General features: G+C 46.8%; 2 protein-coding genes across 2 annotated transcripts; one reads left to right on the forward strand and one right to left on the reverse strand.

Annotated features, from left to right (window-relative positions):
• Positions 1-2,740: 2,740 nt before the first annotated feature.
• Positions 2,741-19,321, forward strand: CCDC117 (coiled-coil domain containing 117). The gene is made up of 5 exons (XM_020996599.2): positions 2,741-3,096; positions 6,908-6,958; positions 9,870-10,094; positions 10,837-10,974; positions 16,685-19,321. The coding sequence occupies exons 1-5, from the start codon at positions 2,927-2,929 to the stop codon at positions 16,929-16,931; spliced, it is 831 nt and encodes a 276-aa protein (XP_020852258.1). The 5' UTR covers positions 2,741-2,926; the 3' UTR covers positions 16,932-19,321.
• A 5,492-nt stretch (positions 19,322-24,813) lies between these two features.
• Positions 24,814-29,865, reverse strand: XBP1 (X-box binding protein 1). The gene is given in 6 exon segments (XM_020996568.2): positions 24,814-25,889; positions 25,970-26,053; positions 26,056-26,115; positions 26,382-26,510; positions 27,597-27,693; positions 29,483-29,865. Coding segments are annotated over 6 exon segments (1,164 nt in total). The 5' UTR covers positions 29,740-29,865; the 3' UTR covers positions 24,814-25,352.
• Between the last annotated feature and the right edge of the window lie 41,189 nt (positions 29,866-71,054).

A 71,054-nucleotide genomic window follows, 5' to 3' on the forward strand; every position in this document is an offset into this window, starting at 1 on the left:
GAAGTACAAAAATATTTATAGTTTTTTGTGAGGTGGCAAAGAAAACAGGTGCCCACAGGGAATGCCCATAAATTGGGGAATGGATGAACAAGTAATGGTATATAAATGGGATGGAATGCTACTGGCTTGAATTATTATCAGCATAATGACCAACCAGGATTCCAGAGGACAAGTGATGAAACATGCTGCCTACCTCCTGATAGAAAAATGTATGGAATGAGACATTTATTTGGTGGTGTGTATAATAGTTTGTTTTTCTTATATTCTCAATGGGAGGGGAAGGATTATGGTGGGAGGAGAGAAAGTGAATCTTGGCTGATTAAAATAAAATATTTAAAGAAAGAAAAAGTGAAGCAGCTTTATGGTCCGAGACCTAGGTTCAAATCCTGACTGCCACCGTGAGCCTCTACCTGTCAGGGTTTTGGTTTGTTGAGGGAGTTGGAAAATGGTTTTTATGGACCCTTCCTGCTCCATAGCTTACTTACAATACTATGTGCCCAGCCTTTGGGTCTCTCAAAGGGGGACTGTTCTAAGTCTCTGAGGTGTACCATGATATCTCCCAGCAATAAGCAAAAAAGTACTAGATCTGGTACCAGAGCAGTGTGGGCTCCCACAGACACGCGTTTAGTGTAATGAGAAGCAGTGTGGTACCAATCAATCAACCCATCGACAGGTGCTTACTAATCGCCTACTATATACCGTACCAGGCATTGTGCTCACTGCTGGGCAAATAAATACAAAAGTAAAACTGTCCCTGACTTCAAGGGGATTCCAATCTAAGTGTGGAAGAGTTAAGGAATTAGGGCTAACCCTAATTGTAACCACCCATAGATTTAGGATCAAAATGCCTGGTTTCAAATTATGTAACCAGTACAACCAGGCAGCAGTGTCATGTGACAAGGTTCTGTGGCTCATGTGTGTGAAGCATACTCCCCCCCCCCACCGCGAGTAAGTCAGCCACCTGAATCCTGGACTCTTGCTAACTCACAATTCAAGGACAAATGTTTTCCCCACCCCCAGCCAGGTGGTTCATATAATTCTCCTATTGAGAAACTTGGAAGAGTTGGGAATAAAATCAAAACCATAAGCTTCTCTTTCCCCTCATCTTAGCCTCCATTGGGGAAGACAGGAAAAATTCATCCTCTCCCTTTATTTCTCTGGCTTCTCCCTTGAAGTCCCTCTGGGTGCAGTTAATAGAGGGGTCCCAGAGCTATTATGGCTGGTCAGAGTATATAGGAGATTTTTTTAAAAATCAGGAATTAGAAATATCCAAAAGAAATAGGGAAGACCATGTACTAGGAGAAAATTAAATATTCGTGGTCCTTCCATTGATCCCAAAGATTGATGACAGACCAGCATCCTTTCATTGTTGCAATTATACATTTCTTCAGAGTTCTTTAATAGGTGGAGCAGGGAAATGGGAGCTCTGGCTCTAGGTCGGACTCCAGGCTCTATCCTCCGGCTTCCCTCCAGTCTGGCGAACCTTCTCTTTCAAATAAGAACGGACCTTTTCTTTTCAGACTACAATTCCCTTAAGTCCATAGGGTCATGCTCTGGATCTTGGTTACATCAGCAAAATGCCACGCTCAAAACTGAGTGCCTGTTAGGGGCAACTAGGTAGAGTGCAGGGCTTGAGTTCCAATTTTGCCCCGGACACTTAAGAGGTGAGTGAGACCCTGGGTGAGTCACTTAACCTTTGCCTCAGTTTCCTCAACTGTAAAACGGGGATAATAATAACACCTACCTCCCAGGGCTGTTGTAAGGATCAAATGAGCTATTTCTGGCATATAGGAGGTACTGAAATGCGGTAACCTTTCCTCACTCTCCAACAAACGAGATCCCTTATGTAAAGAGGTAAATATTATTAAAGTATTTTAACGTGTCCGGAGCCCCACAGAGTATCTCATCTGGTTCTCACAACAACCTGACGAGGTAGGTAGGTGCTGTGGTTAGAGCCCCGTTTTACAGATGAGGACACGGAGGCTCCGAGCAGTTTAGTGACTTGTTCATGGCTACTAGTAGTAATGAGTCAGACTCAGACCTTGCCTGGGTCGTTTGCCTATGAGCTTCCTGAGAGCAGGGATTGTCCCTGGTGCTTAGCATAGCACCCGGCACGTAGTAGGTGCCTAATAAATGCTTACTGACCCATGGATGGCAGGGTTAGTAGACTCATAAGATCAGGAGCCTGGAGCTGGAGGGGGCTGGAGGGAGGGGCCACGGAGTCCAGCCCCCTCCTTTCACTGAGCTGGAGGACGGCGAGATTATTTTATTTTTATTATTATTATTATTATTTTTATGGTGACGAGCTAGCCTCCAATCAGGCAGCCCCACATCCAAGCCCCGCCCCCAGCCATTCTGGCTGGGTGACCTGGGCCATATCCCTTGACCTCTTGGTGACCCCGGACTATTTGTCGCAGCTCCCTCCGGAATCAGAGAGTCCCATCCGCCAATGAAATCACAGACCAAAGCCGCTCTTGGTCCTTTCCTTTATTATGGAGGCCGCTACCCCTAAGGACCCAGCACCGGCGGGTCCACGCACGCGCCCTGCGGTGCGGCGGCCATCTTGGTGGCCCTCCTCTCGCGGTCCGGGGTCCCGACTACATTTCCCAGCATCCCCTGGGTGCCGGCTGCGGAGACGACGCGTCCCGGCGTGCCCCGGGAGAGCCCCAAGCGGAGACTTCTAGAAGTCGTGACGCGGCGCGGGGGGCGGGGGCCGCTCGAGGTTGCGCCTGCGCTCGTGCCCGCGCCTGCGCTCGTGCCCGCTGCGCGCCTCAGAGAGGTCGGGGTCGGGCCGGGCCCGGGGCCGGGAGCGCGCCTGTGAGGAGGAGGAGGAGGAGGAGGAGAGGAGGTGGAGGAAGACTAGGACCGGGAGGAGGAAGACGAGAAGGAGGAGAAGCCGCTTCTTGCCGCGGCCGGTCCGCCCGCCATGGCCGCCCTGGGCCGGCCCTTCCCGGGGCTGCCCCTCAGCCTACAGGCGCCGCCGCAGCCCTCCTACCACGGCCTCCCCTTCCCGGGCCCGGGGGCCCCCGGCCCAGCCGCCCCCGGCCCCGCCGTCCCCGGCCTGGCCGGCCTGCGGAGCCCCGCGCCCCGAGGCCGGTGAGTAGGAGGGCCCGGCGGGGGGTCCGGCCGCGGGGGTGGGGGGGGTCTGTGTCTGCCCTTCCCCTTCCTCACGCCCCGGGGTCTCCTCTCCCCTCCTCCTTCCCCTTGTCCCCGGGGCCTCCCTGGCCCCCCTCCTTATCCTGGCATTGGTGGTCTGTCTCCTCATCCTCCGGTCCCGGGGGCTCCCCCATTCTCAAGCTCTGAGAGCCCCCTTCTTTCCCCAAACAGGTGGTCTGTCTTCTCGTCCTCCTGTCCCCGAGGGTCTTCCCGTCCCCCCTCTCCTCTGGTCCCGGGGGCTCCCCCATTCCCACGGCCCGGGATGTTCCCGTCCCCCCCTCTCCTCTGGTCCCGGGGGCTCCCCATTCTCAAGCTCTGAGAGCCCCCTTCTTTCCCCAAAGAGGTGGTCGGTCTGTCTGTCTCTTCGTCCTCCTGTCCCCGAGGGTCTTCCTGCCCCCCCCCCCGTGTTAGTCTGTGACCCGGCTAGTGCCTCACTTCTGCCAATCTTCTGCCGTCTACACTATCTGTATCTTGTGTGTATACAGTTGTTGGCGTGTGGTCGCGCCAGCCCCCGCCCCCTCCCCCATTAGGCTGGACGTTCCTTGAGACCCAGGATGCCTTTTGCCTTCCTTTAGCCCAGTGCCTGGCGCATAGTAGGAGCTTAATAAATGTTGGTTCACATGCCCTCTCTCCCCCTCCCGCTGCCTTCCCACTGCTTTCCTTATATTCACTAGAAGATCTGCCTGCCTCCTCCCCCTTATGTGCCCTGGGGGAGGTGGGGATTTTGTCATCTACCTTCCCCTCCCACCTTTACTCCCCCCCCCCTTTTGCCTCTCCCCACGGTCCCCAACTTCACTCCCCACTGCCCTGGCTGGGCCGCTTCTTCAACTCTACTTGGATTTACCTAGTGTGCTGTGGACAGGCCCAGGGCTTTGGGGGGGCAATGCCCCAAACGGGTCAACCCCAGAAAAGGGCTCTGCCCACAAGGAGCTTTTCTACAACATGGAATTCCCATTGCCCTGCATCTCATACCTCTCTCTAAGTCCCCCTGTTATCCACAGCCCCCTTGGTCCTAAAGGGTGGCCTTGCACCTAATCCCTGGGTGAGGGCCTTACGGCCTCTTACATGCAGGCTCCTCACCTTGGGCCGTACAGGCTGATGCTGGGGGAATGGGGGGGTGGTTTCAGGACTCCAGCCCCCCACCTTCTCTTCACCTCTCAGGGCTCCTGGGATGAATGACCCAAGGCCACTGGTACCTCCTGGTGTGTGTAAAATGGGGACCAAGGCACAGGCTGAGTTGTTTTGCTTGATCCTGGAGTACAGATGGGTTGAGCATCAAACTTGGACCTGTGGGAGACCCCCCCCCCAATCCCCCACCCTAACAGATTGAATAGGACCAGAACAGAACAGCTTCTCGGGGCCTGGGATTTGGAGTCGTGACAGACTTCACCTGAATAGCATTTATAAATTCTAAATTCCCTTCCCCACAATATCCCTGTGGGATACTAGAACACTAACAGTCAGCATTTCTATGGTATTTTAACATTTGATCCTCCCAACAGCTCTGGGAGTTAAGTGATGTGTTATCCCCCTCTTACGGTTGAGGAGACTGAACTTAAGTGACTTGCCCAGGGTCACTCAGTAAGTGTCTGAGGCCAGATTTGAATGTGGGTCTTTCTGACTCCACCGAGCACCCACCTGCCCTGTGATCCTCTTTTCTGTGATGATCTCTAAGATGCCTTCCAGTCCTAAAGCCTACAATGCTCTTCTGAGCTCCCTCCTCCATGGGGTTGTGGGGATACCCTGTTGTGCCCTGACATTGTTTCTCCCATCCTGCCTCTCTCCCTTCTCACTGGGGTAGCCGCTCTCCACTGGACCCTCTTTCAACCCTGTTCTCATTACCTTTTATATGGTCTTTTCCTGCCTCTCTTTTCTGCACCCGGTCTCCCTTGGAATTAGAAGACTGTGAACTTTTAAGTGACCGAGGGACCTTAGAAGTCACCTGGTCCAGCCTCCGTGTTTGACAGACTAGGGAAGTAACTTGTCCAAGATCACAGGTGGTCAGGTAGTAAGGATCAGTATTCTGCTCTGCTCAAAGCAGGAATGTTTCACAGGACTGACTGGGCCACTCCCATAAGTCACATTTTCAGTGGTTTCCTCCTACTCATACAAAGAATATCAGCTTCTTGGCCTGGCCTGGCATTCAAGGCCCATTTCACAAGATTTGACTTCCCCTGCTTTAGTCAAACTGTTTCCAGACCTTTACTTCCGACCCCACCCCTTCTCATTCCTGGAATGGACCCCCATCTCACATTCCCCAGACACCACCTGTGGGTAATTTTCTTTCAAGCCCAGTGCAGGTTCTCCTTCTAGAACATCTTCCTTGATGTCCCACTGCTCCTCTGTCCTCCCTTAGAAGTCCTCTGTCCCTCCTGGGGTCTCTCAGAATTCTTACAGTCAGTAAATAGTGATTTAGCATCTCCCAAAAGTAAGACACTCTGAGTGCTAGGCAGATGGGCAGATACAAAGGTGGAGCGATAGTTACTGCCCTCAGAGTTTATTGGGGGGGGTGGCAAAATAATAAGAATATCTAGCATTTACAGAGTGCAAAGTGCTTTTTAAAGTATCTCATTTAAGAACACCTAGGTGGTGCAGTGGATAGACCACCAGCCGTGGAATCAGGAGGATCCGAGTTCAAATGCGGCCTCAGACACTTGACACTGGGTGTATGACTCTGGGCAAATCACTTAACCCCATTGTCTAGCCAAAAAACAAAACAAATTAAAATATCTCATTTTATCCTCACAACAACCCTGGGAGGTAGGTGCTATGTGTATGACTATCTCCCATTTTACAGATGAGGTCACTGAGGTAGAGGTCAAGTCAGTTTCCTATTCTGTAAAATGTGGATTACCTCCCATGGTGGTTGTGATGATAAAATGAGATAGTATTTGTAAAGCATTTAGCAAACCTTACAGAGATGTGTAAATGCTGGCTATCACTATTTTTGCCCAGGATCACACAGCTAGTAAGCATCTGAGGGTGGATTTGAACTTGGGTCTTCCTGCCTCCAAGCCCAGCTCTCTTATCTGCTTCACCACCTTACTGCTTCTGCGTCCCACATATACACAGTGTGCTGGTTGAGTAGATAAAAACAATCCAGGGCAGACTGGAATGAGGGCAGTGGAGGAAGAAGAAACATGTGGAGCTATTTAATTTTGCTTTTTCTGCCCTGTATGAGAGCTGTTCATGGGCTCCGCAGATCCCCCCATTAAACCGCAAGGTTTTAAAGGGCAGAGCCTCTCATTTATCATCTTCTCTCCCCCTCTCCCCATAAGGGCCTTCGCCAGGGTGGGACCTGGGTAAATGCTAGTGGATTGACCCAAGGGCCCCTGGGTGACCTGTGGTGAGGAATTCTGATGTGGAGAAGGAGGCCTAAATTCAAGACGGGCAGGGACAAGAGCCATACCAGATACAAAACAACACATGATGTTTAAAACGTTTTTTTCATCTTGTGTGTGGATGCCCTGTTTCTTGAAAAAGTCCAAATATGGGGCGGCTAGGTGGCGCAGCGGATAGAGCATCGGCCCTGAAGTCAGGAGGACCTGAGTTCAAATCCGGCCTCAGACCAAACACTTGACACTAGCTGTGTGACCCTGGGCAAGTCACTTGACCCCAATTGCCTAAAAGTTAAAAAAAAAAGTCCAAATATTCAGTGAAAAGCCGTCATGCTTTAATTTGCTGCAGTGTGTGAATGGTTATTTGACTAAGAGAATTTTTCCCAAGTAATGAACTTTTCTTCTGTTGACAGACTTTCAGTTCGCTGTAGAAAGAAACACAAGCGAGAAGAGGAAGATGATAGGTGAGTCCCTCTTCATTTCTGCAACTGAATGCTAATGTAAATTGGATTTTTCCCCTGGCTCACTGGATTGATCGGCCTTTAAAGATTTTAGGTCTCTACTTGAAATTCTTGGTCACAGAACGTTAGAGCTGGAAAGAGTTCTAAGGTGCTTTCTAAATAGCCCAACCCCCTCATTTTACAGGTGAAGAAACTGAGTCGTAGAGGTTGAGTAATGTCCCCTAGAACTCAGGCTGACCGCTAGTCCTTGGCTCTTTGTGCTAGCTCATCCTCGTATCATTTTTGTGAGATAAAAATTGTTGTAACTTCTCTCATTTAAAGGGATCAGAATGGACACAGAATTGTAAGAGTACAGTTTAAAGCCGTGTTGTGGAGGCTTGTTTGGCACCAGGCTGGGTTCGCCCCTCTAACTTAGCCCCAAAGGCATAGCTGAGAAGGTGAAGGACAGGGTTTTCCTGATGCCAGGCCCAGCAATCTAGTCACTTCCCCCTGCTGCCTAGAAAGGCTTTAAGCTTTATGGTCAGCTTCCTGTGAGGTTGCAGCTAGGTATGGAAAATAAACCTATATTCCTCTTCCAAACCAGGCAGTGGGGTGTAGTGGACAGATCACTGGACTTGGAATCAGGAGACTGGATTCAAATTGTGCCTCAGACCCTTCTGAGTTCTGTGACCCTGGGTGAAGTCACTTAACAGCTCTCTGCCTCGATTTCTTCACCTCTAAAATGGAGGTGCTGCTGGCCCTGATGACCTGTTAACTAGAGTAGGAACAAAATAGCTTTTCTGTAGTGCTTTAAGGATTTTCAGAGACCACCCTTGGAAGAGAGGAGCTGTTGTTATCCTCATGGCATCAGTGAGGCTTCTGAGCTTGAGAGAGGGTTAGTGCCCTTTTGCCCTCCCCTCAAGTCACACAGCTGATAAGGCACTGTGGCAGGACCTGAACTCTGCTTTACCAGATTTCAAATCTAGCACTCCCTTGATGACTTAGGTAAGAATGTCTTCCCTGTTAGGTAATGGTGCTCACCATTGTCTTTTCTGCTGGCCTTCTCAGTCTTGGTCAAAAAGCAGGAATTTTCCCTAGGAGAACTTCATGTCATTTGGTCAGTATCATTAAACCTAGCGACAGGGCAGTGATACTAGCCAGGAATGTGTATGTCTGGCCAGAGGGCTGCCCTTGCATCTTTTCAGGCTGGGCACTAGCTGTGCTGGTCTGTGCCCAGGTGAAGTACTTGAAATAGGAAGCCCCTAGGGTAGGGGGGGGGAGCTCTGTCTCTGATGTTGTACGGCTTCTAAGAGAACATCCTGTCCCTCCTTGGAGTAATGTCTTGGCCCAGGACAGGGACAGGAGGATTCTTTTAGGGTGTGAAGGAAATGTGCTGAAAGGCAGAAAAAGTGACCCCCAAAATTAGGGGCCAGCCACATAAACCCAAATAGCCTTCTGACTTCATGGAAAGAAATAATAAAATGACCTCACTGATACCTGGAAAGTTTGGAACGTGGACCTCATGAAGAATCCATTTGCTGCCCTCAGAGAACAGGAAGAGGCTGTCCCCTCCTGTCTTCCTCTACAGCAGGGGATTGGGGCGGGGGGGGTGGTGAAGGGGGTGTATGGGGTTGGCACCAGAGAAAGCCTTGTTAGCTAACTGTATGCAGGTGCCCTGGTGACAAGTCAGCATGCCCCACCTGGACGCTTGTCTTAAGCTGCATCAGTAAGACACAAACCTTATTCCTTTTGTGATAGGGTTAACAGCTTGGTCAATGAGGGGAGTGCTGTAGATAGAATTTTCCTAGCTTTTATTCAAGTCTTTGACAAAGTAGCCCGTACTGTGGTTATGGAGAAAACAAGAGCTCTGGGCTAGAGGGTAATAGAGGTGATGCATTCAGAGCTGGTGGAGTGGTTCCTCCAGTGGAGAACCCCAGGGGCTGTGCTGGGCCCCGGGACAAAGGTGGAGATGGCACTCGTGTCACAAGCTGCAGTGTCAGAGCATGGGGCTGAATCTAATAAAATGGAAGTCAGTAGACTGAGAGTACAGAAAATTCACTTCATAACTATAAGATCAAGGGGTCCTGGTTAGACAGCAGTTTGTCTGGAAAAGATCTAGGGGTTTGAGTGGACTGCAAGGCCCGCAGGCATCCACGGTGTGGGTGGCAGCCCAGAAAGCCAATCTGACGTAATCTTGGGCTGCATGAAGAAGGGCAGGATTTTGGAATGAGGGTATGGTCCATCTGTACTCTGTCCTGGCCAGACTACATCTCTCAACACCATAGTCTAAGGAGGAGGGAACCCGGAATGAGAGAGGCCTTCATTCCATGCCATGGGAGGGTCGATTGAAGGAATTAGGGCTTTGAAGTCTGGAGAAGTGTCAGGAGAGCATGGTGGCTGCCTTCAAATAATGGAAGGGCTCCTGCATGCAAGACTTACTCTACACAACTGACAGGGGAGAGGCCACAGCAGCATGGGGAACTTTCAGGCTCCATATCAGAAAAAGCTACCGACCTCTGAGAGCAGCCCAGAGACAGCTTCAGGAGAAGGTGATGGCCATCATCAGAGTTCTCCAGCGGAGGCCCTGCCTAGAGTGAGGCATCCTGTATGGTGAGGTGGTAAACAGGTGACACTCTGAGCTGGCCTGGGGCCTGGGGGCCCAGCCTGTTCAGGATTCTTGATGCCAAATATGCTTTTGTGGCCACTTTACTAAAGGGACCTAGTGATTAAGAAGGTGGATTCCCTTCCCCTGGCCTTGTAGAATGAAGCATCACACAAGCGATGTCAGAATGATGGAAGACATTGGGAAGTTTTTCACCTTGTCCTAATGTTGACAAGGGATTTCTCCTGTTTGTTTCAAACCTGAGAAGTTTCTCTTTGATTTGTACAAGCTTTAAAATGTCCTGGTCTTTATTGACTAGTTTCATTTTTCCAGTTGTCCCCTAAGGAAGAAAAGGCTGATGGAAGCGGTGCTGTGTGCCAGTCCTGGTGATTGGCTTCTGTGCGCTCCTCAGGGCGCAGAGGGGTCTGGGGCCAACGAGTGCCGAGGCGGCCTCTCTGCATCGGGCATGTACGATGTTCTCTGTGAGGAAATGGATCACACAACTGGAGAGCAGCAGTGTGAGGCTGCCCGGAGAAAGCTTCAGGAGATCGAAGACAGGTGAAGAGGGTTGGTGCATGCCACAGGCCTGGTCTGGCACAGGCTGTGCTGAGCCATGAGGGCTCATTCCTACTTTGCCGACTCGGGAACTTCTAAGAGCTTAAGAAATAGGAGGCGCACTTTAATTCTTTAAAGCTAAGCTAAAACGGTGTGACTTGCTGTTTAGTTTCTGCAGTTAATCAACAAAAAGTAATTTACCCCTATAAATGTATAAGGAACTCTGAGGGGTGCACAGAGTTTACAGTCAAACAAAGTAATCTTTTTTTAACTAAACTTTCTGAAGCACTACATTTTTTTTTAAATATTTTTCCCCCAATTACTTGTAAAAACAATTAACCTTGATTTTTTAAAATTTTGAGTTCCAAATTCTTTCCCTCCCTCTCTTCCTCCTTTCCCTCCTCCTGAAACACTCATTGAACAGTGTTTTTGTGTGTATGCCACCTTCTCCTTCCAGTGTGTCTTTCTTGTACATGATAATGGCGATAGACCGTACCATCCATGTATTGCTTTTCTTTGCTTTCTTTTGAGGCAGTCAGTTAAGTGACTTGCCCGAGGTCACCCAGCTAGTAAGTGTCTGAGGCCCGATTTGAACTCAGGTCCTCGTGACTCCAGCCAGTGCTCTATCTACTGTGCCACCTGGCTGCCCCCATCTATTGCTTTTCCTAACCTTGTCCAGGTTTTGCAGATTCATCAGAGGTAATGAGATGTCCCTTTGTCTCCCTTGCTTTCTTGATTTATCCAGGATAATTGATGAAGATGAAGAAGTTGAAGCTGACAGACGCATCAGTGACCTGCCCAGTCTTGTTCTATCGGATACTCTGAAGACGGGCCTGAAGAGTGGGTTTGATGAAGTCCTTACAAAGAAAATAATTGAGTCCATGTAAGTTCACTTTCAAGGCTTCCATTTGCCTGTCAGGCTGTAAAAATACAAGTGTCTTGTCAGAATGGCCTTCAGCTTATAGTGATTTCCCTGCTCTCTTGTTGAGCCCGGGCCGAGACCTGAGTAACAATCACTCCGCTTGCCTCTTGGTTGTTAGTAAGTATTCCCTTCTGGGTAGTGAATACAGTTCAGGGGGGTTATCATCTCTCTTGGGCTTCCAGCAACATTTCTCTTCCAGTTAGATGAGAAGTTACTGTGTACACATAATCCCAGTAGAAAAGCTATTCTAAGCCCAGGTCAAAAAAACGGAGACACTCTGTTTTTATTGGGACGACATGTATACAGTAACTTCCCATCCAATTGGAAGAGAACAACTCTCGGAGTTGTTTCCTGTTAGTATTTCGAACATATACAGTACAATGCCTGGCAAGTAGGAGGTCCTTATTGAAGTGCTTATTGATGGATTGATTGATTCAGTTTACTTCAGATATGATTAAAATCTTTTAAGAGTTATCTTTTGTTCTTCAGTAATCGCAGGGAACATTATTTCCAACATACACTGTCTTTGACAGTTTCTCACACTCTTCTTGGAATTTTATTTATGTTTCTTTATAGATAAAATAGTTCTGACAAGGGTGAAATTTGTCCTTACCTCCTTTGTGCCTTCTGCAGAGAAAATTTTTAAAATTAATTTTTTTTCCAATCTGCAAAAATGTCATTAAAAAAATGAAAAAGAAAACCCTTGTTGCAAACATATACTACAAGCAAAACAAATTTTGGCATCAGTCATGTCCCCCTAAAATATGTCTCATTCTGTTCTCTGAGCATCTCCCTTCCCTGTGGGAGGGGCGCACTGTGTTTCATGATTAGTACTCTAAAGTCATCAGTAATTACACTGATCAGAAATCTCAAGTCTGTCAAAGTTGCTTGTCTTTATGATCCTGTTGTCATCGTATACGTTCTAGTTCTGCTTATTTCCCTCTACATTGGTTCATATGAGTCTTCCCAGGTTTCTCTGAGATCATCCCTCTACATCACACTTGTTACATATTGTAACTTGTCCAGCCATTCCCTAAGGGGCCCTCTCTCAGATTCCCATTCTTTGCCACCTCAGAAAGAGCTGTAAATATCCTTGGAATCTGTTTTGCTTAGGACTAACTCCTCCCTTAAGTCATCCTCCCTCCAGTTCTTCCTTCTCCCCCCTCCCTCCTGCTTCGCTGTTGAGTGAACTGTATTTCTGTAGCCAGCTCTGTGTGTGTGTGTGTGTGTGTGTGTGGGTGGGGGTGGGGGTGTGTGTATGGGTGGGGGGTGGCTGTGGGGGGGGTGGCTGTGGGTGTGTGGGGGGGTGTATACACGTACGTGTGTACGTGTGCTCCTGCCTTTTTTGACCATTTTAGGTAAAAGTCAGGTTCCAGTGTCAGCCACTCCCCCAGCCCTTCTGCCTTGTTTGTAGAGAATGTTTGCACACCCCAATTATTCAAGATTATTTTCCCTTGGGGCCAGCTAGGTGGGGCAGTGGATAGAGCACCGTTCCTGGAGTCAGGAGGACCTGAGTTCAAATCTGGCCTCAGACACTTGAAACTTACTAGCTGTGTGACCCTGGGCAAATCACTTAGCCCCATTGCCTAGCAAAAAAAAAAAAAAGATTATTATCCCTAACTTTCCTCTCCCTTTCCCCCTGTGTACTCCTCTTCTCCTTTTCTCTTCTTTTAAGATCAGGGTCTAACAGAACTACTCCCAGGTCTTCTTTTAAATAGACTCTATGGGACCTCTGATATTTCAGAAGGAACACATGGATCATCTCCTCATAGGAGAATATAGGCAGTTATCTTTTTTAGTCTCTTTGTTCAAGTTTACCTTTTTATGTTTCTCTTGCTTCCTATGTTTGCACTTCATAGTGTCTGCCCAGGTCTGGTGTTTTCATCAGGAATGGTTGGAAGTTCATTAAGGTCCATTTTTCCCCCTGTAGAATTAGAATCAGTTTTGCTGGGTAAGTTATTCTTGGTTATGAACCTATGTCCATTGCTTTCTGGACTGTTGTATTCCAAGTTCTGTGCTCCTTTGTAGTGGTAGCTGCTAAATTGGGTGTGATACTGACTATGGCTTCTCAGTATTTGATTTTTTCCGCTCTGATATTTTAGAGCTTTTGTTGCTTGGGCAAGGTTTTGTATCTATTGTGCCAAGTTTTTAATTCCTTTTCTAACTTCTTCCATAGCTCTCCTTCCCCCCTCCCATTTTTTCCTCTAGAGTTCTAATTTATAAACACATTTTAAATTCTTTTTAACTCCTGTTTCATCTTTTCCAAGAATTCTAGTTGAATTTGTATCCACACTGTTTTTCTTTGAGGCTTTATAGATGTTTTGGAGTCATTCTCTTCTGGGTTTGTTTCTTAAGCATCCCTGTCACCATAATAGCTTTTTATGATAAGATTCTTTTGATTGTTTGCTTATTCTTCCAGCCCTTTTCCTGACTTTAGACTTTGTATTAGAGCCAGGTCTGCACAGTTCTGGAGGGAAGGTCTGGCCTGATTCTGCTGATACTGTCATGGGTTATTAAGTGTTGTGTTCTTCCAGGCTGTCAGGGACAGCTCAGGCTGGGCACCTGTAAGCTTTCAGTGCTGTCAAAGTAGTCTGATCCAGGGCAGGATCTGCTCATTTCCACCCGGGTTTGGGTCTGAGCAACAGGCCTCTGGGCTTGCTCCAGAGTTTCAGTAGATTCCCGTTGGACGCAGCCACTCAACCAGCTGGAAAGTTCTGCCCCTTCAGAGGGACAGAACTGCAGACTTCCCCCTTGGTTTGGGACTCCTGTCCTGGTTATTATGCTTCAGGCTTCTGAGGGGGCTGGAGGCTGAACTGAGCCCCAGCTCTGCTCCTGGGTTTGCTTCTGAGCTGGCTTCTTGTTCAGTACACAACCTACCACTGGTGGCTGGTCACTCGATCCTGGAAGCATCTCCCTAGCCCCAGTTCTCCCCAGACCTGTCACTTGGAACTTGAGCAACAGAAGAGCCTATTGGCACCCATTTCTGCACCGTGCAGAGGTCTAAGCCCCTCTGTGCTATATCTGAGACATTTCTTGCCCTCCCAGTGTTGGAATGCCCCCTCCAAGTACTTTCCTGGCCATATCCAGTACAGGTGTCCACAGACCTCTTTGGCTCCCTCTGCTGACCTTAGCTAGGAAAATGACTCGCTGTGATTTTTTTCTCTTGGATTTCCTGATGAGAATTCGGCCTGGTGTGTTTTCTAGAAATGTTTGGAAGAGACTTTTTTGGGTGGAGCTCATTGTAGCCTTCCTGCTTCTCTACCATCTTGGCTCCTCTTACATACAATTCTAGCAGGCTTGGGTGACCTTTCCCAGATAAAGAAGGGGTGGGTATATTGAGGAGGTGCTGGAGGCACACACTAACAGCGCAGAGGTGACAGCTCACAGACACATAGAAAGCGTCCAGCAGTCTGGGTGTCTGGAGTGCAGGGGCCACAAGTCCCTCAGTCCTAGCTGGCAAAGCCTGAGGCAGCCCAAAGGCTCTGGGGATACACTTTGTAGTAGAGTGCTCAGTGTTTGTAATGGTCCCTCAAGAGGAAGCCTAGTAGTGTGGCTAGAGAGCCGGCCTCACCCTCATAGTGAGGATGGCCTGGACTCCAAGCCCTGGCTGAGCAACCCGGGAAAGGTGCCGCAGCTCGCTGTGGATTCCCCTTTCTACTGAAACGTCAGGTTGGTCCCTGTCCCCCCCATTTGGGAGTGGAGAACTGGGGCACAGGGTAGAGTTTGGAGCTTAATATATCAGTTCAGGAGTCAGCTGCACAGAGATAATTCTGTGGTTACCTTTCTCTGTCTCTTTGGCCCTGCCCAGCGCTAGGGTCCCCTAAATCTTTATTCTCATGGTAGAAAAGCACAGAATCCAAAGGGGGTGCCCAGCACCAAACCCAACCAGGCCTTGTTCCAGGATACGAGGCGTCTCCTAGGGCAGTCTGAAGTGTCGTTAGCTCCTTTGACTGTGATAACACACTGTGGACTCATTGAGCCCCAGATCTTTAGACACACTGCTGCCTCTTCCACTGTCTTGTTGATTGTTTGAATCCAAGTGCTGGGTTTTACTTTTATCTCTGCTAGATTTAGTGTGGTTTAGAGCTAGACGGCCAAGATCTTCCATTGGCGTCCTTCCCATAATTTGATGTGCAAGTCGTCTGGACCTGTATCCCCAGTCCTTGCTATCAGTGTTCCCCAGCCCAGGACCAGATAGCTGGGGGGTGCTCTGCGGGAGATTGCTGGCTGCTCTGGAGGTGTAGAGCCTTTTGCTGTGTTATGCAGCCTACATTTTTTCATCTTTTCTATGAAAAGACTTCATCAGGCACGTTCCTAAAATCTAGGTAAACTGTTATCTGTATCACTGAGGGCCCTGATGTACCTCTTTAGGAACCACATCAGAACAAACAGAGGATAAGATTAGTCCGGCGTGACTGTCACTTGATGGTTCATCCTGGTTCTTTGTGATCACTGTTGCCTCCTTCTCAGCGGTCACTAAAACCTCTCCTTAATGTTGCATTCTAGAATTCTGCAAGGATTTGAAGTCAAGTTCACTGACTTCTTTTCCCTTTGAGGGGAGGGTTGCCCTTCTGTGGTGATGCAGTACCTTTCCCGCTCTCCTCCTTTGTTCAGACACCCGTGAACCTGGCTGGGGCCTGCCTTCTGCTAGCTCCTTCACTGGGCCAGCACTTCAGTGTGACAGGGCCAGCTAAGGGCTCTGAAGTGGGATAGGAGTATTTTGTCAGCCCTCTCCATTTGTTCTTTCCAGGGTAAAGGGGGAATTTTGTAGCCACTAGGTGGCGCCATAGTGCATAGAGGGTCAGGCCTCAAGTCAGGAAGACTCACTCCTCTTTCCGGGTTCAAATCTGGCCTCAGACACTTACTAGCCAGGTGACCCTGGGCAAGTCACTTCACCTGTTTGCCTCAGTTTCCTCATCTGCAAAATGAGCTGAAGAAGGAAATGCAAACCACTCCAGCATTCCTGCCAAGAAAACCCCAACTGGGGCCACAGAGAGTCAGACACTACTGAACAGCAGAAAACAGCAGCCTTCTGTCTGTTGTCAGTTGTCATTGCCTCCCATATATCAGATACATGCACTATTAAGATAATTTATATAAACTAACAATAACTAACCCTCTTTGTTGTCCTCGGCCCTCCTTGCCCAGTCAGCTCCTTCTCAGCCCTAAAGACTCGTGAGGTATGAGCCTGCTGCTGCGTTGGTCCTCTGTCCTTGCTTTTTCTCCTTCTTCTTTGGACACGTGCTTTTAAAAATCTAAGTCCTAGGGCAAATACTAAGACTCTCTGTTGGTGTCTTTCCACAACTCATGTTCTCCACCCCATTCCCAAGGTAGCTCATATGTGCAGCCTCTCGCTCCCCCTTCCCCAGACTGCCTCAGAGCCGACCACCACGTTTTTATTTTGTATTTGTTCTCTATGTCTTGTCTTCCCTGATAGAGCGTCAGCAAGAGCAGGGACTCTTCCATTTTTGTCTTTGTTTTCCCAGCCCCAGAGGTGCCTAGCACGTGGGTGTGCTTAACAAACACTCCTCAATGGCATATCGTGGCCAGCCATTCCCTCTTCCAAAGCAGTTCAGTCTCCAGGCTTAAGGCATAGGTAGCAAATGTTAGCACGTGTCCTGTGACTCCATTTGTCACAAGCTTTAATTAAAAACTACATTTCATTTCTTAGGAGCCGTCCTTCCATGGAGCTGGTGCTCTGGAAGCCTCTCCCGGAACTCCTTCCTGATAAGCCAAAGCCTTCACCTCGTCCTAAGAGCTACGAAGAAGAGCCTAGAGGGAACCGGAATAAGCACGTGAGAGCTGGCCCTGCCTTCTGCCAACAGACTGAGCTGTTCTCTGAGCCCCAACGAGTCGGCATCCCTTTCTACAGTAGCCTGGACACGGCCAGCTGCACAGAGGAGGAAATGGAACTTTAGGACACCACTTTTACAACTTGGGTCAAATTCTCAAAGGACTTGAAAGTTGTATCAAATGTGGGGTATAATATCTCTACCTGTGATTTATAAAAAAAAAAAATCTTGATTTGGGCAGCTTCTTACCGGATTCAGCATCTTACCAAGGAAGCTTCAGTCTTCTAGGAGGCTAATTGGGAATGTCAAATCACTGCCTGTGGGAAGGAGGTAGGAGTTGGATGTCAGGGTGTCCAAGTCACCCATCCTATCATCTTCTTAATGTTAAAAGACTTTGGGAGGATGTTCAGAAAACAGATCGGGGGAGGAGGGTTTGGCTGTTAAGACACAGATTCGGTCTTGGCAGAAAGGAGTTCAGTTTACATCCGTCTCTGTTGAATTAGTGGAAAGAAGGTAAATGTTGGTCTGAGCCTCTTGGTGAAGAGCCCCAGGGGTGGGAGAGCTTGTGTGCGTGCTGCTCATGGTCTGCCCACGGGAGTGCACGGCCATTCCGAAGGGCAGGGCAGAGAAGGCCTTGGGAGGCCCGACACTTTGTGCTGCTAGTCTGCCTCAGTTTGCTGTATCTAATTGATGAAGCGTGGTGTTTCAGTGATGTTTCCGGCCTCCTTGCTGTTGGATGATATAAGTGTTTTGAGTTGAACTTTGATGATTGAGAGTAGTTCATGTAAATTTGGCAATAGAGTGACATCCTTTAGGCAGCCCTGAGAAAGTGTTTTCATTCCGCTAAATCCAGAGTGGATGGCATCTGAAGAATGCCATCTTCAGTTGCTTTAGCCAGAGGTATTGAGAGAAAAGCCCAGGGATAAGTGATGTTCTCAGTTGGCAAAGGGCGTTTGTTGGGATGTACAGAACAGCCCATTGGCTCGGTGCTCTGCCTGTTACAATAACCTCACACGTGATAATTCTGCCATTAGGGAACCGTCTGAGCTTCTGCATCTGGAGACGTCGAGGGTCTGCTTCTCAGAAGGAGCTAGCCCAGGTAGCCGGTCACTTGAGATGCCATGTGGATTAGTTCTTCAGTCCCTTGGCCACCAAACAATCTGGTGCAAGGCTCTTTCTGTGCCACAGGTTGAGAGTGACTCAGCAGAATGCTCTTCCAGGTTCTCCCTTTGTAGCAGCCTGATCATTTAGATAGGAAAAACCGCTTTGTGTCCCGTAGAGCACGTTGTGGAGCTCGGCTCCCTCGCCCTGTTGAAGCCCTGGCCTTGGCTGAGGCCAGTCTGCCATTGGGTCTGGTTCTGCTCTTGCCTCTCTTGCTTTGGCTTTCACAATTTCTGCCTGTATAGTCAGGAAAAGTAAATGTCGTGTTTAATATTTAAACTGTTTAATGTCTATACAGGAAAAAGCTATTCACATTTCAAACCAGTGTTGAAGCCAGATGGAAACCAGCTAATCATTTCTTATTCTTGGACTTGGAGCTGAACGTAAAGTGTCCTTAGAAATGTGCCCCTTCTGGCCCCTCTCTTGGGAGGCATGGGAACTGGCCAACTCCAGCCTCAATGTCATTCTTTCCTGGGACCAACTTGTAAACGTTGTAGCCGAAAAGACGGGTGGATGCCAAGTTGTCCGGGGGGGGTAGCAAGATGATGAACGGGGTGACTCCCCAGAAGTCGGGGTTAACTCCGGTGTGAGAGAGGGCAGAAAATACGGTGATTGGCTCCTCCTCGTTGAGTGCTTGTGGGGGATGGCGCTGGCAGTCCTGGTGCGGCTCTGACGAGGGGGTCTTACCTGGGGAGCCTCGGGGAACTTGGGGTTGGGGATAGTTGTGACTCTCAGACCTGTTTATTTCTGCAGAAAAGTAAGTATTTAAGGTTCCTTTTTGGGCTTTCATCCTCTTGCTTATATCGATAGCAGACCTTGTTCCTTCTTCATCCCCTTTGGTGCTGACTCCTCTGAGCCATCCCCCCAGCCCTCATCTGGTCTCAGCTTTTTTTTCCTTTCGTAGCATCAAGCTTCCGCTTTTTGAAAGGCCTTAGAGGTTTTTGTATATTTTGTTTCATCTGGATCCTGCAGCATGGACCAGGAGTCGGTGAGTGTTGGGATTGTGAGGGGACTTTTACCTGAAAAAGGGATCTCTACGAAGCAAAGGAAGATTTTCCTCGAGCTCGGACGTAAGGTGAAGGGTTTTTGATTACTACAAAACAAGTGAAGCCACTCTCACAAATTTGGTCGATGACAAGAATCGCTTTCCATCCTCAAAAGGTGGGGGAAGTGAGAGGTGTGACAGATGACTGGTGACGCACAAGCTTCATTAGTTCATCGTTAATAACTGGTGACAGGGACAGTACACTACCAGGGAAATACTGGAAGTTGTCGGCCATTTTATTTCAAATGAAAATCTGGTCTGTCTGTATGTCATAGTTTTCAATAAATCTTATGTGTTTTGGATTCTTTAAGACGACTGTGTCCCATTTCTCTAATCCCTGAGGTGAGTTTCAGCTTAGAAGAACTTGGCCTCTTGTGAATCTTTCAGGTTCTGACATTCCCATCACTAGACAAAGGGACCTGTCTTAAATCTCCTTTTGGGTTGCTGGTAAACTTTATGTTCACAGGGAAAATATTTCTGAAGGATGCAAACTGGTTTTTTAAAAGTTTTATTGCTTTAAAAATAAAAAGATTTAAGACAACCATCCATAATGGCTAAAAGATCCATTAACATATATATATATAAAAATAACTTTTAAAAGCCTCATGGAGCAAGAGGGGGGAATTTTTCCAATCTTATCCACTCAATACATACTTGTAGGAATTTCTTTTCTTACTAAATTCAAATAATCCCCTTTATCTTCTTCCTTTACTCATTTTCCCATTTCACTAATGTCTGGGTGGAATTGATCTCTTCAGAGGAGTCCCTACCTGGTACAGTGGAGGGTGTTGGCCTTGGGGTCAAGAATGCCCCAAGAACGAATGAATGAATGAATGAAGTGTTGATTGAGGTGCTAAGTGCTGGGTATACAGTAAAAATGTAAGACCCATCCTACTGTCAAAGAGCTTCTATTCTAATGGGGTTGACAGAGCACAGGGTTGGGAGTCCCATGGTGCGGAGGGGCCAACGACCAAGCAGACGGAGGGGCAGCTTTTCCTAATGTCGCTATTCCCAGGCTCTTGGGTTCAGGGTCCTGAGGTGATGGAGGTAGGAGAGTGGCTTGTTCCTGTCTTCTCCTCCAGAGGGCCTTGCTGCTGAATGCAGCCAGGTTGTCTCACCTGCCCGGTGTGGAGCAGTTGGGTAGGGATGGCTGGCCCTTCCTCCGTCCATGTTGCTTCCCTGGGTGGTGATGGTCTGGGAAGGGCTGCCACTCCCAGTCAGTGGTTGGTGATGAGGAGGAGGGTGGGCCTGCTGTCCTCAATGATTTCTGCCCTCAATAGCTGTGGGGGCTGGTGTGGCAGCACATCGAGGGTTTGAGGGGCCTGGGCTCTCCCCATCAGATGTCTCTCCCTCGGGGTGCTAAGCTGCCTCAGCTAAGCTGCCAGCCTGCTCTGGGACTGGCCTTTGGACGTGATTCACCAGGGGTGGCTGGCTCTTTTCAAACCCAGCCTCACTTCCTAGCTCTGTGACCCTGGGCACTGAGCTTCTCTGCCTCAGTTGCCTCATATGTAAAAGGACTGTAAAACAACCTCAGGGTTGTTACAGAATCCAGTGAGATGAGGTTTGTAATATGCAAGTGGTGGATGGCCAAGGAAAAAGGAAAGCGGCCCTTGATCTTAACTCAATTCAGGGAGATGCTCAGTCATTTTTTTGTGTCCTGAATACCGTTGGGTAGTCAGCCTGAATGGACCCTTTCTCAGAAGCAGGTTTGTACATGAACAAAGTAAAATATGTAGAATTACAAGAGAAATCAATTACATTGAAATAATCAAGTTTTTAAAAAAAGCTTCACACACCCAAGGTTATCAGGAGGCCAGGTGGTGCAGGGTTTTTTAAGGGCACTAGGCGGCAGTGTGGTCAGCCTTCTCAGGAGGACTTTGTAGAAGTGACAGATAATTCTAACTTTGGATGATGGAATATGCGTCCTGTCAAAATAGAAAACTGCTGGCCCCCTAAATCCGTCATTCCTCAGATGAAGCAGAGGCCCGGAAAGGTCCAATAGCGTGGCCCAAGATCACAGAATAAGCCCACAGCCTTCTGCCCAGCCCCAGACTAATCTTCCCTGTTACTTCCTTTCATCCCATGTTCTAGGCAGAGTTGTCCCAGAACTAGTCATCCCCTGGCTCTCTGAGGCCTTTGTATGTCCCTCCTCATCTCTGCCTCCCAGAATCCTTAGCTTCTTCCCAGGCTCAACTTGGCTGCCACCTTATCCTCTTTCCTAGTCTCCTTAGTGAAATTATGTTATTTCCCAGTAGAAGGCATGTTGGTTGAGGGCAGACACTTCATTTTTGTCATTATTAGGGGTAGCTAGGTGTTGGAGTAGAGAGTTGGGCTTGGAGTCAGGAAGACCTGAGTCCAAATCCAGCCTCAAACACATCCTAGCTGTGTGACCTTGGGCAAGTCTCTTCATCTCTGCCTACCTTGGTTTCCTCATCTGTAAAATGGGGGTAATGATAGCACCACCCTCTCAGGGCTGTGAGGATCAAAAGAGTTCATATGTGTTAAAATACAAAGCTTAAAGCACTATGGAAATGCTATTGTAGTTGGAATGGACCTAAGAAGCCCCTCTAGTCTAACCTGAAGCCCAGTTCCCTCTGCAGTGTACCAGCTGGGTCAGCCTTCCCTGGTCAAACACCCACCCCATTTTCAGGTAGCACTATTGCTGGGAAACCTCTTTGACCCTCCTACCTATCCCGTCGCTCCTACTTCTGAAATCTGGTGCAAGTCTGATCCTCCTTTGAAATACTGTAAGGCGGTGGGGCAGCTAGGTGGTGCAGTGAATAGAGCACCAGCCCTGGATTCTGGAGGACCTGAGTTCAAATCTGGCCTCAGACATGGAACACTTACTAGCTATGTGACCCTGGGCAAGTCACTTAACCCCATTGCCTAGCCCCCCCCCCAAAATACTGAAGGCTGTGATCAGTCTTCCTACTCACCAGTCAACCTTTACTCTCTCCCCCACCCAATAAAAAAATCATTAGGAAGCCCCTCTTAAGGGGAAGAAAAAGCCTTCAGTGGTCCCTCCCTCTCTGTTAATTAGTATAATAAGCATTTATTAACACCATGTTGTAAATTGGTTGTAATGTGCAATTTGAATGTTGGGTATTTCTATTTCGGAAAAAACCAGGTGTGCTAATGCTTAAACCTTTAGCAGGTTCTTAGTAAAATATTGGTTCTCACACACCTGTGTAGGAAACAAAACTCCTGGTGTGGTTCATGAAAGAGTGAGATGGTGTCTCTGGAGTTATTCTTGTGTTATGAGGCACATGGGCCCTGCTTCACAGCTGCAGTTTCGAAAGTGTATATTTGTCCCGTGGCGGTATCGTTTCTCTTTGAATTTTGGCTCAAAATTGCACTGTCTTCATAATAACTCGATTTTTTTTTCCCTGAAGGGGATGTTGCCAACACAACCCTGGAACTCAGGGTTCAAGATTTCAAACAAACATCGGAAAACCAATAATTATCCCATTTTTGTCATTGTGGGAAATTCAAAGACAAAAGGGATAAGGCTTCTAAGCCCTGGGCAGCCTCAACCTCTCCTATGTTTTGGCAACAGCAATGGAATTTTAAATTCTGGAATTTCAGATGCAACTGAATTTGGGGCAACCATTCCCTGGGCCTCAGGTGGAAATGGCCACTTCTTTTACCATGAAACTACCTTAATTTTAGTTCCTTGTTGATGTTTGTACTCTTTGTTCTTTTTGTTTTTTGCTAGGCAATGAGGTTAAGTGACTTGCCCAGGGTCACACAGCTAATAAATGTCAAGTGTCTGAGGCCGGATTTGAACTCAGGTCCTCCTGATTCCAGGTCCAGTGCTGTATCCCATTGGTGCCACCTAGCTGCCCCTGATGTTTGTACTCTTAAAAATAAAAGTGCCCACGAGGCAGACTATGTTAAAGGTGGTTATTTTCCTTTTGGTCAAAGGTTCTCTAGGGTTACAAAGTATGAATGTAACCTTTTTTGTTGTTGTCTAGTCATTTTTCAGTTGTTTGTGACTCTTTGTGACCCCTTTTGGAGTTTTCTTGGCAAAGATTACTGGAGTGGTTGGCTATTTCCTTCTCCAGCTCATTGTTCTTTTACAGATGAGGAAACTGAGGTAAACAGGGTGAAGTAACTTGGCCAGGGTCACACAGCTAATGTCTGAGGCTAGACTTGTACTCCGGAAGATGAATTTTCCTAAGTCCGGACCCGGCACTCTGTCCCTTGTGCCACCTAGCTGCCCAAGAATAGAACTTATAACCTTAAAATTTGATTTCTTGGAAAAGAAAAATGCAGTTTATTGAATAGCTGTATTTACCCCTTCCTTTGCAAGCTGTTTTAAATACTTACTCAAGGCACATTTGGACCAATAATTCACTTTCCTTACAGTCCTGTTGACTCATTTCTAGACCATAGATTTGCAGATGAGGGAACCCCTGAGGTGCAAGAACACTGATGTGACTTGCCCAGAGGTCACACAGCTCCAGGTCTAGGCAAGGATTTGATGCTAGCTAGCTCTGCACCTGACCGGTGCTCTGTGTACACCACTAAAGATCCTGCCTTCTCATGTTGTTGATCGTGTAGCCGAGTGAAAAGTAGACTTAAATAATCAGCCATCCTGGGACATCCCTCAAGGATCTGTTTGGCCCCCTTCTCTATACTATGATGCTTGGTGGTCTTGTCAGTGCCCAAGGCTTCAATTAGCTTTAAGCAGATGATTCTCTTTATTTAGCCCTAACCTCTCTCTCCAGACCTCTAGATTCACTTTGCCTATTGGCCATCTTGGAAGTCAATTATATGCTCAATAGATCTTTCCCCAAGACTCTCCTCCCCTGTACCCAGATTCCCTCTTACTGTTGAGGCTACCATCCTTAGTCACACCAGGCCCACAGCTATGATGTCATAATCGACATAGCCAATATATTACCAAGTCCTGGCCTTTCTACCTGCACACTTTTCTTCTATGTCCCTATCTGTCCACTCACACAGTTGCTACCCTTAGCATAGTGCCTGGCACATAGTTAAGCTCTTAATGACTGTTGGTTCAGGCCCCTCATCACTTTACGCCTAGGCTAACATTGCCTCCTCATAGATCATGGTCCGTGCTGGTCCATCCCTCCTCCACTCAGCGGCCAAAGTGATCTTGCTAAGAGACTATGCCCTGACCCAAACTTGAACCCCAGTGGCTGCTCTCCACAGAATCACCTCTATGATCAGATGTGAGCGCTGACACTTTATCACCCCTCAGTGTACTCAGATTCAGAAACACGACATTCCCAGCTCCTGAATCTGTGGCCCTTCCTTTCAGTTACTGTTCTCCCCATCCCTTGTCTCTGGGTCCTGTCTTCCTTCAAAACTCAGCTCAAATCTTACCTTTTGTAAAAGGGTTTTCCAAATTTCACCCCACCCTTATTTATCCTGCCCATACTTTGTGTATGTGTGTATGTAATTGTTTGAATGGCATCTCCCGCTATCGAAATGTGAACACCTCAAGTGTCTTTGCCTCACTCTTGCCCTAACAGGTATTAACTAAAAAGGGATTTTTTTTTTCCTTTAAAGAGGCAGCCAGGGCATTAGGAGAGAGTCAGGGTTAAGGAGCTTGTCACCTTATATAGTGGACAGACTTTAAGCAAGCTCCTTAACCCCTCAGTGACCTAGCTAGGGGGAATTCCTTCCCGACAGTTTTCTATACGAGTGAGTTGTGGGTCCAGAAGACAAAGAATCCTTACCAAGGGCACAGTTTTCCTCAAGTGTCAGACTGTGAAAACATGAAGAATAGTTGGGACTGAAACCCAGACTGCTAGGGAAGTATCAGACAGAGAGTGGCATTGCACTTTTTAATTGCAAGGGTAGTTTTAAATAAAATGGAGAAAGCACCTCCCCAAAGCCAAGCTCACATGAAAGAGTTCATATCATGATGCATTTACACAGTAAATTTCTATAACTTCACAAGAGATTTCTTCTAATGTTCACATTATCCGACTGTACACATGGAAAAGCAAACCCTTCCAACAGCTAATTTCTCTGCTTATACAAGCAAACTAAAGGACTTTACTAAATGAAGAGTCAACATGTAGCAAAACAGGAAGGGAAGAAAAAAGCTAAGGAATTGGACCTTAACTTCCTATCTTACTCAGGTGGCAGGATATCAAAAAGACAAGGTGAGTCCAACCTCACTTCCGGCTGCCAAGTGCTGGCTAAGGACAATACTTGAGACGCTCTAGCAAAGCCTGGCCAGTGGACCATAATGCTCCAGAAATCAATTATCCTAGGCAGTGGCCGCCTTCACCACCGCTGAGGCCATGCACTGCCTTCAAACTGTGGGTGTGCTACGATGATCTGGACAAGTGAACAATACTATTTTAGACACTGATCAACTGAGGAAAGAGTTCATTGGCAAAAGTGTCCTCCCAAGGGTGGCCTGTGCCAAGGGGGGAGGACATCGCACTGAAAGGGGAAGGAGAACCCTCGTAGCCAGAGTCGCTACAAGCATCCAGCAGGCAGGGAGAAGACTTGGAGGAGAGCAGGTTCTCGAGACCAAGCTCTGGGATGAAGCCGTCCTCGATGAGTTCTTCTTTCACAGACACGGGGAGCGGCTCGGGTGGGGAGCAGAGGGAGGCTTCCTCAATTTTCACCACCACGCTGCCTTGAGCATCTGCTTCCGAGGGAATCCCCAAGATGAGCGGCTTGGTGTACACGTGGTCAAACCGAATCAGTTCATTAATGGCTTCCAGCTTGGCTGATGGGGGCCCCACCAAAGGAGACGGGGAGGCTGGTAGGGAGTCGGGCTCTTGGGCACCCACCTCTTTGAGCTCCTCCTCCAGGCAGTACTCTGTGCTAACATACTTGAAGAACACGTCTGGGTCCAGGTTGTCCAGAATGCCCAACAAGATATCAGACTGCAAGAGACAACACTGTTAATGGAACGGCTTCTATGGCTGTATAAATTATGAGGAGATTCTGAGGGACAAATCCTTACCTCAGAGTCTGAAGAGTCAACACCGTCAGAATCCACAGGGACGTGTTCGGGAAGGGTGACAGCTGGGCCTGCACCTGCTGCAGAGGTGCACGTAGTCTGAGCGCTGCGGACTCAGCAGACCCGGCCACCGACCGGACATCATTCACCTGGAAGGAGCCACAGAACAACGACTGACATCTGGAATCATGAGAGAAGTGGTCCTTCCCCTGTAGCAGGCAGGAAGCTGGTGGTCAGGGATGGTTTAGACAAGCTGACTCGGCTGAGAGAAGGGCTCTCTTCTTGTGGCCGAGGGGGTAACTAACTTACAGCGCCAGGACAGTGGCAGCAGGCGCTTCCTTGAGGCCCTGAATTTAAACTTGCCCCACCAGACTGCACCTCAGAGCCCGTTCTATTACGCCCAGACCCTTGTTACCTTGGACTCTGTTTCCTCCTCGGTTATTAGGGCATCCATCCCCAAGCGCTGTCTTAACTCTTGATTTTCAATCACAAGTCCATGGGTTCTCTCACGCAAAAGCTGATTTTCAATCAAAAGTTTTTGATTCTGGAAGAGAAATAACTATCTGATTAGAGACTGCCAAAGCACCTGGAACTCCATCCCAGAGAAATTGATATACTTGGGCTCCTAGGGACCTTTTCTTAATTCTTGGGCTTTGGGGTAAATCAATGCCCAAATAATTAAAATTCTGCGTAACTTGTGCAAGAATATTTTTAAAGCCTATTCTTCCTAAAAGCCTTCGGTAGCCACTGATCGACAGCGTAAGGCTCCAAATAGGTGCTACTGAGATAAAAATTCCAAGCCTAAAGGATCTTCAATCTAATTCTAGGTGCTGACCGTCGTAAGTGACACACTTAGGGCCTGGCTTTTGGAGGGGCTGCCTCATATGGCACAGTCACATAGCAAAGAAAACAGAGGCCCTGAACTTCGTCATGTGCAACCTTAGGGAAAGCAGGCATGGATAAACGCAGAACAAGAAGACAATCGATTCTTAGAGTTTAGGAGGTAGGTACACATTCCAGATGGGTCTTTGCCGTCACCTGAAGGCCGACTGCCACCAGAGATGGAGAAGTGAAACATTGGCCAGAGTGCTTCTCACACCAAGGCCTCCTGCTTGGGTCAGCCCGCCAAGGTCCAAGCAGACTTGGCCCTGGAGGCCACTGTACTCCACAGCGCTCACAACCAGGTGTTTCACTTCAGGGCCTGTCCGTGACTCAAAGGAGAAGCATGTGTCACGTCAGTCACCCACAGGGACTGTCCCCACCCCTAAGTCTCAGCTGCCTCCTTCACCCAGAGAGGATGGTGAGCTCCTACTGGTGAGATTTGGTTTGCCCAGTGGAATGTTTGGGTGGACCAAGCCTGGGCTGGCAAGCTCTTTAACAATTTTAGGAAAAGGGCAGAGGTTCAGTTGAACATTTACTCATATCCAGCTAAAGTATCTTCAGTCATCGGCATCATACTCACGTCCCCTGCAGGTTCACAGCACCTGTCAAACAGTCTGACCAACTAAATTCAATGTGTTTCTAGGGGACTGACTCAGGAAGTGGCAACACTGTGTCTGTGCTGGAGGGGGGGGCTGTCCACAGAAGGCCAGAGTGACGGCGGGCCTCACTGCTGTGTCCAGCCTCTCACCTCTTCTTCCAAGTCCACAACTTGCTGCTCCAGTTCGCTCATTCGGGCTTTCTTCCTGTCTCGAGCTGTTTGTGCGGCTACTCTGTTTTTCAATTTCCTGGGAATGGAAAAATGTGTCTTTAACACCCACAGCTCATTCCACTCTCATGGCTCTGAGCAGCAAAGTTATCCTACCAGGTTCCCAAATATCACTTCTGCTTCTTCTTAGAAAAACATCTCCTGCTTTTTGCCCTTATTGTAGTCACAGAGTGTGGCTGCCTGGCAGTCCCTCTTTAGAGTGGATCCCCAGAAGGACATCCTGTGGCATGTGTGGAACCAGAGCTGCAGGAGCACACTTGGCAACTGTTTACCACTCAAAGATGATTTCACAGTCGGCTCCTGGAAGTTTAAAAAAGCGCTACAGTTCCAACTAAATTCAAGTAAATTCCTCAGCGTCCATCCCTGTGCTCATCAACCTATCCAAAGCACCATTTCTGTGTGCCTTCAACTAAGTTTCTCCTATGTTGCATCATTCAGGGCCCATGCTAGACACACATGGACTATTTCTTGCATCAGAAAAAAAATGGCTTCCTGGTTCAGGATTTCATTATCCCCCTGCTGTGAGACACAGTAACCAGAACACTCATAATTCACTTATTTATACAAGGGAAAAATTAGAAACAGCCCAACAACTGGGGCATTGCTAAGCAAACTAACAGCCTATTAACACAATAAAATTATTGCATCCCAGGAATGTGAACTGTGTCAATGTGGCAATGCTTAAGTGAATTAAACAGAAATTCGGAAGCATGAAATGATGTCACAAATTAATTAGAACCATGGTAAAATGCATATATGTGCAAATTAGAGACGAAAAGAGAATTGAGAGGGGCGGAAGGTAGTGTTTTATTGTACATTTGGATGGGAGTGAGGGGAATTAGGAAAAGTGGCTTAGGTTACAAAAACCTTGCAATTATTCACGTGTCAGATGTTACTGGCTGGTACAAAAGGATCATTATAGCCCTCTGCCCCCTCTCCAACCCAAGTGTGGGAATGAGCAGCAGGCACTATTCCCGGATGTGAAGATGTCTAGAGGTCAGGGGCTGTATTTGGCTAAATCTAATTCCCGGGTAAACCGGCGCTTCTAATGACTCAGATGATTCAGTTCCACAAGGCCTCAGGGATGGGCTGTGGAGGGCGTGGGCATACTCCCCAAAGCCTTCCCCTCCTTCCACAGCCTGTAGTCTTTGCTTCAACCGTCGGGTCTCTTACCCAGGTTCTTTGGAAATCCTGTGAGCTTGGCATGGAAAAAACCCCACCTTCTTAGATGTAACAGCCCCTCTCCTACCCTCATTTTAAAGGGATTTCCACCAACATTTTTTTCCGGGCGCCTTACGCCTCCAGCGCCCTAGCACCTTCTCTACTAGGCCCTTAGTGAATGTTTGTCGTTTGACTGAGAGGTAAACTGAGGCTCGGAGGTCTCTGAGCTTTGCCCAGCCGGCTTCCCGAGGGGCTGCTGCCCAGGCTAGGAGCCCAAGCCTTCCTCGACGCCCAGCCCGGGGCGTTCTTGCCACTAATGATGACGATAACGAAAATGATAACTCTCGTTGGTGGAGCACCCCAAAAGTGCGGGTCACTTAGATACCACCTTTCATATGCTCTAGAGTCTAGATCTCGAATCAGAGAGGGCTTCCCGGGAGGGGCGGCACTAGCCTAGACGGACGCCGGGCAGGAAGCGCTTTCTAAGGCGCTTTGGGGGCTGGCACCCACCAAGTGGGCAGCTAACTGGTCCGGCCCCGGAGATGAGGACGTGGCCCGGCTGTGGGGGGGGGGGACGCCTTCCTCCCTTCCCTCCTCCCCCTCCCCCCCCGTGCCGGGCGCCACGCAGGCACGGGTCCCGGGCTCACCTGCGCAGCGCCTTCTCCTCCGGGCTCAGGTGCGTGAGGCGCTGCCGCTTGCGGGCGGGGCTCTGGCCGCAGCCGGAGCCGGGGCTGGGGCCTGGGCCGGGGGCCCCGCTCGTCGCCTCCGGGCTCGGGGGCAGCACGAGGGGCAGGGCGCGGCCGGGCGCGGGGGCGGCCCCGGGCCCGGGGGGCTTTCCGGACGACAGGAGCAGCACTTGGGGCGCGGCCGGGGCCGGGGCCGGGGTCTGGGCCACCACCACCATACCTGCGGACGTTGCGCGCCTGGGACAGTGAGTGCGGACTGGCGGAGCCTCAGGGACGGACGCCCTCGCGCGGCCCCGGCCCCGAAGCGGCCCCTGCCCCGTCACCGCCGCCGCTCCGACTGCCGGGCCGGCCGCGCCCGCCCGCCCGTATAACCGTCGTGGCCGCCGCCCATTGGCCCGAGGCGAGTGACGCACGGCGCAGTGCGCCGCCGATTGGCTCCGCTCGCGCGGGGGCGGGAGGCGGGGGCGAGCGCTGTCAACTGTAGGGAACCGGGCGGCCGCGCGCACGAGGTTGGGGGGCGGGAGGGAGCTCTACCACGTGACAGCCCCTGGCGAGCAGGGAGAGTCAGAGCGGAGAAGGTCTTAGGACACTGTGAAGCTGAGAAGTGACCTTAGGAGTCCCGCTTCGTCATTTTACACCTGGGGAAACTGAGGCCCCAGGAGACCAAGCTTTCTTAGGGAGCAGGAAACAAGACTGAAGGTGTCATCAGAGAGCTAACTAAAGACCTTAGGGTCATTTAGTCCACCCCCTCTCAAGTTACAAATCGGGAAACTGAGACCCAGAGGGGGCATCAATCACAGGATTCAGAACTGGATGGGACCTGGGAGAGCTCCAGCCTGACCCTCTCACTTAACAGAAGGAGGTCCACTGACCTAGGGGCTATTCAGACCCATCGCTACCACCACTCACACCCACACACACAAAGAAAATGATTTCCCTAATGAATAGCCGAAGATGTATGTGTGCAAAATGCCTTAGGCACATCATCTCGTTTGATCCTAGCAACAATCCTCTTGCAGTTCGGCTGTGTGCAGCTCTTCTTAACCCCACTTTAGAGTTTTTTTTGTTTGTTTTTGGCAAAGATTTTGGAGTGGTTGGCCATTTCCTTCTCCAGCTCATTTTACAGATGAGGAAACTGAGGCAGGCAGGGTGAAGAGACTTGCCCAGGGTCACACAGCTAGCAACCCTATGAGATGCAAACTTATAGGTTCTATGACGATTAGGAAGCTGGGGCTCAGAGAGTCAGTCAGTCGATAAACAGCCCAGAGAGAGGATAGGTCAGGGGTGAGCTAGGTGCTTTGCCCAAGGTCATACAGCTGTGAAGTAAGGCATCAAACATTTATTACACACCTATTATGTCCCAGGCACTCCTGATCCCAAATCCATCTTCCTCTGCATCTTGCTTTCATTTTTGAAATGTAAAGTGTCTTCCATCCTCAGTTTGCTCATCTGTAAGATGAGGGGATTGCATTAAATGATCTGCTTAAGGTGCCTTCTGTCTCTAAGTCCTGATCGATGGAGAATTATCGATTCTCAGGGGTAGAAGGGGCCCCAGCACCCGTCTGGTCTAACACAGTTATGAATTACAATCCCTTCTACAATTTCCCCCCAACATGTCCATCCTGATGCTTGAAGACCTCCAGTGATGGTCACAGGGTAGGGACACATGAGTTGTTATCTGCATCAGGGGAGGTCATGGAAATTGGAGGGTCACTCATGTCCTTTTATCTTTAATTTTCTGTTCTTTTCACTCACTTGAGCAAACAGACATCACTTGCAAGTAACAAGAGTAATGATTGCTCCCACTTTTCTAGTGATTTAAGCTTTTCAAATACTTTTGCTCCCAGCAACCCTGTGAGATGGATAAGGGCTTTTAAGTTGAGGAATGTTGGACTTGGAATCCAGAAGACTGGAGTTTAAATTCTGCTTCTAATACTTTGCTTCTCTCAATCTCAGTTTTCTCATCTGTAAAATGGGAATAATGATAGCATTTACCTCGGAGAGTTGTTGTGAGAGTCAAATGAAATACAGTAATATAGGTAAAGTGTTTTGCAAACCTTAAAGTATTCTATTAAAGCTAGCTATATACATTTATTTTACGGCTATGGATTAGATGTCCAGGAAAGCTGAGTGAATAAGGCATGTAAAATTGTAAATAAGGCATGCCTACCTCTTTATCCTTTTATGGGATTGAGAGGTAACCGTCTGACAGCCAGTGGGCACCATTTATATCCCACATAATGTCAAGCATTCTAGAGGAAAGCTCCTGAAACACAGTATGTTTCCGCTGTGGAGGACTGAAGGGAAGGTACAGATGGTCAAGAGATGTGGATGGAGGAGGGTCTGCCTGCATTGCTGGGAAGAGGAAGATCCCTGACACATAGTAGGTCTCCCTGGAGGAAGGTCAAAGGGAAGACACAGATGGCCAGGAGTAACCCAGGATAGGGAGCTGTGTTTCGGTGAGAAGGTCCATCTGCATTGCTGGAAGGGGCACGGAATCATCACACTTTCTACCTATGGGACCCTGGGCACATCACCTCCCCTGCCTTAGTCCAGTATTTGTTACAGCCTCTAATTCCCGGGATGTTTAAAGGGACAGTGCCTCATTTCCCACCTTCCTTTGTTTTCTGCCTCCCTCCCCAACTTGATAATGTTGCAGTCTTTCCCCAGCTAACTTTCTTATCACCCTCTAAGTGGAACAGGTTTTCCACTTGTTTGGAACAGATCCTGTGGCTACTGGCTCCCCTGGACCCAGCTTCCAGAAAAAGGGAATGAGGTTTCCAAAAGCACTGGAATTTTATACATCCCCTTCGTCTGGAGGGAACCCCACCAATCCAAATCCCACAGTGTTATAATGACAGGAGGGAATGGGGACTGAGGCCACTTGGGTTCCAGGGTCTCTTCCCTTTGACCTCAAAACTGCTGAACTTCAATTTTTTTTTCTAGGAGAGCAGCAAAGAAGGGGGTTGTGGGAGATGGGTTGGGTGTGCCTAGCCACTCAATATTCCCTCTTGTTCCTAAGCATAAGACAGACACAGAGCATGGAAGAGGGTATTCCTGGAGGTGGCTTTAGGTGGGTTTGGGGAAGGGAGTGGGGTATTGAGGTGACAATTCAGAACAAGACAGACTAAAGTAGTCAACACCAATCCCCCATACCTAGAGACAAGGCTAGTGGAGGGAGCGTTCCCCTCAGGCTGTCAGGCATCAGTGCTTGGCTCCTTCTCCCCTTCCACGGCCCTCCCACTCCCCAGCCCTGAGAAGTGCTTTGGGACAGGAATAGATATTTCTAGATTCTCCCCCTCCCCAAAAATGGGGACTTTGGACTAGATGGTCTCAGGTCTCTTGAGCCCTAGCTCTGTGATGCCTTGTGTGTTTGAGGCCACTGGCTAGCCAAGAGCCGGACAGAGTGGCACAGGGTAGAGACAAGTCACTGCTTAATTTGGACAGGGCCTCCTGCCACTTCTTTGGTGCTTTTCATCCAGGCACAAGGTGCTCTTGCAGGCTGAAGTCAGTCATTGGTGATGGGCATCTCCATATGGTGAGGACCCAGGCTCCCCGGGTGGAGCCAGCTGCTGAGAAACCTGCTCATTCCTCCTGACTTCCAAATGCTAAGAATCTTAAAGCTGTGCCCTTCCGTAGCCTCCTGCACAACATCAGAGAGGCCCCTGGCATGTCAGTGCCTCTAGCAGAGTAAGGATTTAGTGCCCATTTGTTGACCCACAGACTATCCCAGTAGGACCTCCATCTTCAGCTCTGTCAGAGGATATCTAGAGGAAAAAGGGGGCTCTGTCTTTGGGTCGTGACATAATTTTGTTCAATTAATATCCTTCTAGGCATAGGTTTTAGACAGCTAGGTGGTGCAGTGGATAGAGGGCCAGGTCTGCAGTCGGGAAAACCTGAGTTCAAATCCAATCTCAGACACTTACTAGCTGTGTGACCCTGGGCCTCAGTTTCCTTGTCTATAAAATGAGCTAGAGAAGGAAATGGCAAACCACTCCAGGGTGTCTGGCCAGAAAATCCCAAATGGGGTCAGGAAGAGTCAGACATGACTGGAAAACAACATAAACTCTATAGTTTATGCTCTGGAAAGGGGAGCTTAGAATTCCCTTAGTCTAGCCCCTCTATTCCCCACTTTGCAGAGGAGCACATTCATTCCCAGAAACATCTGTTAAGCATCTCCAATAGCTAAGGAACTGTGCTAGCCACTAGAAAGTGGACAATTCAAATTCCTAGGTCTGAATCTTGGGTCTGTTATTTAACTACCTGTGTGACCCAGGTGATCCAGTCACCTAACCTCTCTGGGCCTCAATTTTGAAGTGAAAAGGTTGAGATAGGTTGCCCTCTGAAGTCCCTTCCAGCCCTAAATCTAGAAACCTGTGATACTGGTGGTTTTACCCAAGTAGGAGACTTCTGGTGTGGAAACTCCCTCCACCAATGCAGATTAGCTATTACCTAGAGACACAGGGAGCTTCCAGGGGTGCTGGGAAGTTTAAGCTGCCCCTACAATAGTATAGTCAAAACCTGGGCCTGAACACTGTTCTTCCAACATCAATTCTTTCTCCTTTCCAAGAGAATAATAGGTAGCCAGGAAATCCAAAAAAGAAGCAAAGGAGTGAGGGCATAAGAAGGAAAGAGGTGAAGGGGGAATTCTGCAACTGGGCAGGGTTGGGGGTGAGGCACGCCTCCCCATGAAGGGACCATGGCAAGTGAGAGGAGCGAAAGGACCAGGGATTCTGCCTCTGGGACCAGGTACTGGAGGAAGGGGGAAGGTCCACAGGAGAATCCTTTCTCCTCGTGCTTTAGACTTTCCTTACTGTTCAGACAAAACAATTTTTGTCCCATTCACAAGGTATAATTTGATGGTGCTTTTCTTGCCCTTCTGAAAGGGCACTTCCCTCCCCAACCTCGAGCAGTTTCAGATCCTCTTCCAGAGGCCAGGAGGCCATTAGAGGGGCCCCAGATAATTCTTGCATCAGATGGTGATTTAAAAAAAAAAAAAAAGACTTCGTACCCAGGATAAGGAATTGTTCACGTACAACTCGGGGCTCTAGTTTCAACCCTGCACAGTTTCAAAAGAAAGCCTTGGTTTCCTTAAGTAAATGTGCTGGGAAGGAGAAATCATTTGACTAAGTTATCAGCGGACACAAATACACATAAGCAACGGTAATGTTACCCCTTAGATACGAGCAATGGAAACTCGCTCTTTTTTTCAGACTAGAAAAAGTACAGATAATTCAGGACTTTGGCATGAGAGGAAGAAATGAAATATTAACGGCAGAACTTCCTGCTCCACAGTCAGCAAGCATTTCTGAAGTGCCTACTATGTACCAGGTACTATGCTAAATTCTGGGGGTTGAAAGAAAGGCAAAAAAAACCCCCCAAACCCCAAACAACCAACCTTCTCCAAATCCAGCTCCTGCTCTCAGGAAGCTCACAGTCTAACAGTGGGAGACACCAAGCAGAGATAATGTACAAACAAGCTGTGTGCAGGTTACACTGGTTGTAATCAACACAGGGGGAGCACTGGCATTGAGGGGGTTTGGGGAAGGCTTCTGGTAGAAGCCGGCAATTCAGCTGAGACGTGAAGCAAACCGGGAAAGCCAGGAGGCAGAGATGAGGCAGGGGAGAGGAGTTCCAGGCATGGGAGAGAGCCAGCCAAAGGCAGTGGAGTCAGGGGATTGCCCAGAGCGGCTGCAAGGAACAAGGAGGCCAGTGAATGAATGAAGAAAGCATTTATTGAGCACTTACTATGGGCGGCTAGGTGGCACCATAGTGGATAGAGCACCAGGCCTGGAGTCAGGAGGACTCATCTTGAGTTCAAATCTGACCCCAGACACTTACTAGCTGTGTGACCCTGGACAAGTCACTTCACCCTGCTTGCCTCAGTTTTCCTCATCTGTAAAGTGAGCTAGAGAAGGGAATGGCAAACCACTCAATATCTTTGCCAAGAAAACTTCAAATGAGGTCACCCACAACTGAAAATAACTGAACAACAGTAACTATGTGCAAAGCACTGGGGGTACAAATAGAAAGGTCAGACAGTCTTTTCTTTCAAGGAACTCACATTTTAAATGCCAGTGTCACTGGATACTCCTGAAATGAATGCCCAGGGGCGAGTGTGGATCCACTTTTTCTAAAAGCAATCTAAAGGCATTTATTAAGCATCTACTGTGTACCAGGTAGTGCACTAGGTACCAGGATACAAAGAGAGAGGTGAGATAGTCCTTGCCCCCAAGGAGGTTACATTCTATCAGGGGAGCCACTATTTACTTCATAGTACAGAATGAGAGAGAGAGAGAGAGAGAGAGAGAGAGAGAGAGAGAGAGAGAGAGAGAGAGAGAGAGAGAGAGAGAGGACAGAGAGAGAGAGGAGAGAGGTGGAGAGAGGAGAGAGAGAGATGGAGAGAGGACAGAGAGAGAGAGAGAGGAGAGAGATGGAGAGAGGAGAGAGAGAGGAGAGAGATGGAGAGAGGAGAGAGAGAGGAGAGAGATGGAGAGAGGACAGAGAGAGAGAGGAGAGAGGTGGAGAGAGAGAGAGGAGAGAGATGGAGAGAGGACAGAGAGAGAGAGAGAGGAGAGAGATGGAGAGAGGAGAGAGAGAGGAGAGAGATGGAGAGAGGACAGAGAGAGAGAGAGGAGAGAGATGGAGAGAGGAGAGAGAGAGGAGAGAGATGGAGAGAGGACAGAGAGAGAGAGAGGAGAGAGATGGAGAGAGAAGAGAGACAGAGACAGAGACAGAGAAAAGAGAGAGAGACAGAGAGAGAGAGGAGAGAGGAAGAGAGAGGAGAGAGAGGAGAGAGAGGAGAGAGATGGAGAGAGGAGAGAGAGAGGAGAGAGATGGAGAGAGGACAGAGAGAGAGAGAGGAGAGAGATGGAGAGAGAAGAGAGACAGAGACAGAGACAGAGAAAAGAGAGAGAGACAGAGAGAGAGAGGAGAGAGGAAGAGAGAGGAGAGAGAGGAGAGAGAGAGATGGAGAGAGAGAGACAGAGAGATGGAGAGAGAGAGACAGAGAGAGGAGAGAGAGAAGAGAAGAGAAGAGAAGAGAAGAGAAGAGAAGAGAAGAGAAGAGAAGAGAAGAGAAGAGAAGAGAAGAGAAGAGAAGAGAAGAGAGAAAGAGAAGGGAGAAAGGGGAGAGAGAGAGAGAGAGATACAGGAGGAGAAAAGGATGCCCAAAGAAGTCAAGGGAAGGGAGGAGTCACAAGGACCAGAGAGATAATGAAGATGCTTTCCCTACCCCCACCCCGCCTCCAGGAACAGGACTGAGGAGGTATCACTCCACAAACCCAGAGATAAGAGAGACATAAGCCCAAAAGGCAAAGAAAAAGATGAAAAGTAGAGACTGGCAGCCACATAGAAGAACAAGCATGAGGCCTAGAAAGATCAGAGAGATAAGGACCCTGTGGTCTCAGAGGCCAAGACAAAGGACATGAAAACACAGGGGCCTCTGAGAGAAAGAGACAAACCAGAGAATCTATCTCCAACCTCTGTTTCTGACATGCAAAGACTTCAGAGATAAGGGAGACAAGGCCAACATTCACGAAGGGTTGAATAGCATGCCCTCAGAGTCTTATCCCCAAACTGGCCTTAGCAGCACCCAAAGGCCATGGCCCTGAGTCACATAGGGGTCACCCTGGGAAGAGGATGGATTGAAAACTACAGGTCAGTGAGCTAAACTGTAATTCTTTTTTTTTTAAGCAGCACTTTGCTTTTAATGACTTTTTACAAGGTATTCAGCTATACACTTTAGAAAAATCCACACCAAGAGGATATATCCTAGTTTACATTTTATTGGAGTGGGCAGGTACTTGGGCTGGGTGAGGAGTTCCGGGCTGTCCAGGTTCACACAACAACACAAGGTTTAAAGACACTGCACAGGGACTAGAACGCTTTTATTTGGCAGTCACTCCTGCTGATGTCATGAGAGCAGATGAAGACACACAAGCAGGGTCTTCCCACAATACTGTGCGGCAGCACCAAGATGCTTTCTTTAAAAAGAAAAAAAAGAGGAGTAGGAAGGGACTAGACTTTAATTCTTATTCTAACAATAAAAAGCTTGGCTCTAAGTACTGAGGCTATACCCAATCCCTCTTCTTAAGGGGCTGCTCTGCTCCAGACCCATATGGGTTGTTTCCTGCTGGGTTTGATACAGGGAGAGCCTAGCCTTTAATGAGAAAGAAGGTAAACTACCTCTTCTTGCATGCTTCAACTCATGGTGTTGGTGCTCTGGAGAAAAATGGTTTATAGCTTAGCTTTTGGGTCATGTCTAGAGTTTCCTGATGGTGAGGGGGAAAACAGAAAGGTACTCGAGGTATAATGTAAATCAAGTTTGTGACAAATATTTATTTCCTACACACATACACACACACACACCGTTAAATGAAACATATTCACAGTGAGCATTAACGTAACTCAGAATAGGATTTGGTATTTTAACTAATAACTATGGTTACTCCTTCCTGGAAAATTTGTAGTTAAACCTCACCTGAATATAAGGTAGTTTTGGGGATTCCATTATAGGCATTGTTACATCTCACCTTGGTTCTGTACTGTCTAAGTAAGTCCCAGTACACATCTTTTGGCAAAACTGACCAAGTTTGGGCCCTCTTATTGGTCGAACTCTTTTCCAAAAGTGCTGGAATAGCTTCTGAGGACTTCTCCTCAGGCCACCAGCCAAAAGGACTCAGGGCTTTCAGACCTCTCTAACTCTCAGGGTCACCTCTGAGCTTGGACAGATCTCTTAGAATCCAAACTCATTTGCCTAAGATCAGAAAAGAAGAAATGCAAAAGAAGTAGCCTGAAACTAAGGCTCCGGCTGGCCTAGGCAGTAAAGGTGCCTTAGATACCATATGCTCATGGCCCTAGGGAAACCAGGGTGTTGTCTGTCCTTTGTTCTAAAAGAGGACCAATGACATCATCAGGTGATGTCTTGACTTCCAAGTGAATGGGATTTAAGTGAGGCAAGGCTGTACAGAGTCACCAGCCTCATCAAAAAGTCATCAAAGGAAAGTGGCAAATCATAGGTCAGGGCGACTGGTGATGGCCCGGCAGAAGCCAGGGTGGAAGAGAGAAAGTCACCCTCCCCCTCCCATCATAGGAAATGGCTCCAAATAGACCTGACAAGATCGTCAGCTGGCAGAGAAGAGAGCAATCAATCAATAAATGTTTGTTAAACACCTACTATGTGCCAGGCACCCTGTTAAGCGCCAGGGATTCAAAAAGACAGTCCCAGCCCTCAAGGACCTCACAATCTAATGGGGAGGCAACAAGCAAACAAATATGTGCAAAGAAGCTATGTACAGGATAAATAGGAAATGATGAAGAGAGGGAAGGCACTAGAACTGAGAGGAGGTAGGAAAGGCTTCTTGAAGAAGGTGAGATTTTAACTGGAATTTAAAGGAAGCCAGGAAAGCCAGGAGGCAGAGATGAAGAAGAGAAGAGGAGATCCCAGGACAGAACCTTGAGAGACATCTACAGTTAGAGAGTGTGAACTGGAGAAGGATCCAGCAAAGGAGGCTGAGGAGGAGCGGTCCGAGAGGTGGGAGGAGAATCAGGAGAGAGAGGGAGATCGTGGGAGAGGGAGTGTCCCAAGAACCAAGAAAGAAGAGAGCATTAAGGAGAGAGTGATCAACAGGTCGCTGAGGCAGGCGTCCTTCCCTTTCCAATATCCTGCTCCTGCTCACCAGCCAATAAGGGAACTTCCTCATCAGCTGCAAGTGCCCAGCCCCTCAACGCTAACTCGGCCACAAGTGGTCAGTCAGAAGCTCTGTTGAACTGGAGAAATTCTTGAAATGCCTACGAAGAGAAGCAATGATCACAAAGAGTCAGAAAGGTTTGATTAAGAGCAAACTAACTTCATTTCCCCTCACTTTTTTTTTTACACTATCACTAGACTTGTAGACCAGGGGATGTAGATTTTTAGCAAAGTTACTTGACAAAATTCCTAATGTTATTCTTGTAGAAAATATGGAAAGATTTGGATCCAGGGTTGGAAAACTAGGGCCTCTGCCATGCCCTGGGCTAAATGATGGTAGGGTTAGGTGGATGGGAAACCGGTGAATAGCCAGAGCCAAAGAGTGGTCACAGGATGTGCATGATGGCTTGGAAGGAGGTGTCCAGGGAAGTGCCCCCAGGGCTGGTCACAGGCCCTGAGCTTTCCTGGCTAAAGGCATCATTGGTATGCAAATCACGTTTACCTGCAATACAAAAGCTGCAGTGATAGCTAATGTTTTGGCCGGCAATGTCAGGATGCAAAATGAAATTGTCATACTACAAAGTCAAGTAAAAATGTCATGAGTTGAAATTTGATAAAAATAAATAAATGTAAAATCAGAAGGGCAAATGGATCTGTGATCTCACCCATGAGGATCTTCCCTCCAACCATTCAGATTGCAACTAGCAAAGAAAAAAATATTCATACTACAGGATACAAAGCCTGGAGTCAGGAAGCCCTGAGTTCAAATCCAGCTTCATATACCAGCTGTGTGACCCTGGGCAAGTCACTTAATCTCTGTTTGCCTCAATTTCCTCAACTGTAATATGGGGATAATAACAGCATCTATCTTGCAGGATTGTTATGAAGATCAAATTAGCTAACATTTTTAAAGCACTTAGCATAGTGCCTGGCACATAGTAAGCACTATATGTATTATTATTATTATTATTATTATTATTAATTACTCCTCTGCAATTTAGGCACATCTGCCAGAAATAGTTGTTACTAATTTAACATTATTGTTCTAAATCCAAGTGGCATTTCTAGTGTGAAGAGAGAAATGTTCACGATGGCATGATTCTCCCAAGCTCTCAGACATTTCCCCAACCCAAGACAATTTGAAGCAACATTTATAGGACTCTTGGGCAAGGAAAAGATCATGGTATGTTACAGTTTGGGGTTAACACTCCAGTAATAGCCACTACTCAGCTCCTCCCAAGATTCTTCTGGAGTCATCTAGGAGAACTCCTTCCCTAGATCAGTATCTTAATCCTTTCTGAAGAGAAGAGGGGATGCTGCCCTTAGGTGGGTCATAGCTCAATCCCTTCTGCTGCTGGGGATCAGACCCTGATCTTAACTGGAATTAAGCTCAATTTCCATCCTTGGTCTGTTTCCTGGGACTTTCCTTTTGTTCTCTACCACCTTTTACATATTTTCAAGCCAAGGAAAATCTGGAAAGGGTTTTAGACTAGAGAAATAGTTTGTGTTGAGCTAAAAAGGAGGTTTTTAACACTCTCCCACGCAACCTATCCACACTTGCCTATGTTGTACAATTCTTGTCTTTTTCCTCCCACTGGATTCACCCACGGACTCCCCCGCAATGTGTGGGAGGCCTCCCTTGTTTTCTCCTGACACGAGCATTCCAGTGGGGCACACAGGCTGTCCACTGGTCACTTCTTGCTCTTGCCAAGGGGCCAACCTTATCCTCACCATGCTACTCACTCAAGCCTGGACTGACTCCACCTCCCTCAGGTTTCTCTTCCCTCTGATTGGAGGACTGGGAACCAAACCCCGCCCCCCATGCCTTCCTTTATAGAGGGCAGAAACTAGGCTCAGCTTGCTCTGTTCTGGACCTGCTGCCTGGCCTGCTTTCAACTCCGTGGAACAAGATGCCCCCTGGCTGAGTATCGCCTGGTCTCCACTTCCCCTCATCCTGCCTCCCGGTAGATTGTAAGCCCCTCGAGGGTAGGTCCTACCTTTATTTTTATGAATTGTATACCCAGTGTTTGACACAGTACTTGTCACGTAGTACTCTTGATACATTTTCATTGGATTAGATTCTTTGAAATTCCCAATGGCAGTTGTGCATTACAGCCTGTTCTCACCCAATGACCTCCAGGCAATACTCATTTTTAATTCCAGTCATTTTCCTCATCCCACTCCCACCAGAACCTGGACACTGGCCTTGGGTCCCTGGACTCTGAGGAGATACTTTTCAACTTATCCTATTTAGAACCAGGGCTCCAAATCACTTCCAGGTCATTCCAAGCATGCCATCTATACTCCAACTCTCATGACCATTCTCATTCTCCTCAACCCTGCCCCTCCCCCCTACCCGCAATGGAACCTTGGATTCTGCTCCTGGGACCTCCCTGGGCTCTGATAAATGCTTACTCTGAGCTCCTAAGTCAAGCCAACAAGCATTTATTAATGACCTACCCTATGCCAGGCATTGTGCTAAATTCTGGGGATACAAAGAAAGGCAAAAAACCAAAACCAAAACCCCGGTTATTTCTGTTTTCAAACAACTCAGTCTAGCAAAGGAGATAACGTGCCAACATCTAAGTACAAACAAGAGACATACAAGATAAATTAGAGATAATCACTCAGGAAAGGCATTAACATTAAGCAGGACCAGGGCAGGCTTTCTGTAGCAGGTGGGATTTTAGCTGAGACTTGAAGAAAAACAAGGAAATCAGAAGACGGATATGAAGAGGAGAAATTCCAGGAATGGGAGACAGGCAGTGGAAATGCCTGGAATCAGTCTATGGAAGAGTATTTTGTTTGAGGAACCATGGTGGACATAAGTGACATATAGTAGGCTAGCATCCAGACAAGATGTCCCAAAAGTCTTTAAGCTGTAGCTTAAAATAGCATTAAGACTTTTGTGATAGCCTGTCTATCAAGTATAGGACAGCTATTTATTTTCCCTGCTACAAAAGAAATGGGTAAAACCCAAATGACTCATAGGCTACAGCGTATTCCCAATGATGACTTGCTCTCATGAAGGGTCAAAGACTGGGCCAGGAATCTGGGTCATCTTGTGAATGTGTGAAAAAGCAAGGGGCTTATTGTGGTAGAGGAACAGTAGGGGATGATAACATATGGACAATCTGAAGGCTCCATGTGAAATGTGAAAAGGGCCAAAGCCCTGAGCTCTGCTTATTGGGCAGAACTTCTATGAAGGGTTTCTTCTTCTTATAATTATTATTATTATTATTTTGAAAGACAGGAATAACAATCACTCAGAACGGGAAGACAGAATAGCTAGTGTTTATTGCGATAATACAGGGCAGTGGAGAGAGCCCTAGATCTGGAGTTAGAGAGCTTGGGTTCAAATCCTGCCTCTTGTCCTTTCTTTTTGTATGACCTTAGGCCTTAGTTTACTTATCTGTAAAATGAGGTGGTTGGACCAGATGACCTCTCAGTTCCTTTGCAGCTCATTGAACTCGACAGCCTTGAAAATCCCTTCTAATTCTAATCTAAACTTAAATCTAACTCCAACATAGCTTTTAAGGTTTGTATAGTGCTTTATATACTATGCTGTTATTAGCTCCATTCTACAGATGAGAAACTGAGATAGACAAAGGTAAAGTGACTTGCTGAGAGTCACACAGTGTCATAGGGAGGACTTGAACCCAGGTCTTCCAGAATCCAAGTTCAACACTTTTGTAGAGAAAGCATAGAAGGCTTACAAATCTATGCAGTGGAAGGAATACTCACAGCAGTGAAGTCGCAGGTCTGTTCAAGTATTTTTTTAAAACTCAGAAAGTAAACTGTTTGTGCACATAGTTCTCAGGGGAAGCCCTGGATTGGAAGCTCTTGAAGTGTCCTGGGGAGAGTGGGGGGGCCAAGAGTGGTGTCCTGAATCTCATTCTACTCTCTGAATGGGAATCTCACGGGCCACCTGCCAAGGTTCTACTTCCACGATTTTGCTATTAGTCCTCTAGAAAGAAAGGAAATGAAGAGAGTGTCGGAACTGGAGTCAGAGGACCTGAGTTTAAATCCCACCTCTGACACTTACGACCTATGTGACCTTGGATTCTTAATTTCTCTGGGCCTCAGTTTCCTCAGCTATAAAATGGGGGGGAGGGGTTAGGTGGCCTCTAAAGTCCTTTCCAGTTTAAAATCTATGATCCTAAAAGGATCTTTGATACTCAGATCAATCAATTAAGCAACAAACATGTTATTTAGCACCTATGATGTGCTATGATGTGCCAGGAATTTTTTGCGGTGTTGGGGACAGGACCAAAACATTTAAGGCTGGGAGGGACTTCAAAGGACAGCTTGTCCAATACCCTCATTTAAATCATTTAAAAAATAATAGCATCCATCACGTGTCTAGCTCTATTCTGTACACCAGATGGGTTAGAGCAGGAAGAGGCCCCTGAGTCCGAGTCCATTATGTACAGGTGAGAAAATGAAATTAAGTGACTGCCCAAGGTCACACATCTGATCTATGGATCACAGACTTAGATCTAGAAAGAACTTTAGACACCACCTAGTCCAACCCCCTGATTTTATAGATGGGTAAACTGAGGCAGACAGGTTATTAAGTGACTTGGCCAGGGTCACACAGCTAGTGATTCAAACTCAAGTCTTTCCTGATGCCAAATGCAGAGCTCCATCCACTAGCTGCCTAAATGGACCAAGTCATTTCCCTCAGACAGGGCTAGAAAGGCTACTTCTGCTTTCTTTAGGGATGGATTTTGCAAGTGGGCTGATGGTTGGTGTGTGAGGAAATCCTGGGGATTTTGAAGGCTGATCCTAGCAAGAGGCAGGAGTGGGGAGGGAGCAGAGGGAGGATGAGTGTTTCTGGACTTAGGAGTTGCATCATTTCCTGGATTTCTCACGTTGAGCTCAGACACTAGGAAATCTCATCCTCCTCTGACTCTCCTCAAATGCTGCCAGAAGTAGATCGGATCAGGGGCGTGGAGGAGGGCGGGACAGCAAGAGAAGATTAGCTCGGAAAGTTTCTAGGCTCTCCCTCCGCCTTCTCGGCTTCCCGGCAGGCATGGAGCTGTCCGCCCCACCCCACCTCCAGTGGCTTGTGGGTTTCTTCAGATAGGGATCTCCTGGGATTTGTTCCTGCCCACAGCTCTGGCTCAGTGACACATCTCACAGGGCCCAGCGCTTTGTGCGCTTAGATCTATCGGCTTCAGAAGAGGGCAGGGAGGCAGGGCTGAGCTTGCTTTCCAGAGGATGGTTCCTCTTTCCTCTGGGGCTGCTGGCCCTTTCAGCAGCAGCGGGGGGCAGGGCGGGGAAGGAGGAGGGAAGGGGGGAATTTGGCAGGACTGTTTGTTTTCATCATGCGTCATCTGGGGCGGCCTCTAAGGTTGCAAAGGAACCGGGCTGACTTTTGTCCTTTGCTATCTCTTGTCCACACGGCCCCCTGCTCTTCGCTTCATTCCTCCTGCTCAGGTGCGGGCTTCCAGCCCCACCCCCACCCGATGAGCTGGAGCTTGGAGCTTAACTCTCTCGTTGCCAGTCTCCCCCTTCCCCAGTCTGGTACCGCTGCCTGCAGAGTCTACACCGAGTTTTCTGTTTGTTCTTTCTTTGGGCCTGACCTGGCTTGTACGAGAGATTTCTGAAAACGAACCTCTCACGATGCCGTGAGATTTGGAGGTAGTGACGCTGGTCGGCCGCGGTGGGTGGTGGTGCTGGAGATGATCCGGGGGCCCTCTCGGGTTAGACCGGCCTTTAATTTCCAGTTAAGTCTGGAACTGATAGGGAGCGAGGCAAGGAGCCAGACCTCCCGGTTTCCAACAATTGTCCTTCCATAAACATCCTGTGTTTGCTTTGTTCCAAATGGCCACCTGGACAGAATGGAAACTAGACCTCGCCTGGGTGGATGACGATGGAAAGCATGTTGACAGATTGTAAGGGGAGGGGCTCCTTCCATTGCAAACTGTCTCCTCTCTATTCCTGATACAGGAAAGCATACAAGAATATAATCTCGTGTAGGATGGACTGTTCCGTTTTTTCCCTTACATCATCAGAGCCTTTCCCAGGCCTGGCACTTAGTTTGAGCTCCAGCTCTGATACTCATTAGCTTTTCGAGCATGTCTGAGCCTCATTTTTCTCATCTGCAAAATGGGAATGAGAACCTCGAACTAACATAGTTCACAGGAATGTTATGGGAAAAGAACTTTGTAATCCTTACCATGCTGCAGAAATGTGAGTGATTAATCTTCTTGGTAGGATCTCACTATATCCTTCTTTTAAAAATTGTTTTTATTTTTAAAAAATCCATTTTATTGAGAGCTTTTCTTTAACATCACCGACATTTCCCAGCGTATCCCTCCCGCCTCTTCCATCCAGTGAGACATCCCTTATGAAAAATAAAACAATTCAGTAAAACTAACCAACATATCCCAAAAAGAGTCTGGCATTATATGTAATGATCCACGTCCATTGTCCCCCACCTCTGCAGATTCTGGAGAGATGACTTCTCCTATGTCTTCTCAGGGGCCAAGCTCAGTTGCTGTCACTTCATGGCGTCGGTTGAGTTGCCTTGCTTTTGTACTATCTATTTACATTGTGATTATTATATGTGTTGTTTTTGTTTCTGCTTAATTCACTCTGCTTCGATTCATAGACATTTTCCCAAGCTTCTAATACACCATTTTTTATGATGCAGGTATATTCCATTATATTCATGCACCAGTCAGTCATCAAGCCTTTATAAGTGCTTACTATGGGACAGGCATAGCAGGGGCACATAGGGGTAGCTAGGTGGCATCGTGGTGCATAGAGCACTGAGCCTGGAGTCAGGAAGACTCATCTTCCTGAGTTCAAATCTAGCCTCAGATACTTACTAGCTGTGTGACCTCAGGCAAGTCACCTGACCCAGTTGGCCTCAGTTTCCTCATTGGTGAAATGAACTGGAGAAGGAAATGGCAAACCACTCCAGTATCTTTGCCAAGGAAACCCCAAGTGGGTTTACAAAGAGTAAGACACCACTGAAACACTGAACAACAACAAATGGGATAGGCATCGTATTAGGTTCTGGGGGTACAAATAAAGACAAAAGACCATCCCTACCCTCAAGGAGCTTCCATTCTAATGAGGGGGAATACAAAATGTACATAGAAAATTAGACACAAATCTACATGGAGTAATTTGGAGGAAGGAGACACTAGTAAGTCAGGGGAGGGATCAGAAGAGGCATCCTATGGTAGGTGGTCCATGAGCTGAGCTCACAGAGGTTAAGATGGTAGGGAGGGATAGAAAGGAGAACAATAAAGGCATGGGAGAAAAGCCTGTGCAAAGGTGGGGAGATGGGAGATGAAATGTCTAGGGAACGGCAAGCAGGCTTCTCTGAATTATGTGGAAGTAGATGCTCAGTTTGGTAAGGCTTTCAGACCCTCACTGGGTTACTTGGAGACTTCAGTGACTTTGGGATCTCAGAGATATGGGTGCTCTACCGAACAGATAGCGGCCTGTCCATGTTCCCCCAAGTTTGTCAAGTCTTCCCTTAGATCTTTCCACCCAACAAGTTCTCGGTATTATTTTAGTTCTCCCAGCTGCTGCTGTTCAGTTGTTTCACTTGTGTATGACTCTTCATGGCCCCATTTGGGGTTTTCTTGGCAAAGACACTGCAGTGGTTTGCCATTTCCTTCTCCAGCTCATTTTACACATGAGAAACTGAGGCAGACAGGATGAAGTGACTGTCCTTGTCTTCCATTGGTATAAGTGCCAAGAGTAGTTGGCATTGAAAGCCATGGAAGACAAGATAGTTCATCAGCTGTACTCTGCTCTTGCTACACACCATCTTACTACAAATAGAGATTCAGCATGGCACAGTAGAAAGAACACTGGCTCGGGGGTCCAAGGACCTAGGTTCAAATCCCACCTCTAATGCTTACTACCTGTATGACCTTGAGAAAGCTCACTGGGCCTTAATTTCTCCATCTGTAAAATGGACTAAATAACATCTAAGATCTGTTCCAACCATAGACCTATAATCCCATAGGGAAATTCTCAAGACCCAAGGCAGGATTCTAGGTAGAACTCCAGGTGTGATAGGCCATTCTGGCAGTCCCCCTGACATCAACATGTCAATTAATTAATTGATTGGTGACTTGGTCACCATCTCTCAATGATCTATACTACTCAGGTGACCTGGTGTAATCCTAGAAGAGGACTACAAACATTTGTCACATACACAAACCCATGACCTATGGATGGTTCCAAGGACAGAGTTCACATTATCTCATCATTTGGAGCAAGAGACATGGTTGAAGCTGTGGTTCATATACACAGATTTTGGGGGTTGGCAGGGGAAATACCTAGAATGTAGGGCCTTTGAGAGGAGGGATTATTTCCATCTTTGCTTTTTTATCTCCAGTGCCTAGAATGGTGCCTGGAATATAACATAGTAGGTGCTGAATTAATGCTAGCTGATTGATTGAGAGCCAAGGAGAAAAAGGGCTGGATTTGGCATCAGAAGACCAGGGTTCAAATCCCTGCTCTGCTGCTTACTAATAGTGTGATTTTGAGAAAGTCTCATCATGTTTCTGGGCCTCAGTTTACCTATACATAAGGTGATTGATTATAAGCTCTTTGATGGCAAGGACTATGTAGATTTTTTTCTTTCTCAGTGCCTACCACCATGCCTGGCATGTAGTTGGTGTTTAATAATTGTTGTTTGGCTGTTCATTGATTGATGGGGGTGTTGGAAGAGCCCTGGCTTTGGAGGTAGAGGATCTGAGGTGAAATCTGGGCTCAGGCACTTATAACTAGTGAGACCTGGGATAAGTCACTCCACTTGTTTGGGCCTCAGTCTCCTCATCTATAAAGTACAGGGGTTGCACTAGATAGTGCCTGAAGTCCCACCCAGGATCCTCTGATCCCTGTGAGCTGACATTTAAAATGTAATCCTGGTTGCTTATTCAACACATGAGTTTGTGCCATATGGAAACAAGCCACATTCTCTATTGCGTTAGACTTGCAGTATTGGTTACATCCTTTGGGATCTGTTGTGGACTTTTGTTGTGGTTCTGTACTGGTGATTTCATGAGAAATTCCAATGAGGGGCCTGTCTTCACCTGCAAAGATCAGCAAATAGTCGGCAACTCAGTCTTAGAGAGTTGCCTGGGAGAACTGAGAAGCCCGAGGTTACACGGCCAATATATGTATGTTTGAGGCATCATTCCATCCATTATACTCCCCTGGAATGTCAGAATTAGAGAATTTGTTATCTAATTAGGGAACTGGTCAATGAGGGCCCAGTCCTTGGAACATGCTCAGATTTGCTCTTCTTGTTGGGTTATACAGAGCATTAGCACATATTTCCTGCCTGATTCTGATCCAACACAGGAAGGTTGGGGAGTCTATTTCCAGCTATGTAAGACTGAGAGGCTGGTACCATGCTATGAGGAATCAGTCTCCTGATTGGCTGAAGAGCCAGAAGAAGGTCTATGTGGACACTTTTGTTCCTTCATGCTTCTCTCTGGAATGTCAATGAGACAGAAATTCTGTGAGATGGGAGATAATGTGGCTGCTCTTCTCCCACCCAGCTGCCATGTGTCCATGTGCACATGTCATCTCTCTTTTGTGTTGTTTTTCCTGCTCTTAGGTGAAATAACATTCTAAGAGCAGATTGTCCAGGCAAGCAAGAGATTCATCAGAGCCATCGAAGGTCTGCTAGCCAGTACCCATCAGTAGCAAAGTTCAACAGAGTGCTACAGGCTTGTTTTGGAGGAAGAAGCTGTTGATGGAGGTGGAAAGACAGTTTCCTAAGGAAAGCAGCAGCTTCCAGGATCATGTGATGAAAAAAGACTTTGACTACAGACTAGAAAAGCACTGATCTACCAAGCCCAGTAGAGATTTACCCATGAGGATTTGACAAAAGGAGTAAAGAATTTTGGGGTCAGACGTGAGGAAGCACATGTGCTCTGTACACATGTGCCTTTGAGCTATAAGTTTAGGCCCACTGTCCCCTTAGGGAATTTGAGTGTACAGTGGGAGAGTGTGGCCCTGGGTGGGTGGGTAATTGTTTTATAACTATTGATCTTGCTGTACTTTCTCCACCAATCCTTTTCTAAAAGATAATAGAACTCTATGGGTTGATTAATAATGAAGAGCACACCAGATGGGGGCATTTGAACAATAGTTCTATAAACTCCAGTCTCTCAGGGTGACCCATAGAGCCCTGATGGGAAGAACCAGATCTCTGGGGATCTGGCCTGCAATGCAGGTAGCAGTAAGGGAAGGAGTCCACCTTTTAGGACCTGTTGTGTATTTCCAAAAATACTCATCATTACCTGAGGCCTTTAATTCCTTCCCTCTTCCTCACTACTCCCTATGTCAATCAATCGGCAAGCATTTAGTAAGCATCCAGAACATGCCAGACATTGTTCTAGACCCTGGAAAGAGAAAGACAAAAATTACACTTACCCAGCAAGGTGACATAAGTTAAGACCAGAGTGTTAGAGCTGGAAGGGGCCTTCCTTAGGAGAGGAAATGGAGGCCGTTAGGAAGCAGCAGAAGCAGGACTTTTGTACTCATATTCTCTGACAGCTCAGAATCCATCACCCTTTCCACCGAACTGCGAGGGGGTGAATTTACACATCAGGAGTTGAGCTCACATGCACTCTACAATCGAGCTCCAAGCTTCCATTTCAGCCTCATTTTCAAGTTATTTCTCCTTCAGCACTCTAAATCCCAGTCTGCTAGGACTTCTAGCCCTTCTAGCTCTGAACTGACACTTACCTCTCAGGATTATTGTGAGGATCAAATGAGTTAATGCTTGTAAAGTGCTTAGCACAGTGCCTCTGTAAATGCTTATTCCCTGCCCTCTTTTCTTACAGGTCCCTCCCCCCTCGCCTCTGCCTTTCGGAATCTTTCTCTTACTTCCCCCACCCCCTTTTCTTGAGTCTGGCTCTCCCTACATTACCCACTCCAGAGATACAAGAGCCACTCATGGGCCTGACCTCATTGACAATGATCAGCACGTAAGCTCTGACCACCTCCATTTCTGTAGTGGTCCCCCCATTCCCATGGGATCACTGTATTTGTGCCAGCCTTGATGTGGACATGCCACGGGCGTTAGCCTGTCACTAATTCAGAACACTCAAACAGAAGCAGTTGACCAGCCACAGCCCCTCCTCATAGCAGCGATTATCGTCACGTGGCCCCACACCTGCCCTTCTCTTGTTCAAGGCCCTTCTCCAGGGCCACCTCCTCTGGGAAGTCCCCCTTGATTCTTCTGCCTTGACCCTTCTCTTCTGCCTCCCTTTCTCTTCTTTGACTCTGTTAACTTTCTAGTTTCCGTTAGACTTTTCTAGGGATTATTGCCTATTCATTAGAGTAGAATGGAAAGTCCTTGATGGCAAGGGATTGTTACGGTTTCATCTTTATATGTACTATGTACTTTGTATATGTGCCATGTACATGGTAGTCTGTGAAGAGAATGGGGTTTGGAGTCAAAACATCTGCCTTCAAATACCAGCTGTGCTGTTTACCTCCTTGTGTGACCTTGGGCAAGTCATTTAATTTCTCTGGGCCTCAGTTTCCTCCTCTGTAAAAAAAAAAGGGGGGGGTTGGCCTTGATGGCCAACCAGTTCTGGATCTAGGGTCTTAGGGTCCAACATAACCAATCGGGAACTTGGAAGAAGAACAGGATTGAAGATGTCATTGAGGAAATGCATGATGGGAGGAGAAGATGGGTTGGCTATATGTGGAAGTAGAAAGATAAAGAGAGACAGTCAGACTGCTTCACTGGCACCCTCAAGGGTTCAAGAGAACTGTAGGAAGGCCTTCTGTTGGCACTTTAGGTGGATGCCATGTGGTGAACTCGGGAAGGTCAGGGATGAGAGTCACACAGGATGGGTGGGCACAAATGGGTAGTGACCTGCACCAAGCCATGCAGCCATAGACCCATTAAAATATTTAAGTACATCTCAGCACTTAGCACAGGCCTGGCACACAGGAAGTGTTTAGTATTCATTTTGTTTGTTGAATGAACATTTATTAATATCTACCCCCAATTCCTGGGAAGCTAGGTGGCACAGTGGATAGCATGCCAGGCTTGGAGTCAGGAAGACTCATCTTCCCAAGTTCAAATCTGACCTCAGATACTTATTAAGCTTGTGATCCTGGGGAAGTCACTTCACCCTATTTGCCTCAGTTTCCATATCTGTAAAATAAGCTGGAGAAGAAAATGACAAACCACTCCAGTATCCTTTGCCAAGAACCCCCCGCCCCCAAAAACTGGGGGCCTGGAAGAGTTGGACATTACTGAGAAATGACTGGAAATACACCTCAGCCTCCAGATGCAAGGTTATCCATTTCAGCCCCAGCCTTATTGCACAAAAGACTTGCTCAGGCATGTTGCCATGGAAACCTAGCATGCTAGCTCTGGGAGGCCCTTCATCTGAGAAGATGGGTAATAAAAGCATATTCCGCAGACAGCCCCCTCAGTGTGTGGGGACAATGTGTGCAGTGACATTTAGGACACCCGGTACTTGGAACCTATTACTGACTCAAATAAAGGGCTGTGTCCTTGGGGAAAGGACGGTGGGGCCAGCAAATAGGCACAGCTACAGAGTCTGCAAGCAGGAATGCAATTACAGCAACCTTGAGGTACCATGGGAAATTCCCCTCCTGATGGCTTGCATCTGACTATTCATTATTGGGAGGGTGTTTAGGGACCTGTAACCATAGCCACAGCCTTTACAATAAATTAATATCCTAAGTGGTCCCAAGCTGAATCCTTCCTGAGGATTATTATGCTTTGCACATTCAATAAATGCTTACTAATTGCAGGATTTCAGAGTAGGAAGGACCTCAGGGGCTATGTAGTCTAACCCATATCTGTGTAGGAGGTCCCTCTGCAGACTCCCTGACCAGTGGTTAGCCAGCCTCTTCTTGAAGCCCACTATGAACAGAGGAGTGAAAGACTATTTTTAAAGGCCTTACTATGCGCCAGGCACACAATAGGGCACAAAAAATGAGAGTCTCTCCCTTCAAGGACCTTAAATTATACTGATGCCACATAGAGGGGAGTGGTGTCTAAGAAGGATGTTTTGAGTTGGAAGTCACAGAGATGAGGGTCTCAGAGTCACAGGGAAATTGACTGACATCTCCTTTCCATGTTGCGGGGTCTGCTGTTTCCAGAGCTAATGGGTGGAAAATGTGAGTGTTCAGGTGTGTGCGTTACAATTCACTGTGGTCTGGTAGGAAGGTGGTCAGAGTTCAGGGCGGGGGCTGGAGGTCCCCAGATCATAGAATCACAGAATTGTCACCTTAAAAAAAGTCCACCTTCTGCAAAAAGCCATTCCCAATAGTCCTTCATGATAGCGCCTTCCTTCTGCTGATTATTTCCAATTTAGCCTGTTGACATCTTGCTTATACATATGGCTTATGTGTTGTTTCCCCCATTAGCCTGCAAGCGACTTGAGAGCAGGGATTTAGGGGGCAGGGCTTTCTTTATGTCCTTAGTGCTTACTATAGTACCTGGCACATTTGTTGTTCAGTTGTTCAGCCAGGTCTTACTCTTTGTGATCCCAGCTGGGGTTTTCTTGGCAAAGATACTGCAGTGATTTGGCATTTCCTTCTCCAGCTCATTTTATAGATGAGGAAACTGAGGCAAATAGGTTTAAGTGACTTGCTCGGGGTCACATAGCTGGTAAGTATCTGAGGTTGGATTTGAACTCAGGTCTTTCCGACTCCAGGCCTGGAGCGCTATTCACTGTACCACCTAGCTGCCACATACGTACACACATGCACATACACACACACATACATGCTTACATGCTTACACACATACACACATATATTTTCAGCAGAAATACAAAACAAATGGATATAAATAATCAATAAATATTTTTTAAGCACCTGCTATATGCCAGTCAGGCACTGTGCTAAATCCTGGGGAAATAAAGTCAGACAAAAGTTAGCTCCTGCTCTCTAGAAGCTCAGTCTGATGGGGAAGATAATATGCAGGCAACTAGGTAGGAACAAGCTATAGACAGGATCAATCAGAGATGATCAGTTGAGGGAAGGGATTAGAATGAAGGGGGAGTCAGGAAAGACTTCCTAGAGAAGGTAGGATTTTAGTTAAACATGAATAAGTACGTTCTAGGTAGTCTGAGTGGGAGGGCATTAATGGCTGGGGACATCAAGAAAGGCTTCTCACAGAAGATGGTGCCCGGGCATTTTAAAGAAAGAGAGAAACTCTCCGGAGCAGGCATAAGGAGGGAGGGCATTCCAGGCGTGGGGAACGGCCAGTGCAAAAGTACAGAGATGGGAGATGGGGTGTATAGCGTGAGGGACAGAGAGGGACAGTTTGGCTGGAGTACAGAGTGCAGAAGGGGAATAATGTGCGATGAGGCTGGAAAGCTAGGCTGCAGCCAGGATGTGTGAGGGCTTTAGAAGCTAAGCCGAAGAATTTATTATTTTATGCTAGAGGCAGTAAGAAGCCACTGCACTTGATCGAGTAGGAGAGTCACAGCGTCAGGTTTGTGCATAAGCAAAGTGACTTTGGCAACAGTGTGCAGGCTGGACTGGAGTGGGGAGAGACGAGGCTGGGAGACCAATTAGGAAGCTGTTGAAATAATCTAGATGAGAGGTGATGAGCGTCTGAACTGAGGCGGTAACTTAGTGGAGAGTGGCACAGGAGTGCATTGTGAAAGCTGTCACAGAGGTAGGGAGAACAAGATTTGCAAGTGGCTGGCTCTGTGGGATGAGCAAGAGGGAGAAATCAAGAATAATCCTGAGGTGGCAAATGTGGAACACGGGAGGATGGTGGGTGCCTTCAATAGCAATAGAGAAGTTTGGAAGAGGGAAGGGTGGGGGAGGGAGATAATGGGTTTGTCTTTAGAGGGACTGTGTTTAAGATGTTTCCAAGACATCCAGTTCAAAAAGGCCAACAGGCTACTGGTGATTCAGGAGTGAAGTTCAGGAGCAAGATGGGGGTACACAGCACAGTACACTCAGATCTGGGAGTCATCTGCATAGAGGGGAGAGTTAAGACCGTGAGTGTTGGGAGAAGAGAAAGGCTCAGGGGGAGCCTTGGAGAACTCTCACGGTTAGGTAAGCCATGGGATGATCAACCATATAATAGACTGAGAAGCAGTGATCAGACCGGCCAGAGAACCAGGAGAGAGGAGTGTCATGAAAACCCAGAGAGAAGAGAGTCGTCAGGCCGACAGGGCAGGCAACAGGGGCGAGTGCAGCAGACAAACTGATCAATTTAAAGCTTGTGGTGGTAGACTGAGCTCTCCGTGAATGAAGGACTTCCCAACGCTAAGAGCTACAGGCTAATGGGTAGAGCTTTCCCAGTTAATTTTCCAACAGTGGCAAATGCAGTAGAGAAATTGAGGGAAAAGGGGCTTGAGAAAAGACCATCAGATTGAACCTGATACGTCTTCTAACACCTGGGACAATGCTCTTTCCATTGTACCAGATACACCATTAGCCATTAAAGTCGCTTCCTCCTCAAGATCCAATGATTCACAGTCTGGTTGCCATAGTACTAGGCTTATTTGGAGTCTCTGGGAGGGAAAGGCCTTTAGGGTCACAGCAAGCAAGTCAGTGACAGCTGTGGAGACAAAGAGAAAGGGAGACCCTGTACCTTCCCTCTCCTGACACGAGTGCTTCCATCTAGAAACTTAGCCTCAATTTCAGTACGAAATGAAGTCACTCCCCCAACCACGGTTTTTGCCCTTCCCTTGCTCCCCAGCTAAGCAGCTACGGAACAAAACAAAATTGCCTTGCTCTGCAACGCTCTGGTCAATGACAGATTTGTAAGCCCAGCCTCCAAGGTTAGCTTGTGGTAGACTGAACTAAGGGTCTTCCACATTGGCCGCTTCCTGTACTACATACGCACACACACATATGTGGTATTGAATTGCTACTGATCTATGTATACATAGACATACATGGCATGCATATATACTATACATTTATGTGTGTGTGTATCATGTGCATATATAATAATATATGTAGACACGCATATATCAATAGGAAATCAGTATATGTGATATACATCTGTACATATGTCTCATAGTATACCTGTGTGTGTATCAATAGGACACTTTTTGGGATTCTAAGCTATCAGTTGACAGAAATGCTATTGTTGAAAATGTGCCATCCAGGTGGCATACTAGATAAAGTGCCGGGCCTGGAGTCAGACCTGACTTCAAAGACACTTACTAGCAGGGCAAATCACTTAAACCTCTGTTTGCCTCAGTTTCCTCATCTGTAAAATGGAGATAACAACAGTACCTACCTCACAAGGTTGTTGCGAGGATAAAATGAGATAGTATCTATAAAGGGCCTAGTACAGTGTCTGACACATACTGAGCGCTATATAAATGTTAGCTCTTATTACTATCAGTTAATCTCTTCTTGCCACGGTTTGTGATAACAATAAAGATTGCTTTAGAAGAAACAAAGCAGATGCCTATCAACTCAAGAAGGGCTAGACAAATTGAGGCACGTGAATGTCAGGGAATATTTATTACTGTGTTGTGGTTCTTCAGTTGTGTCCGACTCTTCTTGACCCCGTTTAGGGGTTTCTTGGCAAAGATACTGGAGGGGTTTGCCATTTCCTTCTCTGGCTCATTTTACAGATAAGGAAACTGAGGCAACCAGGGTTAAGTGACCTGCCCAGGGTCACATAGCCAGTGAGAGTCTGAGGCCGTGCTGAAATCACAAATATGAGTCTTCCTGACTCCAGGCCTGGTGCTCTGTGCACTATGGTGCCCCCTAGCTGCCCCATTACTAGGTTACAAGAAATGACTGCTACATTGACTATAGAGAAGCAAGACTTAAATGACCTTATGCAGACTGGTTGTCAGAGCCAAGAAAACAATGTATCCAGTGACTGCAACAATGTAAACAGAAAGAACAAATAATCAGAAGAAAACCCAAAACTATGAAGAACAAATATGGCTCCACAGAAGATGAGGGAGGACAGGTGGTGCAGTGGTTACCGCCCCTTGGGGTCAAGAGGAACAGAGTTCAAATCTGGCCTCAGATATTTAACACTAGCTGTGTGACCCTGGGCAAGTCACTTAACCCCATTGCCCAGCCAAAAAAAAAAAAAAAGAGGAGTGAGGAAGACCCCTCTCCCACTCTTCTGCAGAGGTGAGAGATTCCTGGGTGTGGATCATGGCGTACATTAGCAGGGTTTTCCCTATGTATTGATTGGTTTTGATAATTTTTTTTCATTTAAAATACATTCTTTGTGACATGGGATTGCTCTCTGGGAGGGAGAAGAGGAAGGAAATAGGAGTAAACAGGCAATGAAAAAACATCAGTACAAAACAATTAAAGAACTTCATTCAGGGTCTGTATGTCAAGTCTGTGAATTATGATCCTTTCATCACAACATTGCCTAAGTCCTTTAAGAGATGCAGCTCGTCATGAAGCCTTTCTTCATCTTCTCCCAGCTGCCTGTGCCCTCCCCACCTGGGGATTATATACTACCCCCCTCCCTCCTTCTCATTCTCTCTCTGTTCCTCGTTGTCATATATGTGTATGTATGCATGTATATGTATGTGCATGCATGTGTGTATGTGTATATGTACACACACACATATAATATATATTCCTTTACTTCCCTAGGACCTAGCACGTTGCCTGGCACATAGCAGGCCATTATTAAGTGCCAGCTGATTGAGTGAGCTGTAGATTCTGACATTTTCACCCTTCCTCGGCTCCTCCCTATTTCACACTGGGAGTGAGCCAACTTTTCTTCACCCTCTCAGTTTCTGTGCCTCAATATGGCCCAAGCTCTAACCACCAAACCCACAGGCCTTTGTCATTCAATCCAATTTCCTCTTTGGTCTCCCTTGAGCTTATTCCTGCCTCCTCCACCTGAGCCTTGTTTGCACCAAAGCCCCAAAGGGGAAAACCCAGGCAGCTATGAAATGCCAAGTTTGCGATCTATGTAACAATAAACCATGAGTTCAGAGGACCCAAGATAACCCACACCATCTACCACCTTGGAGGTGCAGGCCTTACAAGGGAGAAGGAAGCACCCATTTTGGGTGCTGGCCAGCGTGGGCATCCATTCCCCGGCACTAACTCTGCATTTATGTTTCTAGAATTGTCTCTTTTGGTTTTCATTTTCACTTTTAAAAAATTGTTCAGTAAGGGGGGGGCCGGTGGGAGCAGAGAGAAGAAATCCTTCTGAATTCGCAATAAATAAATAGATAAACTAGAAAAGCCCAGCTTGTGGTATAGCCTGGCTGCAGGCCAGGCCCTCTTCAAGTTCAACCAGTTCTCTTGGGAATTTGGACTGCTGTAGAAATGCAGGAGGCCACAGTTCCAGTAAATGACCTTGTTTGCATATCCTGGGTCAAGAACAGGAGCCTCTGGTTGAACACTGATTTGGGAGGTAAAGTTACCAGTAGGAGAGGTTGGGGGAAGGCAGAGAGTGGCTGCCTGCCCACAAAAAAGAAGGCATTTACTCCCCCTTTTTTGCCCTTTGAAAATCCCCAGTTGCTTCAATGTTTCCCAACTTTTGCTTCATCTCAACAATGCTTGTTTTATTCAATAAGCATTGGACTGGGCAGACACTGGGCTGGTCCGGGGACTTCAGAGACCAAAATAGAATAACCCCTGCACTCAAGGAGTTAACTGTCTATCAAGGGGACTATAGGAATATGGATAAATATTGACAGAGGAGGTACAAAGTGAATATATAAATGCAAGTTAACGTTTGGGTGAGACAGTCACAGCTGGGGCAGGTTGGGAAGGGCTCCATATAGAAGGGGTCATTTGAGAGGAGCTTTGAAGTAAACAAGGGATTTGTAGAGGTAGTAGTGAGAAAGGAGGGCCTGTCAGAACTAAGGGGTAGCCAGAGCCGAGGCAGAAGGAGGGTAGATGGAGGACTGTGGGTGAGAACCAGTAAGAAAGTCAATATGGCTGCCTGGAGAATGGGAGAGGCAGTAACGTGTTAATATGTGGGTCAGAGCCAGACTGTGAAGTGTGGCAAACAGTCTCTAGAGGTAACTATAATAAACAATAGAATGAAATAAGCACATTGGAAAAACATAGATGGTCAAAGTGGAAGAAAGGAAGGATTATTTTTTTTAACATTTTTATTGATTTCTTTTGTTTTACCTTGCCTTCAGTTCCAAATATATCCCTCCCCTCACCCACCCAATGAGCTGTCCTGTCTAAATGAATTTTAAAAAAGAGGAAAAAGTAGTTCCATAAAACTCCCCAGCACATCAACTGAATGCGACAACACATCCTCTATTCTACATTCGTAGTGCACCACTTCCGCAAACGCCAGGATGGACGTGCGTCTTCAGAATTCTTCTCTGGGGCCAAGCTTGGTAGTTGTAATTATAATGTTCAGTTTCAGTTTTCCATTTACATGGTTGTCATCATCATTGTTTTCCCTCATTCTACTTACTTCACTATGGGTTGGTTCATGTAAGCGTAATGGTGGGGGCTAACGATAGGAGCCCTGCCACTATAAAGGCAATCCGAATGGAATTCCAAACACCCCCCCCCCCGAACAGGACAAGCAGCCTCAGTGAAAGAAGAAAACAGAGTCATTGATGATTCTCTCTAGAATGGAGTGTGTGTGTGTGTGTGTGTGTGTGTGTGTGTGTGTGTGTGGTGTGTGTGTGTGTATAAGGAACCTCCTAAAAGAAAGCAGGTACTTGGGATTGATTATTTAGAATTTTTAGGACAGCAAACAAACCTTCTCCTAGGTACCTCCAGTCCACAAGGCTCTCCCAGCAAGGCAGTCTAATTCTGTTTTCAAAGACAAAAAGGGTGGGGGTAGGGGGAGTATTTAGGAGTAAGGCATCTGTGTCGAAGAGATGTAAAATCTATACTTCTCATACTAGCTACAATACTCCTACTGGGTATAATACAATAGGCATTGGTATATGAGCATGCAAATAAGCAAAAGTTATCACAAAGAAACTGGTCTGATTTGGAAAGAAATGTACCACAAAATTGCCTGTAAAATTATAGCCAAAAACAAAAGACAAATAAATGCCAATCTTTCTATGTTATTCAGTTGTTTTTCAGTAATGTCTAACTCTTTATGACCCCCACAGGGGGGAGTACTAGCTGTGTGACCCTGGGTAAGGCACTTTACCCTGTTTGTCTCAGTTTCCTCATGTGTACTGGAGAAAGAAATGGCAAACCACTCCATTATCTTTGCCAAGAGTACACCAAATAGGGTCATGAAGAGTTGGACACAGTTGAAAATCGACTGAACTATCTCTGGAACTAGAAGCCCACTCTCCTCTGCCATACTGACCTTCGGATAGAATGGATTCAACCTTAAAGGGTGATCACCAAACATTCTCCCCAATACAGTTTACTTCTGTATGTAGCAGAGCTGACAGATGAGTCACTTGACTGATGCAGCTACTGTTCTACTATCTACTCCACTTGTTTGACCCCTCTGGTGGTTCTTCTGACCTTTCAAAGCTTAGGGGGTTAGAATCTGGTTTATTTTGTCTCCTTTACTCATTCGTCTAAAATCAGGAAGGAAGAAGCACAACAGGTAGGAAAACAGCACTGCCATGCATTCATAGCCACATGGTAGTCAGGTGAGAGAGACAATCCAAGATCCCTTCTCCACCTGGAAGCCCACAACATGTCTTCTTCATCCTCTCTCAAAAGCTACCAGGGGAGGGAGAAGAAGTTTTTGTCTGTTTGAGATGTTTGTATGCAGGAAAGACTGGACCCTCGTTGACTAAAACCCCCATCACATGTCTCATGCTTTTCTGAATGTTTCATACTCATCATTTCTTTTTGTTTGTTTGTTTGTTTGTTTTTTTGGTGAGGCAACCGAGGTTAAGTGACTTGCCCAGAGTTACACAGCTACTGAGTGTTATGTGTCTGAGGCCAGATTTGAACTCCTGACTCCAGTGCCAGTGCTCTATTCACTGTACCAACTAGCCACACCCCCCATATGCATTTCTTTTTTTATAGTTGATATTTATTTATTTATTTGTTTGTTTATTTATTTGGTGAGGCAATTGGGCTTAAGTGGCTTGCCCAGAGTCACATAGCTAGTAAGTGTTATGTGTCTGAGGCCAGATTTGAACTCAGGTCCTCCTGCATACTCATCATTTCTTAGTGTAGCTATAATCTATCACATTCATTAACCACACTTTATTTGGCTGTTCTTCAATCAACAGGTGTCTACTTTGTTTCCATTTCTTTGCTACCACAAAAACTGATGCTATAAATATTCTGGGATTCTCTGGGACTTTTGGAAGGATCATTACTCATTGGGAGGGAATTCTTAGTGGAGGAGAGAGATTTGGAGGAAGTGTTTTGAGAAGGGATTGGAATTCAACATATGAAAATTGGAGGTCGGGGAGAGGGATGGGGAGAAGTCTTGTTTTCTAGGAAGAGCAGAGAATGCCCCAAATGCAAGGGCATAGACATAGATTAATCCAGCTGAAGCAATGAGGAACAATGGTGCTGCCTTCTGATAGGCAGTACAACATAGCAGGCACAATGACCTGGAATCAGGAAGACCTGGCTTTGAATCCTACCCCTAAGACTCTCAGTGAGCACATCAGTCTCCCTGATCCTCAGCTGTACTCTCAAATTCATCCTGTCTCTAGCTTGCTTGTCTCCCTCATCAGACTGTGAACTCTTGAGAGTGGGTGCTTTCTTTTCTCTTTGTATGCCCAGGGCTTAGCAGAGTGCCTGGCATATGGTAGGTCCTTGATAAAGGCTTGTTGATTTCATGGGGATACAATTCATGTACAGTGCTTTGCAAAGGTAAAGCATAATAGAAATGTCTATTATCATTGTTTTTCTTTTCCTCTTCATTCTTCCTATCTAGTTTCTGCCAAGCTCTTAGGCAAAGAAACACGTGTGCAGATCTGAGGATGTTGGAAATACTGGCACTATTGGCTGAAACACGCCATGATGGAGGACAGAGGACATTCTGGAATAGCGATGACGTTCTCCTTACCTGTCACAGATGAGGCCTGAGATCAGTGGCTTCAGTGAAATCTTCCAGTAGCAATTAAGAGCCCTCCACTTCTAATGAAACCCTGTCTGTGTGCATATAGGTGTGTGTGTGTTTCTGTGTGCCTATATTTTCATTTTTAAATTGTCTTAGTGTCTTTTGATTTATTTTGTTTTATTTTTATTTTGTTTTCTTTTTTATTTCACCTTCATTTCCCAATATGTTCCTTCCCCCTTCCTGGAGAGACATCTCTTGTAACCAAGAATGAAAAAGAGAGGTTGGAAAAAGCAATTTAGCAAAACCAGTTAATACAGAAATCAAGGCTGCTAATCTAGGGGGTGAGGAACCCCTTTCTACTGTTATTGCCACAAGCAATGGGCCTTTTGATCCAGCTAGTGAGGCTGGCTGGTAGGGGGACTGCCATCACATTCACCTGTTTGAGAATGTCCCCAGCTGTGAGAGCTCTGAAAGGCACTAGCAACAATGAGTCTCTTTCTTTGAAGGTTCCAATCCCTTGGTCAACACTGTGGCTGGCGGGGCCTGGGTGACATTTCCTGGACAAACACGAGGACTTGGAGCCAGGCCCAACACATAACTCCTTGGGCAAATAGAGGGCCCTGCCAGGCCTGCTAGTGTCCCCAGGGTCTGGGCACTCTCCCAGTTGTCAAAAGTCCAACAGGTTGACAAGTACACCTAAGTGTGTGCTCACTTTGTTGGAGTGTAGATACCCTTTCCACTTACAGGCCAAAAGCCTTGTCTGCTTCCAACATGTCTCTGTAGACCTGGCTTCTGGTTCCAACTCTATTAGCTAATTAGTGGTCTAATTAGCTGCAGTCACTTTACTCCTCTGATCCTCATCTCTAAAATGGGATGATTAGATGATCTCCGATGCGTCTTTAAGGTCTATTTAAATGTCTAAAACCAAATGCTAGGACTATTGATGATGTAGGAATGCTAAAAGTCATTCCAATCGATCCTGGGGCTAAGCAAGGGTATTCTCTCTACCTACTAGTGTTCGAAATAGTTCTAGAAGTGTTGGTATTAGCAATAAGACAAGAGAGAAAAGTTGGAGGCATAAACATTGGCAAAAAGGAGACAAAATTATTATAAGCAGCACTTGGTATGAGTTTACTTAGGAAACTATGGGAAATCAGCAAAAAAGCTAATTTATTCAATTAATAATTCCAATAAAAGTCAAACATAAATCCAATCCATAAAGATCCAAGCTCCTTTCTAGGTCAAGTTAAGTAAACAAACAAACAAACAAAACATTTATTAAGCCCCTGATATAGGCCAGGCACTGTGCTAAGCAAATACAAATACAAGCAAAAGGAAAATCCTTGCCCTCAAGGAGCTTACAGTCTAATTGGGGAAGATTACACATAAAAGGAAGATGAAAACTGGAGAAGGGAGAGAGATGAAGGAGCCTGGAAAGGGGCCATGATAGAGAAAGCTAAGAAGGCAGCTTGGAGAGGAACGAAGACATGGTTGACCTGGGCATCCTCCTAAAATAAAGGGAACCAGCCAATCAACATGGTTGACCTGGGCACCCTCCTTAAAATAAAGAACACCAGCCAATCAGAATGAGAGGCTGCAGGGGTAGTAGGAGGAACTTCCAATATGAAAGGTATTCTAAGGGTGGAGTGAGCTTGCAAGGGAAGAGGTAGACAAAGTGCCATGGAGAGTCAGGAGCACAACTTGCAGAAGAATCTTCTGCTCTAAGATAATATGCTAAAAGACAGTAGTCTCCATTCACTCATTCATCAAATATTTCTATAGTGGTTACTATGTTCAAAGCCCTGTACTATACACTACAGAGGATACAAATATGGATGAAAGTAGTGTATAATCTGTAAGGGGAGATAAGACAAGTACACAAAGGATTATTGTACAAGCCACACATTCTTGAGGTTATGAAGGTGGAGCAAACAGATGTATGAGGGTTGGGAGGTGCGGGGAGCTTGCTTCTCATTGGCATGGGAGGAATTTGGGAAGGCTTCTTGGGGTGGGGCCCCTTGGTTGAGTCTTGAACGTAGAGACAGATGGAAAGGCCTTCCAAGAGAAGGAAGCTTGAGTACAGAGAGGGAGCAGGGATATGGGAGATGTGTTGGGGAGAGGCTGGGAGTGGTCCAGTGCCATTGAACCAGCGCATAATTGGAGGCAAACTTGCTATGGTAAGGAAAGGGACCGGGTGCCCTCCTGAAGCAGTCCATTCCATTTGGGCCTGGCTCATGACTGTGAGGAAGTTTTTTCTTGTATAAAACCTAAATTTGTCTCTTTGTGACCTTTGTTTTGCTCTGGTCTCTGGGGCCAAGCAGAACACAGTTAATCGCTCTTCTGTAAGACAAGCTTCCAAACAACTGAAAACACCCCTCATATCTCTCTCTCCTAACCCTTCCCTTTACCTTTTTCTTCTTTTTCTCTTAATTAATTTATTTTGATTTGTCAACAATCATTTCCATAAGCTTTTGAGTTTCAAATTTTTCTCCCCCTCCCTTAACCCCTTCCTCCCCAAGACGGCATGCAATCTAATATAGGCTCTAGATATACATTCCTATTAAACATATTTTCACATTAGTGATGTTGTAAGGAAAAATTAGAACCAATAGGAGGAACCGCAAGAAAGAGGAAACAAAACACAACAGAAGAAAAAAAAAGAGCAAATAGTATGCTTTGATTTACATCTAACCCTTCCCCTTTCCAAGCTAATATCCTTAATTCCTTCAAATAATCTTCCTGTGTCCTCCAGTCATTTCACCATCCTGGTCAGGGCACTCAAGACTTTCTTTGGGAACCTTTCCTTCCAAAAATATGGTGTGGTACCAGGTGAACATTGCACAACAGGCAAACACCAGACTCATTACTGCCTTGGTGTTCAGTCATTTCAGTCATATCTGACTCTTTGTGATCCTTTTGTTGGGGAGGGTTTCTTGGCAAAGATACTGAAGTGGTTTGCTATTTCTTTCTCCAGCTTATTTTACAGATGAGGAAACTGAGGCAGACAGAGGTAAGTGACTTGCTCAGGGTCACACAGCTAGTAAATGTCTGAGGCTGGATTTGAACTCAGGATGAGTTTTCCTGACTCCAGGTCTGGCACTCTGGCTGCCCACCTTGGTGCCTTGGTTTACCGTTATGACCCATCCCAGGATGCCTATACTGGTTTGGGTTTTTTTTGAGAGGCAATTGAGGTTAAGTGACTTGCCCAGGGTCACACAGCTGGTAAGTATCATGTGTCTGAGGTCACATTTGAACTCAGGTCCTCCTGACTTCAGGGCTGGTGCTCTATCCACTGCACTGCCTAGCTGCCCCCCGGTCTCTCCTTTTTCTGAACACTTCCAGAGAGACAGTAGATTTAATAAAAGCTTATAAGATCTAGAGAGAGAACACCTAAGTTCTGACCAGTCTAAGGTCTGATGCTTACTAATATGTGACCAAAGCTAATCTTTTCACCACACTCACTTGGTTTCCTTTTCTATGAGATGGTGATAACCTAGAAGAGGCAGCATGCTGGGGCGGAAGGGACCTTGAGCCACCAATGACAAGGCTTGGATGTGAACTGCGCCTCGGACACTGACTAGCTGTGTGATTGTGGCCAAGTTGTGGCCCTTCTCTGCAAAGAGAGGTAATTTAAGAAGCATTTATTATGTGCCTGCTCTCTATTAGAGCAGCTAGGTGGCTCAGTGGATAGAAAACTGGGCCTGGGGGTCAGGAAGCCCTGAGTTCAACTATTATTTCAGGAACTTAACAGCTGTGTGACCCAGGGCAAGTCACTTAACACTGTTTGCCTCAGTTTCCTCACTGGAGCTGGAGAAGGAAATGGCAAACCACTCCAGCCTGAGGCCCCTCCTAACCCTGTCTGAAGTTCCCCTCTCCCCTACTCTGAGGCCCCTCCTAGCTCTGATATTCTGTTTTCTAAATCCCTCTCAACTCCGATATTCCCTGTCCTGAGGCCCTCCCAGCCCTGACATCCCCTGTCCTGAGGCCCCTCCCAGCCCTGACATCCCCTGTCCTGAGGCCCCTCCCAGCCCTGACATCCCCTGTCCTGAGGCCCCTCCCAGCCCTGACATCCCTGTCCTCAGGCCCCTCCCAGCCCTGACATCCCCTGTCCTCAGGCCCCTCCCAGCCCTGACATCCCCTGTCCTCAGGCCCCTCCCAGCCCTGACATCCCCTGTCCTCAGGCCCCTCCCAGCCCTGACATCCCCTGTCCTCAGGCCCCTCCCAGCCCTGACATCCCCTGTCCTCAGGCCCCTCCCAGCCCTGACATCCCCTGTCCTCAGGCCCCTCCCAGCCCTGACATCCCCTGTCCTCAGGCCCCTCCCAGCCCTGACATCCCCTGTTCTCAGGCCCCTCCCAGCCCTGACATCCCCTGTTCTAAGGCCCCTTCAAACTGACCTTCTTTGTTTTGTGCTCTACTGTTCTTTCCGGTTCTGACATTCTAGGGTTCCTTGACTACATTTAGAATCTCCTAGTGATGGATAATTGGCTAGCAAACACCATCCTTTGCTCAGCAACCCACAGCCAAGGCAGGAAAAAAGCCTTCCAAGGTTCAGGGTTTTGTTAGTTTTGAAAGGTCGCTGTGAAGGCAGACCCAAACATGCTGTGGCTGAGCCCCTCGGCCCGCCTGGCCAGGTGTGTGCCACTCCGCCCAGCAGCAGCTATTCTGGCACTGAGCACACCTGTTGCTCACATTTACTTTGGGGCCCTGTTTGATCCCTATGCAGTCAAAAGCAGCTGTGGGGCTGCTGTGTTTTTCCCCAGCATGAGCACAGAGTCGGGCTTTGCAGAGAAGAATATAAATGCTGCCCTAGAAGATGGGGAGGGGGGAGCAGATATGGTCATACAGATGTCTGCCCTCTCTGTCATTCTGACTTAATTATGCTTTGGCTCTTGCCACCCCCTCCTTGTATCCCTTTCCATAATTCTCCAGTATTCCTGGTGACTCTAGTTAACAGTAAAGAGCTGATGAAGCATTGAGCGTGTGGGAATATTCTGTAGAATGAGCAGGCTCTTTTTCTTCCTATATTTCACTTGGTTTGACCTCACGGTGATCCATTTAAAAAGAGTCTTCACTAGTGAATTATTTTCTCTCATTTCACATTAATATCTTACGAAGACAGTTGTTATACATGATTGTGACGGCATACTATTGTGCTATAAGAAATGACAAGCAGGTTGATCTCAGAAAAACCTGGTAATACTTACATGAGCTGATGCAAAGTGAAATGAGCAGAACCAGGAGAACATAGTACACAGTAACAGCCGTATTGCATGATGATCAACTGGGAATAATTTTGCTCTTCTCAGCAATACAATAACCCAATACAGTTCTGAAGGACTTATGATGAAAGGTTCTGTCCATCTCCAGAGAAAGAACTGGTGGAGCCCGAATACAGATCAAAGATACCTTTTTTTTTACTTCCTTTATTTTTCTTGGCGCTTTTTTTTTTGGCTATGTTTTCTTTCACAGAATGACTTACATGGAAATGTGTTTTGCATGACTACACATGTAGGACCTATGTCAAATTGCCAGCCTTCTCAATAGGGAGAGGAAGGGAGAGAATTTGGAACTCAAAATTTGAAAAAAAAAATGCTAAAATTGTTATTACATGTAATTAGGGGGAAATAAAATATTAAATTTAAAAATTTATCTTATGAAGGTGGTGGTAAAAATGATACCTTCCATTTCAATGGTTTTTTCTTATAAATTTATTTATTTTTAGTTTTCAACATTTACTTCCACAAGATTTTGAATTCCAAATTTCCCCCCCATCTTACCCCTCCCCCCACCCCAAGATGGCATGCATTCTGAATACTCCTTCCCCTAGTCTGCCCTCCCTTCTATCTTTCTCCTCCCTTCTCTTATCCCCTTCCCCTTCTATTTTCCTGTAGGGCAGGATAGATTTCTGTACCTCATTTCCTGTATTTCTTATTTCCCAGTTGCATGTGGAAACATTTTTTTTTAAACATGTGTTTTTAAAACTTTGGGTTCCAAATTTTCTCCCTTCCTCCCACCCCACCCACTCTCATTGAAAAGGCAAGCAAGTCAATACAGGCCATACATGTGCAGTTATGCAAAACACTTCCATAGTAGACATGTTGTGGAAAACTAACTCTATTTCCCTTGATCCTATCCTGCCCCCCCATTTATTCTATTCTTTCTTTTGACCCTGTCCCTCCTCAGAAGTACTTCCTTCTGATTACCCTTTCCCAATCTGCCCTTCTCTCTATCATCCCCTGCTCTCTTGTCCCCTTCCCCCTATTTTCCTGTAGGGTAAGACAGATGTCCACACCCAATTGAGTGTGTATGTTATTCCCTCCTTAAGCCAAATCCTATGAGAATAAGATTCCCTCATTTCCTCTCACCTTCCCCTGTTTCCCCTCCACTGTAAGAACCTTTTCTTGTCTGTTTTGTGTGAGATAATGCGCCCCATTCTACCTCTCTTTCTCCTTCTCCTAGTACAATCCCTCTTTCACCCCTTAATTATATTCTCCAGATATTACCCCTTCATCTTCAACTCACCCTGTGCCCTGTATCCATCTATCTATCTATCTATCTATCTATCTATCTATCTATCATCATATAATTTTTCCCCTCCACTACCCTAATACTGACAAAGGTCTCATGAGTTATAAATATCATCTTTCCATGCAGGAATGTAAACAGTTCAGTCTTAATAAGTCTCTTATGATTTCTCTTTCCTGTTTACCTCTTCATGTTCCACTTGAGTCCTGTATTTGAAAGTCAAATTTTCTATTCAGCTCTGGTCTTTTCATCAAGAATGCTTGAAAGTCCTCTATTTCACTGAATGACCATTTTTTCCCCTGAAGGATTTTACTCAGTTTTGCTGGGTAGGTGATTCTTGGTTGTAATCCTATCTCCTTTGCCCTCCAGAATATTATATTCCATGCCCTGTCCTTAATGTAGAAGCTGCTAAATCTTGTGTTATCCTGATTGTGTTTCCACCATACTTGAATTGTTTCTTTCTGGCTGCTTGCAATATTTTCTCCTTGACCTGGGAACTCTGGAATTTGGCTACAATATTCCTAGGAGTTTTCCTTTGGGGATCTCTTTCAGTGGGAGATTGGTGGATTCTTTCAATTTCTATTTTGCCCTCTGGTTCTAAAATATCAGGGCAGTTTTCCTTGATAATTTCTTGAAAGATGATGTCTAGGCTCTTTTTTTGATCATGGCTTTCAGATAGTCCAATAATTTTTAAATTCTCTCTCCTGGATCTATTTTCCAGGTCAGTTGTTTTTCCAATGAGATATTTCACATTTTTCTAATTTTTCATTCTTTTGGATTTGTTCTACTGTGTCATGATTTCTCATAAAGTCACTATCTTCCAATTGCTCTATTCTAATTTTTAAGGAAGTATTTTCTTCAGTAAGCTTTTGGACTTCCTTTTCCATTTGGCCAATTTTTCTTTTTAGGGCATTCTTCTCCTCATTGGCTTTTTGGACCTCTTTTGCCATTTGGGTTAGGCTGTTTTTTAAGGTGTTATTTTCTTCAGTATTTTTTTGGGTCTCCTTTAGCAAGCTGTTGACTTGTTTTTCATGATTTTCTTGCATCATTTTCATTTCTCTTCCCAGTTTTTCCTCTACTTCTCTTACTTGCTTCTCAGAATCCCTTTTGAGCTCTTCCAAGGCCTGGGACTGATTCATATTTTTCTTGGAGGCTTTGGATGTAGGAGCTTTGACTTTGTTGTCTTCTTCTGGTTGTATATTTTGATCTTCTTTTTCACCAAAGTAAGATAATACAGTCTGACTCTTTTTGCACTGCTTGCTCATGATCCCGGCCAATTACTTGAGTTTTAAACTCTTTGTTAAGGCAAAAGTCTGCTTCCAATGTGGAGAATGTACTGTCCCAAGCTTCGGGGGTTTGTACAGCTGTTTTCAGAGATACTTCTAGGGACCTGTAAATTTTTAGTTCTTCCAACGTGGTATGATAAGGGTCATGGTGTTTACTCTTTTCCTGGCCTGTGCTCTGGTCTTTGAGCGACCAGCCACAAGCAGTCTTTTCTGTCTTGAAACTGTGAGGAGGGTTTTTCTCTCCACTGCCACTACAAGCTCTATCACGCCAGCACTCCTCCTCACCCCAGGACCGCCACCCAGAACTGTGACCCAGATCCAAGCACCGGCAAAGCAAGAGATTCCTGCCTCAGCACCAGCAAAGAGATCCTGCAGTCCCCCTCTGATCAGCCACTCGATTCCCCCTCAGTCTGTGGGCCGGAAGCTCAGGACGCAGCCACCAGGCTGGCATCTGCACTCTGACCTAGCTCTTCTCTCACCGCAAAAACAGACTTTTCCCACTGACCTTCTAAGTTATCTTTGGCGTTTGTGGATTGAGGAGTCTGGAAGCCGCCACAGCTGCCTGCGATTCAGTCCTCCGAGGCCTGTTCCAGGTTCGCTGCAGCCTGCGCGCCCACGCTGAACCGCGGTCCTCTCCCCACTCGGCGTTATATGCCTTTCTGATCAACCATCCAGGCTGTCTTGGGCTGCAAATTTGTTTTACTCTGTCTTTTTGTGGGTTCTGCTGCTTTAGAATTTGTTTAGAGCCATTTTTTACGGGTATTTGGAGGGGTTTGGGGGAGAGCTCAAGCAAGTCATTGCTTTCACGCCACCATCTTGGCTCCCCTCAATGGTGTTTTAAAGTATGCAGAATGCAGTCCTTGCAAAAACTCAGGGAAAAAGAGATAACATAATATTATCCTGTTTTTTACAGATAAGGAAACTGAGGCCCTGAGATGGGAAGTGACTTGCCCAAGGTCACACAGTTTCTGAGGTGGGATTTGATCCTTAGGTCTTCTGAAAAGTCCTGCAGATTTAGCCTTCCCTATTCCTTAGGCATAACGGAGGGAGCAGGGAACCTAAGGTTAGAGGTCCTGAGTTAAGCCTTGGTTCTCTCTTTTTCTCTCCAATACACTGTGGTGAGTTAACTCTGGACTCACCAGAGAGGGAGGAGGATTTTGTTGATTGTTTATGCGCTCTGTGAGTCCTTTGCATTTGGGGGGTGTTACTAGCTGTGTGACCCTGGGCAAGTCACTTCACCCTGTTCACCTCAGTTTCCTCATCTGTAAAATGGGCTGGAGAAGGAAATGGCAAACCACTCCAGTATCTTTGCCAAGAAAACCCCAACAGGGGCTTCGAGGAGTCAGACATGACTGATACAAGTGAACCACAACAAAGTTATGTCAGGTGTAAGATAAAATGAAATTTAACGACTCATATCATGTCCCCAGGACTGTTTACTCATCTGTAAAATGCCAAGACAGCCCCTGAGGTCTCTTCCAACTCTAGATCTGGGAGCCTGTTATCCAGTGATACTCTCTAGAAGACCTTACTTACCTACTCTGTAGGATGGAGCTAATATCAGTCGCACTTCCTCTTCTCACTTTCCAAACTAGGAAATCCTCCTGAGATGCCAGCTTGGTTATCATGATTACCTCCAGCTGCTGAACTTCTCGCCCCATCCCTCAAGCCCCATCTCGTGCTGCCTCCTCCAGGAAGCTTTCCTGAATTCCCCAGTCACAAATGCTCTTTCCCTTCCCTGAGTCATAGAATCTCTGAGGTGGAAGGGCAGCCTGTTGTGGTGGACAGACCACTGGATTTGGAGCTAGAGAAACTGGGTTCAAATCCTGGTTCTATCGTTTACCTTGTGTGACTTTGGGTGAGTCGCTTAATGTCCCCGGGCCTCCCTTTTGTCACCTGTCAAATGAGTGACTTGAACCGGAAGGTCTGTGAGGTCCTTCCAGTGCTAGATCTAAGACAGTCCCTTCATTTTACAGGTGAGGTCCTAGGATCAGAGTTCTCAAGCCACAAGAGAACCTTAGAGAACATCTAGGTCAACCCTACACACCCCCAACACCCACATTACAGATGCAGAAATTGAGGCTAAAGGGGGG

The sequence above is a fragment of the Phascolarctos cinereus genome, unplaced genomic scaffold (assembly GCF_003287225.1).
Source record: "Phascolarctos cinereus isolate Bilbo 61053 unplaced genomic scaffold, phaCin_HiC Scaffold_4;HRSCAF=312, whole genome shotgun sequence".
In the NCBI taxonomy this organism is placed as follows: domain Eukaryota; kingdom Metazoa; phylum Chordata; class Mammalia; order Diprotodontia; family Phascolarctidae; genus Phascolarctos; species Phascolarctos cinereus.

Excerpts from the sequence above, each read along its gene's own strand:
- CCDC117 (XM_020996599.2), top strand. The coding sequence starts at position 2,927 with ATGGCCGCCCTGGGCCGGCCCTTCCCGGGGCTGCCCCTCAGCCTACAG. Across the intron at positions 10,095-10,836 it reads CTTCAGGAGATCGAAGACAG|GATAATTGATGAAGATGAAG; the intron begins GTGAAGAGGGTT and ends TGATTTATCCAG. Across the intron at positions 10,975-16,684 it reads AAGAAAATAATTGAGTCCAT|GAGCCGTCCTTCCATGGAGC; the intron begins GTAAGTTCACTT and ends TTCATTTCTTAG.